Source organism: Squalius cephalus (genome assembly GCF_949319135.1).
Source record: "Squalius cephalus genome assembly, chromosome: 1".
Taxonomy (NCBI): Eukaryota; Metazoa; Chordata; class Actinopteri; order Cypriniformes; family Leuciscidae; genus Squalius; species Squalius cephalus.
Window position 1 is genome coordinate 39,359,160 of NC_137122.1, and position 60,948 is coordinate 39,420,107.

The 60,948-nt window shown below is 36.7% G+C and overlaps 5 protein-coding genes across 13 annotated transcripts in view; 3 read left to right on the top strand and 2 right to left on the bottom strand.

Moving 5' to 3' along the window:
* The window catches only part of LOC307161463 (uncharacterized protein), an 11,113-nt gene extending 514 nt beyond the window's left edge, over positions 1-10,599 (top strand). Inside the window, exons 2-16 of one of the 2 annotated variants that reach the window (XM_079876184.1) lie at positions 2,488-2,572; positions 2,808-2,879; positions 3,409-3,468; positions 3,763-3,873; positions 3,967-4,108; positions 4,344-4,364; positions 4,953-4,991; positions 5,605-5,652; positions 5,756-5,803; positions 6,293-6,325; positions 7,225-7,248; positions 7,358-7,446; positions 7,593-7,616; positions 9,482-9,522; positions 9,683-10,599. In XM_079876184.1, the coding sequence (XP_079732310.1) occupies positions 2,543-2,572; positions 2,808-2,879; positions 3,409-3,468; positions 3,763-3,873; positions 3,967-4,108; positions 4,344-4,364; positions 4,953-4,991; positions 5,605-5,652; positions 5,756-5,803; positions 6,293-6,325; positions 7,225-7,248; positions 7,358-7,446; positions 7,593-7,616; positions 9,482-9,517 (777 nt within the window). In that variant the 5' untranslated portion in view covers positions 2,488-2,542 and the 3' untranslated portion in view covers positions 9,518-9,522; positions 9,683-10,599. The remainder of the gene's footprint in view (positions 1-2,487; positions 2,573-2,807; positions 2,880-3,408; positions 3,469-3,762; positions 3,874-3,966; positions 4,109-4,343; positions 4,365-4,952; positions 4,992-5,604; positions 5,653-5,755; positions 5,804-6,292; positions 6,326-7,224; positions 7,249-7,357; positions 7,447-7,592; positions 7,617-9,481; positions 9,523-9,682) is intronic. The other variant, XM_079876185.1, reaches the window with a different exon arrangement.
* Positions 10,600-15,671: 5,072 nt separating this feature from the next.
* pih1d1 (PIH1 domain containing 1) lies at positions 15,672-24,467 on the top strand. The gene is made up of 11 exons (XM_079855969.1): positions 15,672-15,774; positions 15,991-16,073; positions 18,919-18,976; positions 19,062-19,250; positions 19,513-19,574; positions 21,757-21,838; positions 21,938-22,034; positions 23,711-23,743; positions 23,957-24,035; positions 24,121-24,264; positions 24,382-24,467. Exons 1-11 carry the CDS (start codon positions 15,759-15,761, stop codon positions 24,415-24,417), a joined length of 879 nt encoding a protein of 292 aa, XP_079712095.1. The 5' UTR covers positions 15,672-15,758; the 3' UTR covers positions 24,418-24,467.
* On the top strand, positions 24,382-40,475 carry tnnt1 (troponin T type 1 (skeletal, slow)). Of its 4 annotated transcripts, none has more exons than XM_079856131.1 (15): positions 24,382-24,708; positions 25,652-25,726; positions 26,975-27,011; positions 27,499-27,540; positions 30,852-30,878; positions 34,519-34,536; positions 35,481-35,502; positions 35,613-35,673; positions 35,949-36,065; positions 36,200-36,277; positions 36,403-36,516; positions 36,594-36,703; positions 39,137-39,227; positions 39,417-39,457; positions 40,219-40,475. In XM_079856131.1, the coding sequence occupies exons 8-15, from the start codon at positions 35,617-35,619 to the stop codon at positions 40,262-40,264; spliced, it is 654 nt and encodes a 217-aa protein (XP_079712257.1). In that variant the 5' UTR covers positions 24,382-24,708; positions 25,652-25,726; positions 26,975-27,011; positions 27,499-27,540; positions 30,852-30,878; positions 34,519-34,536; positions 35,481-35,502; positions 35,613-35,616; the 3' UTR covers positions 40,265-40,475. The 4 variants fall into 4 exon arrangements, with proteins under 4 accessions (XP_079712257.1, XP_079712256.1, XP_079712255.1 ...); XM_079856130.1 differs by lacking the exon at positions 24,382-24,708 and adding an exon at positions 24,787-25,049; XM_079856128.1 differs by lacking the exons at positions 24,382-24,708; positions 34,519-34,536 and adding exons at positions 27,102-27,115; positions 34,424-34,441 and having other exon boundaries at positions 25,593-25,726; positions 26,975-27,007.
* Positions 40,476-43,150: 2,675 nt separating this feature from the next.
* syt5a (synaptotagmin Va) lies at positions 43,151-50,166 on the bottom strand. Of its 3 annotated transcripts, XM_079858858.1 has the most exons (10): positions 49,654-49,788; positions 47,032-47,198; positions 45,918-45,932; positions 45,582-45,754; positions 45,369-45,458; positions 45,060-45,227; positions 44,712-44,879; positions 44,511-44,628; positions 44,169-44,302; positions 43,152-43,707 (listed from the first exon to the last, which is right to left on the bottom strand). In XM_079858858.1, the coding sequence occupies exons 2-10, from the start codon at positions 47,186-47,188 to the stop codon at positions 43,498-43,500; spliced, it is 1,233 nt and encodes a 410-aa protein (XP_079714984.1). In that variant the 5' UTR covers positions 47,189-47,198; positions 49,654-49,788; the 3' UTR covers positions 43,152-43,497. The 3 variants fall into 3 exon arrangements, with proteins under 3 accessions (XP_079714985.1, XP_079714986.1, XP_079714984.1); XM_079858859.1 differs by lacking the exon at positions 45,918-45,932 and having other exon boundaries at positions 43,151-43,707; positions 49,654-50,166; XM_079858860.1 differs by lacking the exon at positions 45,918-45,932 and having other exon boundaries at positions 43,151-43,707; positions 47,028-47,198; positions 49,654-49,980.
* A 411-nt stretch (positions 50,167-50,577) lies between these two features.
* On the bottom strand, positions 50,578-60,279 carry LOC307151943 (ferritin, middle subunit-like; the record flags this gene model as incomplete). 3 transcript variants are annotated; one of them, XM_079860198.1, is made up of 4 exons in its annotated part: positions 50,578-51,117; positions 51,247-51,372; positions 51,494-51,640; positions 52,864-53,173. In XM_079860198.1, the coding sequence occupies 4 exons, from the start codon at positions 52,966-52,968 to the stop codon at positions 50,968-50,970; spliced, it is 528 nt and encodes a 175-aa protein (XP_079716324.1). In that variant the 3' UTR covers positions 50,578-50,967. The 3 variants fall into 3 exon arrangements, with proteins under 3 accessions (XP_079716324.1, XP_079716326.1, XP_079716325.1); XM_079860200.1 differs by lacking the exon at positions 52,864-53,173 and adding an exon at positions 59,995-60,099 and having other exon boundaries at positions 50,718-51,117; XM_079860199.1 differs by lacking the exons at positions 50,578-51,117; positions 51,247-51,372; positions 51,494-51,640; positions 52,864-53,173 and adding exons at positions 57,674-58,095; positions 58,225-58,350; positions 58,489-58,635; positions 59,995-60,279.
* Positions 60,280-60,948: the final 669 nt, after the last annotated feature.

The following is a 60,948-nucleotide window of genomic DNA, read 5'->3' on the forward strand; positions in this document are numbered from 1 at the left end:
GGAATGACAACTGGGGCTCTCTTGCCACTGGCACTCGCTGTTGACGGCTGCTGCACACCTGGTGACGGCATGTTCTGGGGAGCATGTGTAGCACGCTGGATGTTTGTGCGCAACGAGGTTTTCATCCTTCTGTTTGGCAGTAACTTAGTAGGCATTTCCCCAACGTATGATGGTTCTGATACATTATTTAAAAAAAAATGTATGTCTGATGTTGCATGCTTTTAATAATATTGCATATAGCCTACCTTCAGGACATGTAGCCTATCCATTGCAGTAGCCAGCTATGAGGTCATCGAGCTGTTTGTCTACACGTATAATTCAGTGTTAACCGTTGTCTAAACAGCTGTCTGTTCAGTGTCCTTTGTGGGAAAATGAATGAGATCGATCGATTCATGTTGCCGCCGGGTGGTTAACGGGGTTTTAGAGAGTTTTGAGTGAGAGCACGGGACGGGTGCTGCCATTCCTATCCAATATCTGTAGAACATGTTACAGAATGAAAAGTTCTACCACTGACTATAATGAAGAATAGGCTAGTTGTGTTTGTGGTCACAACAAGCAGGGTCTCAGCCTCAGAGGTCACTCACGCATGGGCCTTCTGCCGTCAGTCTTGAAGGATGGATACGCGAGACAGTCTCCTCAAATCAAAATAATGACTAGACTTTGGCTTTATTATACTAATGCAATAATATTAGAAAAAAACATGCATGTTTGCTGGGCCAATATATGTGCCTTGTCTTGTCTTAAATCACCATGAAATTGCAGTAGCCTATTTAGGCTATTAAAAATGATTTATCAGTGCACTGTGCACATCATTATTATTTTTTTTAATTCATGAGCGCTCGTAACCTTTAATCAAAATAACTTCCACTCCTTCTTGCAAAGACATCTCTTCTCATCTCTGATGACTTGTTGACTGGCGTGAAGGAGGGAAAACCTGTTGCTCACATGACATCACAGCAATAGCAAACCACAAACATCCAAGGAAGCGTTTCATTGGATATATATATATATATATATATATATATATATATATATATATATATATATATATATATGTATGTGTATATATATATGTATATATGTATATGTCACAATAGGGAAGAAAAGACATTTGCAACTTCCGTTTCATGCCGACTTTAAAACAACTTTCGCAATCAGCTACAAGTGTCTATTTAAGTGTATGTATATACATATACACTATAGTTGCATTTCTAGGTGTGATAATGCGTTTTTCCACACATGTGACAAAGTTTTTTCTGTGACAGCTCTAATTCTCTTCTTCTTCATATTGTGCACTCAACTGCCATGCATTATATAAGGCTTAGTGAATGAATAAAAAAATGAGTAAGCAATTATGAAAACGTTTTTCTTTTCAATATCAAACGTTTCATCCCTATTGCACCATAACTTTAAGCGGCATGTGCCACTGAAAATGTGCCATTGGATGTGCCACAACACAACTTCATAAAAGCTACTTAAATGTCCTAATTGAACAAAGGCCTAGGCTAATCTTATCTAAGCCCTGTCTGTGAAACCAGGCCTGAATGTTAAAACCCTTGTGATGGATCAATATGACACTAATCTGTGCTGTAGTTAAAGGGCCCAGTGCTTCATTGCACTTTCATTGATATTTGAGTCCCTCTGGTTACTTTACAGGTATTAATGAGGCGTAATTCTGTGTTTCTCAAATCCAGTCCACAGTGAAACACCTTCCAGAATGTTTAGATGTCTCACTAATAGGGAGATGTCTGCAACATTCTTGGAGGTGTGTCCCGAGGACTGGAGATGGGAAATACAGATTTTGTGTAATCACATGCATGCATTTGTCCTTACTGATATTAATGCTTAAATTTTGTATACTTGGTTGACAACTTCAGAGGATTTATAACTGAGTATACACTCTTTCCACTTCAGTAATATTAGTGTTTGTTAACCCCTTACCTGACAGGGATCACTGGTGATCCCAGATTATTTTAGTTCAAAATATGTTTGAGCTTATATATCTCAATATTAATAACAGTGGTTAATTTTGAGTCTTGAACTATAAACTCTCAAGGGTTGGCTTTCTAAATGTATGTGTGTTATGTTTCTATTCAGAATTACTTATGAGCAGTAACCTTTTTATTTTGGGCATTTCATGTATGCAGCACTTGCCAAAATTGGGGGTGATGAGCAAGGGGTTAATACCCTTGAAGTTTGCACTCATTGCTGCATATACATGCTCTGTGTCCTTTATGTGAAAATCCATTAAAGTTTCTCTAGAGGCCACTAGATGTTTTTTTTCTCTCTCTGTGGAACCATTAGTAATGAAGATAAAAGAGTCAGTGCATTTGGCTAGACGAATCGATAAACTGAGTCCATTATAGAATGAGCTAATCGTCAATCTTAAATTTATATGATTTATTTTTTGGCCATCTTTGGTGTCATTTCTTAAATACTTTCTCTCTTGCTCTGACTCTCCTCTATGTTCCCCATGTTATGCATCAGCAAGGCAAAGCACTGTGTTATATGGAGCTGAACTGTGATGTAACAAAGCACCGTAATGACTGGGAAAGTCTGGATATACATCACTGTGAGTTACAATCACTAAGTCTTCGCTAATAGTGGAGGTCCATGGAATGAAATGTTTAAGCCTTTCAGTTTGATCATGTAGTGTTGTTTAAATTTTTTGGACATTGTATTACAAGAAGCCTAGTCACAGTGTTTTACAGACTTATAAGACACATTATTTCAAATGATAGAAATAATGTCCAGAGAATGTTCTCCTGTCCAGAGAAGGAACTTGATTGCTTCTCTTTCCCTCACAGGCATTTTCACTCATCACTCACATTCAGCATGCCCAATCTGAGTGCATGCTTCAAGATTTGAAGATACATCTGGTGAGTCTATTCTTCATTGTTTTGGATATTTTCTGCTCCACACAGTATTCAATTCAGTCTAAAAGTGGCCAGGTTAAAATATATTATTAGGCCACTGTAGGTTAAAAAAGACTGAAACAGTGGTTCAGACAAGTGAAATTAGTTCTTTAGAAAGGCTCTAGCATCATTTGTTTGCAGATGACATTTGGTTTGATATTTTGAGTGTAATGTAATGAAATTTCTTCTACAAGTCTTATCCAAATACTTGTTGAGGTCACTGTATATACTGTCCTGAAATATCCTGCTGTATGACTAAATAAGCTTAGTGAATTCATACACTAGACGATGGAGTACATGGTCAAATATTTTTGATTAATAACCCCTAAAGTGTAAACTGTTACCTGACATCCATGTGCTTGATTCATGTCTATTGTAGTAGTGTGGTGTCTTTATTTTCACAAAATCTAGCCATGCAATAATCAGGATAATCTACAATCATTGTAAAAAAATAAATCACTTAAGATACTGTATCTTCTTTGAATCCTCATAGTATGATGAGTTGTTGGAAGACCACATATTCAAAATTAAAATGTATCCATCTGAAACGAAGGTAAGAGCAAACAACATTAGATGACTTTTATTTACTTATTTACTTTTATTTGTAGTTGTGTATAATAAGCAGTATTAGCCACTTGCGATGTTGTATGTATTTGTACAGAAAAAGACAGACATATTATATATAACAATTTATTAACTTCAGCCACAAAACTGCAATTATCAGTCAGTCTATATGTATGGTATGGATTTTAGTTTAAATAATTGAGTTTGGTAAATAATAATGGTTATGTTATGGTTATGATATTTTCCTGTTTAATCAGTGTGTCCTGTGTGACTGTTTTATCAGGAGAACGAGCTTCTTTCAGTAATCAACACTCTATGCACATCCTGGACTAAAAATAAGAAAAAGGATGAGAAGAAATTCAAGATACTAGAAACTTTTGAAATAATGCTATCAGTGAGTATACTTCTTATTCTATCATATTTTGTCATTCTGTTTTGAATATCAAATAGAATAATTTCTGACGGCATGATTTTCCTGTTCTTCTAGAATTTTTTTCAAATCAGTGATCCTACAATTTTAGAAATGTCTTGTGCGGATCTCAATTGCACAGATGCTTACACAGTAAGCTGGGTTAATGCAACCGTATTTGGTGATATGTACAGAAGATCTTGCAATGGATCAGTATCAGGTATGGACATTTAACCTTTCATCATTTACCCTGTTTCTTTCCCTTTTTGCCCAACCTTTATTAATGATCAATGGCCACCATAAATCTCATTGGCAAGACTTCCATCTATTAGTAGCTGAAAACATTTAATAAGCCAGAATATTTAATATACAAACACAATTGCATGGAGTGGTAAATATGTAGTTATGAATATAAAATGCAGATTTTGCTCACATTCTCTCACTTTTCTACTTAGATCTGAAATGTCCATCAAAAAGTAAGTTATTTGACTTTGTCTCCCTTTTATCCACAATGTATCTTTTTTTTCTCTTTCTAAAAAGGAGTTGTTGTTTTGGTCACCTTTTAGTTTAGGGTCCTATTCTCACTATTAACCAACTATTAACTACGACTTTTGCCCCAATAAACTCCTAATTACTGCGTATTAATAGTCAGTAAGGTAGTTGTTATGTTTAGGTATTGGGAGGATTAAGGGATGTAGAATATGGTCATGCAGAATAAGGCATTAATATGTAATTTATAAGTATTAATAAATAGCCAATATCCTAGAAATTTGCTTGCTGATAAGCAACTATTTAATAGTGAGAATTGTATCTTAAACTTAATTGTTACAATTCTTGCTGAACCAGATATGAAGCTGAAAACGGTGCTTAAAAAAAAAATGAAATTTGGTCTGGATGTTTCTAGTAACTCTTACTGTTAAATTTGAATTATTTCCATGAAACTGATTTCTATAGCTCTCTGAGAACACACAGTATTATACATTCATCTCTGTGTGCTGTAGCACAGAAATCATTGCTATATGTTGAAACTATGTGTAATATACCACGTTTTTTTAATCACATAGGCAAAACAACGATCAGCCCAAGCATCACTGCTGTTGAAAGTAAGCTAACTCAGTTTTTATTTTATTTTCACGTATGCAAACACAGATATTTTAACTCACTCACAAGTATTACAATTTTAACAGATCATTCATTTACATGTGTAATATAAATATTTATGGATATGAATATAAATATTTCAATCAAAGTTTTATGTTAGATCAAACTATTTGAAACTACATTAACTAAAAAAGCGCTACTAAACAAACCCAATTATTAATATGGTGTTGTAAAATGTATGGTGTAATATGGTAAACTAGCCACAAAGTATCTCTTTTTCTGTCTGCTATTTTTGACAAGCATTTCTGGGTTTTTTACTTGTTGAACCACATACTGTATGAACCTGAAGATAATGCTTGGGTAAAACTTAATATTCAAAGGATAACTTTTTTTTTTTTTGCAATAACACAAACTGTTGTAATTTACATGCTTTGGGCTTTTAAAAAAATACATACTGTATTTTTATAGTACAGATTTAGTCAGATTTAGTACAGATTTAGATTCAGATTTATCAACAATTTTTGTACATATATCCACTTTCTGAGCACATGCCTGGTATTATATAGTTCTGTTGAATCTAACTGTAAAACTCTGTTTTCTATTAAATCACATAAGACACAACATTTTTTACATCGGTCGATTCAGTCACCACAGCTCATAAAAGTAAGCAAAGTCAGTATTGTATTCAAATACACAAAACAGATTACAATGCAGATGCTTTGACTGTCATCTGAATTGACATCATATCACGTCTTCTAATACATAGGCTCACCATCATTAACAACGGTCAGCCCAAACTTCACTGCTCCTGAAAGTAAGCAAATTCAGTATTGAAGACATCAATGCCTGGTTTCACAGACAAGGCTTAAGCCTAGTCCTAGACTTAAATGCCTGTTTCAGCTGTTTTAACTTAAAGCTAATTGAATTGGCATGTCTTAAAATATATCAGTGCCATTGTTTGGTTTCAAGATGTACACCTGTAATGTTTTTTTTTCTAAGGCACGTTTATAAAAGCTACTTAAATGTCCTAATTTAACTAAGGCCTAGTCCTGGCTTAATCTAAACCCTATCTGTGAAACCAGCCCCGAATCTGTAGAGTTGCATAAAGACGATTATCATTTGCATTTAATACAGTAAGCATTAAATCCTACCTTTGTTTAGAAAAATAATAGTACAAATTTGATCAGATTTGAATAAAACAGAAATGTAACTGCAAATATGCTTGCTTTGCTCATATGTGGAGATCAGTCTTTTATGGCCTTATTCAATTCTGTTTTTAATGTGAATATGCAATATTTTGTAGATTCGTCAACCGTTTCATCAGCACCTACAGAAAGTAAGTTTGTCTCTTGTGAGAGCAGCTTCATCTGTAATGAGTAGCATAATGCCTTCAGTATTCACTCAGCAGCCACTTTAACTTGATAGGACTGTGCCTTTAGTGGCATTAGTCTTAGAAGAAAACGTTCTATATAGAATTCTGTCAGGCGCAGAACTGTTTAAGGGGGTTCCAATCATAGGATCATTTTATGGATTTAGTTGTAAGTAATTCATTACTTCTATTACATTTTATGAATTAAACATCTCGTAAACATACTTTATCACTAGTAAAAATTGAAATAAAACTTTAAACATGAAAGTATTATGCAATCATTTAAGACATTTCTTCTTTTATATAACCTTTTTGGCATTAAGGTTCTTTAACATTGAGTCAAGAACCTTAGGATTCTATATAGAACCCCATAAAACCTTTTTCTAAGAGTGTAATCCAGTGTGGTCTGGGGCAGGCTATCCGTCATATTGTGCATATATGAGAGAGTGTAAATCATTGGGTTTTGAAACACTAGTACAAACAGTCATGCCATGGTCAAAGTCAACATTATGTATACAAACTCAGACTCATTGACTTGCTGATGATTGGCTGAGTAGATATAGCAGGTGCACTAATAAAATTTCCACAGTTTGTGCATTGCCACTTATTACTAATCTCACTAATATAGCCATTTACTAATCACTAATAATTTTGTACATTGCAATAATTACAAAAAACTTTGTTCAATAAAAACTAACATCGATTTTTTTCCCCTATTAACCATATTAGATCATCTTTAAAATCATAAGCCAACAAACCACACGTTTTATAATTTATCATGAATTCTCATATCACTGTATCATCTTTTAAGTTGACGATGGCTTCTATATCTCATGCTTTTGTATGGTTTCCCCTTTTTACTACAGAGGAAGCATTAAAAGATGCCCAGAGTAAGTGTGACAGCTGTGGGTTTTTCTGACCAATTATTTTTGCTTGCCATTCTTCTCTCTCTCCCTGCAAATCTCTTTGTAAACCAAAATATTTCTTTTTTTTTTCAAGGTACCATTAAAACATGTTCTGGATTCCTTGTTTTCTCTCTACTACTGAATATCGTTCTATTCCTCCTGTTGGTGTTAATCCATTTCCAGGTAAAAAGGTCTAAGCATTAATGTGGCTTGTGAGTTTGTATAAAATTAAAGTAGGTTATTTTGGGTAAGGCTTTTTAACCTCAGATATGCTACTTTTTTGTCTAATATAAGAAATAAATTAAAAAAATTTTTTTTTTTTTTTACAGAAACAAAGGACTACAACCAAGCATGTGAGTCTCTTACTTGCTCGGCATCTCTAAACCAAGATGCTGTAACCACCCAGGTTTAGGGGGTTTAGCTGTTTATATCTTAAACTTAATTAAGCACAGCACACAGTCCTCATTAACTTGAGTTCTGTGTCATTTTCTTTTCCTTTTAAATGGATAGTTCACTTTTAAATAAGATGTTTTGAAGAATGTTGGTCCAGACAGTTGTGGTAGCTTCCATTGTATTTTTTCCTACTATATAATTCAATGGGTGCCGTCAACTGTCTGGTTACTAACATTCTTCAAAACATCTTCTTTTGTTTGCATTCTTTGATTTGTCTCAACCATTCTGACATTGACCACCCACATTTAAAAATATATATTTTTTAACTTTAATAATAATAATAATAATAATAATTTGTTACATTTATATAGCGCTTTTCTGGGTCCTCAAAGCGCTTCACATATGGAAGGGGGGAATCTCCTCATCCACCACTAATGTGCAGCATCCACTTGGATGATGCGACGGCAGCCATATGCGCCAGAACGACCACCACACACACACCAGCTTAACAACAAACAAAGTGGTGCGTAATGAAGAACCACAGAGCAGCATCAGGAATGTCAGATATTGGGGGGACAATTTGGCCTTATCTGATTATTAAGAGGACTTTTCCCTCTCAGTGTCTATGGGGGTTACGGCACTGCTATATAAAAGAGGATCCATAAATAATTTCAAATTAAGTACATACAGAGTATTTATACATTGCACACTGAGCATTTATTGCTACCTGTTCAGGGAAAAATATAGTAAACATTTGATCAAATTTGAAAATTTAAATAAACTGGAAATCATTTATTTGCTTACATGGCAATCTTTTTTAGTATTATTTCTTTTAACTTTTTTTTCTTTAGAATTAATTGAATATTTTGTAGATTTGTCCACCACCTTACCAGGAACTTCCATTAATGAAGCCAGTAAATTTCACCGGCCCACCGGTGGGCCCAAAATCATTACATATTTAAAACAGTAATATCCTATAATAAACATAAACTAATCTTGACAAACTATATATCATTTGAAAGCTTACAAACTCTAGTTTTCATATTTGGTGAATGATTTTCAAAATAAATTAGAGAGGAGCTGTAATTTATCAATTTGCAACAAGAATATTTTCATATTCCTAAGGCGTGTTCAGACCTTTATTTTGAAATAGCAATGAACATGAAAAATCATGAAAGAATGGTTGAAACCTCAGTTTGTTTTCATGCCAAGAGTTCAAAAGGTATAATCCATTAAATTATTTTAGAAAAAAAGATATTAAAATGTTTTTAATAACACATATGGAAATGGAGGTGCCCTTATATGGGCAGTAATGGAGTCTGGTTGTCACCTAGTGAAAATGTTTGGTACTGCGCCCAAACAATATCTCACTGAAAGCTCATTTTTTGAGATATCAACCTAAAATTTGAAACACAACTTATTCAGATTTTTGGCTTTGATTTTCTAGCAGTTTTAGAGTCGGCCAGGTTTTAAAAATATATATTTTATATAAAATATGAATAATTAAATTTTTTACATTGTACATTTTCCTAAACTCAAACTTCTATAACTTTTTTTTCTTTCACTTTCTTAATTTATTTCACTTCAACAAAAATCTGCCAAATATCTTCTTTAAAACAAGACCAATTTTACGTCTATACTCCAAAGCATTCTTTAATTACAACTATTTAAAGTCGAAATGTGCATTTTCATGTATATTTAAAAAAAGGGGAGTGACACTTAAAGGGTTAAGATAGCAGATTTTTCAGTGATGGTTAGCATAATGCCTTTAGTAGTGACCAATTCAATTTGTAAGGTAATAAATCTTTATTTTTTCTTTTTACAGACATCTGGAGAGAATGAGGCCCTTAAGGGCATCTGAATAAGGTAACACCAACTTTGTAGCTTTTGGAAAAGGGTTACAATGTGCAGGATACATATCAAGTTTTTACAACCTGGACATTGTTCAGCCTTGTACACATCACATTATAGAGAAGAATGTTTGATTAATCACATTCTTCTTCTTTTTCTCTCCTCTACCCTGCAGTAAATGGACATTTTACTGCTTCAGGAAGATAGACTTTTTTTAAGCTGCTCTCTTCTATTTTAACAATAGAGGTTATGCACATATCTAATCTGTTTGTCTGTCAACAGTATTTGAAAACAGTTAATCCATGCTATTCACCTGCTTTGTTCCAGTTGACTGTCTGGAACTGTTTTTCACAGCCAGTTTCTATAGTCATCTGTTATTGCTACCACATGTGCATGGCACTGTGCTGTCTTTGAATTTGTGACTGACATGATCATCCAAACAAATACAGCTTTATATTCTCAAACACGTCCACACAACCTGTATGTTTCCATTTCTAAATGTGATTGTCTTGAATTTACCTCCATAACTGTTATCCTTCATCTGTCTAGCACCTCTACTCATGGTTTTTGAAGTTGCCTTTTTGTAAGTCGCTTTGGAAATAACGCTGACTGTTAAATGATTAAATGTAAATGACTCAGTGTGCACTGATGATCCTGTCAGTTATGATATGGATAAAAAAAAAAATCTATACCCTTCAGTGCTCAGGCCTTGAATGGTTGTGCCAGAGAGTTTCTTTAGGAAGGAACGAGGGCCAGGGAAAGTATTTACAGCTAATATACTGCTACAATAAATCTAATATATCCTGTCTTTTTCAGCAGTTATTTTTTTATTGTTTATTTTATGTAATATATGTTTATATTTTGGTATGTCTGTGTGTAAGAGGGTACACGCATGCAGCATTTTTGTGTTCTGGGTATCTCAGAATGTTTATTGTGTTTTATTGATCTTTTACTGATGCTTCTGTGTATGTAGAAGTGGCCATGGCAAATTTTGCTGCAAAATGCACACAATAAAACAAGAAATATGATGTATATCTTGAACCTCATGTAATGGCACTAAAAAGTTCTCATTAAAAATTTGAATTACATTTTAATTGTCTCTGTCTTCATATATAGTTATGTGTTTGTTTGCTACCATATTATAAATGTTTTAACTCCATAATGTAAATTCACTAGTGGGTTCACAAAGAAAGAAAGAACTGACCATACTGAAATGATGCTTTGTCCATTCAAAAACAAAACAAAAAACACACATTTTTCAGTAAAAAAAGTGTTGAACAGTTTTTGTTTTGTATTACTTGTTTTTATTTAATAAAATCATGCCTGATTTAATAAATTAAACACAGCCTTTTGTAATTTTCTGTCTCTTTTAAAGGGATAGTTAACTGTTAAATAAGATATTTTGTAGAATAGTCTAGATGGAAATAGGGGTCCACGCACACCCCCCGGCTTTTTTTATGCCACCTGATTTTTTTAAATCTTTAAAGTGTCTCTTTTCAGAATCTGCCAGGTACCAAGCTGAAATAATGTCCCAAAGGCTTCATTTTTAACCCTTTGCTGCACCCGACCGGAACCCGAAAAATCTAAAAAATAATATAGAAAGTGGCATAACATTTGAAGTAAACAACATACAGAGACAAATGAACACATTTTCCCATACAATTCTGACCCCAGGAATTTAATGGAATGGTTATTTTTGACATTTGACAACATATTGACCCTATTTCTGGACAAAAATAGCAAAAAAATGGCCAAATATGTGTAGAGGATCAACTATATTTTCGTTTTCTCAAGCGCATAGGGTGATTTTTTTTTTCTTCACAACCTGTTATTTCTTTATCATTCAAGTGTCTATTTTAAGATTAAATTGGGTACCAAGCTGAAATAATGTCCAAAATGCTTTATTTTTAACCCTTTGCATCAAACCCGAAAACTCTCAATATGATATATAGTGGCATAACTTTTGATGTAAACAACTCACAGAGACAAATGGACACATTTTTCTATACAATTCTGACCCAGGGAAATTGTTATTTGTTATATTTTACAACATCTTGACCATCTATGGTCAAAAACAGCAAAAAAAAAAGCTAATTTGACAACGTTTTTATTATACTATAGCAGCCTGAAATGGGGTTTATTTGAACCTTTTACTGCACCTATCCTGAACCTGAAGAAACTGAAAATAGCTTTACTTTTGAAGTAAACAAAACAAAGCAAATTAACTTTAAAAAAAAGAAAAAAACTACAGAAAAAATTCCAAAAAGGTCCAAAAAGTTGACTAACTCCCAGTTTGGGAATGTTGGGGCTTTGCAGTTGGCAGTTGGTGGCCGTCGGTTGGTACCTGCAGATCGCCATCTCCCACTGCTCTCTCTTTTGGAACAATTTCAGTAAGTATTTGAAACTATAATTAAGATATGCCTTTGTAGTCATAACTTAAATTTTTCAACAGTTTTTAATTACAGGCTTTCGGAAAGCAAGAAGCTATCATATCTACACAGTATCCGATATATGAGACTCTGTTAAGCAGCTATGCAGTTCACCATACCGCATGATAGATATTTGTGAACAAATTCCATTAACATTAGAGGACTTGCCTTTGGATACAATTTGATATCACCAATACTGCTATAAAAGCTTGCAGGGAAAATAGATTGTTTACAAGTGTCAAAGGCTTCTACATCTGGTGAATCATCATCATTGAAAAAGGACTCTCTGCGCCATGTTAAATCTCTGTCAATTCAATCTGAAGGAGCTCCAAGAAGGTGTTCCTTCTTGTTTCCCAATCAGTGCATTTTCTGTGACAAAGCAAAATCCAAGTTCAAGGGCGAGACTGAAGAGCTTACAAAGTTTCAGAGTTGGAAACACAAGGAACCAGCCAGGAAAGTTATTGAACCTAGGGCACAGGAATTAAAGAAAGAGGCTCTTTATCACAAGGTGCAGGACAAGGACTGAAGTGACAAATCCTGACAGATTGCAATATGCGGCAGGCTACGCAATACTTGTTCCCTTACTCTCAGGGAACCGAGGTTACGTTAGTAACCGAGTATGTTCCCTTTCGAGAATCGTCACTTCGTATTACATAGCTAATACGCAGTGGGGACGCAATGTAAAGCGCTGCACTATTAGCAACTGGCTGCATACAACTGGAGCCTAGGGAAGCACCCCGAGGCTCACAGAAACAAGCCATAACAAACCCCAACATAGTGACAGTAAGCAAACGTGAGTCTGGTTTCATGAATAAGGTGCTGGAGTATAAGAGCTGGGCTCGCTCCAAACATACATCCCAGGACAATTGTGCTAATGGGCAGTAATAGGTAGACTGATAAGATCGGACCCTAGCTGGAGTACTGACGATGCAGCGGCCATGAGACAGAGAAGCCTCTGAAACTTTCAGCACGCGCTGATAGTTCAGCACGCGCACTCCGTTGACTCAGGGGAGAAAGCGCTGCGTCCATGCACTTTGTGAAAGTACGGGCTGCTAGAGACAGACCGAACGGTATGACCATGTATTGATTAAGCCTGCCCCTTGAAGGCGAATCTCAAGAATGGCCTGTGATGGGGCGTTATCTGAATGTGAAAGTAAGCGTCTTTCAGTAAAAAAACAATCCACCGGGCGAACCTGTGCAAGGATTTGTTTGGTAGTTATCATTCTGAACGGCCATCTCATGAGAGCTTTGTTCAGATGTCTCAGATTTAGAATGGGGTGAGAGCCACCGTCCTTTTTTGGTACAAGGAAGTAACGGCTGTAAAAGCCTGACCGGCTCAGCGCAGGGGGGACTAATTATATCGCCCTTTTTTCTAGCAGATTTTGTACTTTGGTGCGAAGCACGTGAGACACGCCGCTTCTCACCAAGGTCTCTAAAACCGCCAGAAACCGCGGGGGTCTGCGAGCGAATTGGAGCGAGTAACCTCGCTTTATAATGTACAAAACCCATTTCGACACTCTGGCTTGCCAGACCTGGGCCCTTGTGGCTAGGGTTTGAATATACATTGTGGCTGGGCCGCCTATAGCATAGGGGGACCTAATACCCTTGTGTTGTGTTTTGTGCACATTTTCTCTTCTGGGCTGTGACAGGCCCGACACAGAGATAGAGTGACAACAGGTGGGGCCGCCTAGTGAAGGGGGACCGATTACCCGTGAAACATACTTTTTTTTGTGCTTTATTTGGGTCGCTGTGAAAACAGTGTTTGTTTGTATAGGCACGTGCCGTGCAACGGGTCCGTTGACTACAATATAAAAATCTCCAGCCGCCTGAACTGAACAGGGAGCTGCGAGATTTAAATGAGCTCTTTTTTGAGGGCAGTCCGGCTAGAGCGAGACTCAGACCTTCTCTCTTCCCTCCTGTGGCTAGGAGGGCTTCGGCGACTCGGGGTCCAACACAACACGAGGTCACAGGCCTTGGCGCCAGGGCAGCGGGTAGCGCTTAGCTGGTCTTGAGCGATGGTGGGTATCAGCCGCAGGGCGGGGCTGAGAGACCCGATTCGCTGGCTGAGGAGGCGGCGTGCTCTTGTGGCGGCTTGAGGCAGAGCTGGAGTGCTTAGGCAGGAAGTGCTTCATAGCTTGTGAAGATTTCTGTGCCTAGGTGAATCTCTCAGAAAACCCTTTCACAGCCGGGCCAGAGACCGGTGCTGGAGATAGGTGAATCGAGGAAAGCCGTTTTATCCGCCTCCTTGATGTCCGTGAGGTTCAGCCACAGATAGTGCTCGAGCACGACGAGGTTAGCCATACCTCTGCCGATCGTTTGGGCGGTAGCCTTTGTAGCGCGCAGTGCTAGGTCTGTGGCGCTGCACAGGTCATTGAACGCCTCAGGGTTCGGGCCAGACTCGTCCATTGCCTGGAGAAGCTTGGCCTGAAATACCTGTAACACCGCCATGGTGTGTAGAGCCGATGCAGCCTGACCGGAAGCAGAAAAGGCGTGTCCAGCGAGGGCTAAAGTGTTTCGGCAGGGCTTAGAAGGGTGAACCGCTCTGGATCTCCAGCCAACAGCAGTGGGTGGGCATAGATGGGCGGCAACTGCTTCTTCGAGCAGAGGCAGCTTCTCATAACCTTTTTTTGCTGCGTCGTCAACAGAGGAGAGCTATTTTCTATTTTATTAAAGCTATTTTCAATTTCTTCAGGTTCAGGATAGGTGCAGTAAAAGGTTAAAATAAACCCCATTTCAGGCTGCTATTAGTATAATAAAAACGTTGTCAAATTAGCTTTTTTTTTGCTGTTTTTGACCATATGGTCAAGATGTTGTAAAATATAACAAATAACAATTTCCCTGGGTCAGAATTGTATGGAAAAATGTGTCCATTTGTCTCTGTGAGTTGTTTACATTAAAAGTTATGCCACTTTATATCATATTTAGATTTTTCGGGTTTGATGCAAAGGGTTAAAAATAAAGCATTTTGGACATTATTTCAGCTTGGTACCCAATTTAATCTTAAAATAGACACTTGAATGATAAAGAAATAACAGGTTGTGAAAAAAAATCACCCTATGCGCTTGAGAAAACGAAAATATAGTTGATCCTCTACACGTCTTTGGCCATTTTTTGCTATTTTTGTCCAGAAACAGGGTCAATATGTTGTCAAATGTCAAAAATAACCATTCCATTAAATTCCTGGGGTCAGAATTGTATGGTAAAATATGTTCATTTGTCTCTGTATGTTGTTTACTTCAAATGTTATGCCACTTTCTATATTATTTTTTAGATTTTTCGGGTTCCGGTCGGGTGTAGCAAAGGGTTAAAAATGAAGCCTTTGGGACATTATTTCAGCTTGGTACCTGGCAGATTCTGAAAATATACACTTTAAGGATTTAAAAAAAATCAGGTGGCATAAAAAAAGCCGGGGGGTGCGAGTGGACCCCTATTTACATCTAGACTAGAAAGTTGGTAACCAGACAGTTGATGGCCATTGACTTCCATATTTTTTTTTTCCTACTATGGAAGTCCACGGGTGCCGTCAACTGTCTGGTTACCAACTTTCTTTTTTAAAATATGTTGTTATAAATATGAAATAAAATATTGTGTTCAACAGAACAAAGAAACCCATACAGATTTGGAACAACATGAGGGTGAGTAACTTAGGCTAAATGATGACAGAATCTTAATTTTTTGGGTGAACTATCCCTTTAAGGATTAAAGCCGTGGGTACTTTTATTTTGACACACCATGTATCGTCATGCTAACCTCTATGTGCTAAACTCACTGATATTAATCATAGACAGTATATGATATTAATATAACGTTCCTTCTTATTGCATGTCTGAGTCGTTCAGTGAGTATATCACGCTGTATGTTTTTATATCTGCGTGTTCTCCAACCGTAAGCGCGTGGATAACGCGAGCTTTTTAGTTTTTCTTCATAAGTTAGCAGTTTAGCAATGCTGTAATATCTCACTCTCCGTAACACCTTGGTTTGATAACTGTTCAGATTACATTCTTAACATTTGTTTTATGTACTGCTAATTTGTCCTGTACGTCCATGTGTGTAGTCATGGAAACGGACGCGTCTCTCCTGGATGTTGAATTAGAGCAGAAACAGCAAGAAGAGCTGTATCAACAACTTTTGCTTCAGGTAAGTTAACCGCTTTGACACAACTAAGCTCAACAAATACATAAGTAACGTTACTCTGCGGTGTTTCGAAGCAGGTCCCGACTCCCAACTATAAACATTATTAAACTTAGTGGAATATGGAAAGTCACAGTAAACGAGCACGATTACCAATGCGTTTCATTAGTAAGTTATACAACAAAAATGCACATAGTTCAACCGAAAATTAAAATGCTGTAATCATTTACATGTATTACTGACTTTTTTTCTGCAAAACACAAAAGGAGATTATGACTGACAGAAGTCACCATTCTGTCTGACTGGGTTAGTCCCCAAATTTATGCCTAAAAGCAGCCTTTTCTCATTTCCGGGTTTCTCAGACGCAGAAGTCGTCATAGTTGGGTAAACTTCTGTAGAGGTGATGGGGGACAGCAGCAAATTTAACTTTTGTATTTCCATTTGCTCCAAAAGCAAAAGAAAAAAAATCTGTGACTGAGTTTCCATGTCTTTCCCATTAGTGTTACTTCTTCCCCTTCAGTCTAGGAATAAATAGGGAACGACGACGAACAATAAATGTGTGGAGAGAACTTGAGGATCTTCAACTCTCCAGCCCCAGAGTCACAAACAACCAAACGTTAGTTTTTTTTGTTTTTTTTTAAATGGCGTGTCAGCCTTTTATTTTAAAATTAAGCAGAGGTTCAAAAGTAACCAGGTATATTAAATAAAACATTACGAATAAACAAAAAATACAAACAAAAGACTAAAATACCTTTAACTAAAAGGGAAATTAACATTAACTAACCTATACATAAAAGAAAGAAAGCAAAACAACATATACCTTCCCTCACTCCCTAACCATCCATTAAACAGAAGAAAAGTTATAGGTATCCTCCACCCTACATAACCCACAACTAACTTATCATTAAAGGAGAACTCCAGTCAATTTTAACATTGAGCTCATTTTTTTGTACATTTGGAGTGCTGTCAATACAGAGAACAACAACAAAAATCGGTGTTGCCTACACCGAGTTATTCTATTTTTAAAATTTGCACCCTGTTGACTTCAATGGGGCAAGTACTAAACCTGCTTTTAGCCTCTTAACATCCTTGATGTGTCATTACAAGTGCACAGAAAATGTGAGTGATTCCTTCTGAGTGAACACGAGTGAGTCTGACTGCAGTAGATGTGAAAGAAATGTATAAAAATGATGTTATTTAAGCCAGAGCAAATACCTTTGTTTACATCCTGTTTTTCGGTTGAAGTCCAAAGTAGTCGATTGCAGAGTTCACACGCATAGGTTTAATACCTATGATCACGCGCGTGAACTCGGCAATCGACTACTTTGGACTTCAACCGAAAAACAGGATGTAAACAAAGGTATTTGCGCTGGCTTAAATAACATCATTTTTATACACATCTTTCACATCTACTGCAGTCAGACTCACTCGTGTTCACTCAGAAGGAATCACTCACATTTTCTGTGCACTTGTAATGACACATCAAGGATGTTAAGAGGCTAAAAGCAGGTTTAGTACTTGCCCCATTGAAGTCAACAGGGTGCAAATTTTAAAAATAGAATAACTCGGTGTAGGCAACACCGATTTTTGTCGTTGTTCTCTGTATTGACAGCACTCCAAATGTACAAAAAAATGAGCTCAATGTTAAAATTGACCTGAGTTCTCCTTTAATGTCATCAACTCAACTGAACGTTTTGACCATGGTTTTGACACACAGTCAGACACATTATAGCCCAACAGCAAAGAGTGCGACAAGCGCCAACTCTTCTGGGACTGGAGGATGGAATGACCTCAAACGGCACATTTGTCTCTCTGTTTTCTCAGCGCTCTCTCTGCAGCTTTATATTGGAGTCCTTAGGACACGCACCAATCAGTGAATGGACAGCACTCAGATTGATGAATATACACTGGTGGTAGCCATTAACTTGTCATGCAAGCAAACACAGGAAAAGAGAAAGAGAGAGAAATACACACTCCATTAACACTCCTTATATAAATAACAGAAACAAAACTGAAATACGTCCTTGGACATAATAAGTAGAAACACCCTTGCAGCAGTATTAATGTGCTTTTTGTGATTTACTGAAAAGGTAATATAACACAGTATTTAGCGTTATAAATGTGTATAAACTTTAAAAAATGAAAATAGGAAAAACATTACCAGATTTGCGATGTTAATAACAGTGGAAACGTGCCATCACACAGTCTGTGAAAATGTTCAATAACTCCTTTCGACAAAAAGAACCATAACTCTAGTCCATATGACTTATACACTATATATTTATTTACTCTTCATCTTTATCATACAATACAGCATCTGTGTGAGTTCCAGAGTGTAAAAAAATAAATGTTTAATTTTTGGGTGAACTATCCCTTTAAGTCAAAAAGAAAGGTGTATAACTTCCATTTGTCTGACTAACCATTTTTTTATCAGAATCTATTTGAATATTTTACTTTTGCATTATCATCCAGACAATAAATGTGTGGATTTTTTGTTTGTACTATAGGCACACCTTTTTTTTCTTCTTTTTTTTTTAAATGTTTTTAAATTCCATTGCTTTACCTTCAGGTATTATTGAGTATTTATTTTATTTTTTTATCATTACACTCTTCTAAATGCATCATAAATGCTCATGCACTGGTGCTAACAAAATCAGATAATGGGGTTGGTTCCCAGGAATATACAGTGTATATATATATATATATATATATATATATATATATATATATATATATATATATATATATGATAAAATATACAGCTTGAATGCAATGTAAGTCCCTTTAGAGAAAGGTAACTAAATTGGGGAACTAATCTAAGACAAAAATATGTTATTTTCCAACATCACAGAGCATGGGAAAAATGCAAAACGACAGTCCCCCTTCCAAAGTCATCCGTCCACAGCCAGGTTAGTCTGATATTTCAAAACATCTTCTCAGGACTATTATATCATTAACTCAGCCAAATTCATCAGAATTTTCTCTCTATGCCAGGCATGTGTGTGAAGACCTCCTCAGTGTCAGAAAAACAGAAGGTCTTTCTGAATATCTGTCAGTCACAGGCGGTGCCGCCCCCTCCTCCTCTGTCCCAGGAAGCACTCGCGAAACTACTGGAGTCAGAGGACCCGACAAGTTACAGAGTGCCCATGAGTCTCGGCGAGCCACACACGGAAGTGGACAACAGTAAGAGACACATTCACATTTTCAAATTTACTCCATTCTCCTTTAATTATTGGTTTCCCTTATCCAATCGAAAAATCTATTGTTTCAATGCAAGGGCATTTGTTGTCTGATCTGATTGACATAAATCACTAAAAAGGAAGAAAATAAAGCATCATTAACTATGAATGACAAAACAACCACCCTTATTTGTGATAACCCTTCCCTTCCTTCCTTTTATGATAAAGCATTTGATTTGAATTCAGAATATTTTTATGTTTGCCAGGCTCACAAGGCTGTACTGTATATGATGTCGTGATCAATGATGAGTTCTTCCAGAAATGTCAGGTATGTGTCTTGTATGTGAATGTACACATTGAAAGTACCTCAGGAATATGCAACTGCATTTATTGTGTAGGGAAGTGGGTTTTACCAGCCCACTCACTGGACGTGCTAAGGCCCATTCACACCAAAGACGATAACTATAAAGATAATGATAAAGCTATAGTTCTAAAAATCGTTTTCAATATTAAAGAATAGCAGAGTTCACACCACAGCTAAAAACATAGACAGCCAATCAGAATCCATCCTGCTGTAAAGAGCTCAAGCATTTAAAGTGACAGACAAGCACTCGCTTAGAATAAACAGAATGATATTGTCCGCTGGTGTGGATGCTAATATAGTTATCGTTATAGTTATCTTTATAGTTATTGTTCTTGGTGTGAATGGGCCTTTATGTTCCAAGATGGAAAAATAAATATGATGGCCCAACCCACAAATGCACTATGGTGCAAAAGATCTCCTCCACACCTGGACTCACACAACATATATCAACCAACTGGTAACTATACTTATTTATAGGGGATGTTGAGGGTCTGATTTAATTTTCAAACAAGCTATGAAAATTAAATCAGACCCTCAATATCCCCTTTTCCCTGAATACGAAACCCTGCCATCAGGAAGAAGACTCTGTGTACCAAAATGTAAAACTAATGGCCTAAAATTATCATTTGTGCCAGCCTCCATTAAGCTGCTGAACGATGTGAAATAGAGCTGTGCACAATAAATATGTGAGCACTTCAGCACTTTACTTATGATCCCGGTGCAATAGGGCAACGTGCAATAAACATACTAGCACCTTAGCTTATGCACTTTACACAAACTTCAGTGCAATGGAGCAATGTGCAACAACCACACTAGCACTTTAGCACTTGCACTTTAATCCATGGAACTGTGTTGTCAACAATGCCCTTTTTTCTTCTGTTTTTTTTTTTTTTTTTGTGAAGTACAATATATCGATGCTTCTCAGGTTTTTGTCGATGTGTTTTGTGATTTGTGATGTCTGTTGTGATGTTTTGTTGAAGCAACTCTGCACTGTGCCCAAGCAGAATTTCCCCTTGGGGACAATAAAGTTAACCTACCTACTTGAATGTTTACAGTTGTAATCAAAATTATTCAACCCCCCATTGCAAATCAGGTTTATTGGCAAAATTGACAGACTTTCAGCTGTTTGCAATGAACAAATCAAACAAAAGTAATTGAAATTGCTCAATACAACAAATATTTCAAGTGGTTTCCCCAAATTCAACACAAAATGCAACTTTCAGTGACTTCTGCAGTCTCAAAATTATTCAACCTCTTCATGGCAAGCATCTTTAGTTCTCAGTAGAACGCCCTGCTGCAAACGAGATGTATAACCAGACACCAGCTTCTGGCAGCGTTTCTGAGGAATCTTAGTCCATTCCTCACAAGTAATGGCCTCCAGTTCAGTAATATTCTTGGGCTTGCGTACTGCAGCCGCCGCCTTCAAATCCTACTAGAGATTTTCTATGGGGTTCAAGTCAGATGACTGTGATGGCCACTGTAGAATCTTCCAGGACTTCTTCTGCAACCAAGCCTTGGTGGAATTTGAGGTATGCTTGGGGTCATTGTCCTGTTGTAAGGTCCAATGCCTTTGCTATATTTTTGTGTCCTGTTCCTTGTTTGGGAAGGGTGATGAAATCTTCTCCTAACCTTTTGGACCATTCTCTTGACTTCTAACAAGCAGTCAAACGAGACACTCAACAAACCTTGTCAGTTCATATATTTCATGTGTTCTAGCTCAAGCACACCTGGTGCAACTAATGAAGCCCTTGATTAGTTGCATCAGGTGTGCTTGAGACAACACCTGTTTTGCAGATTTGTGCTGATTCTATTCAGGGGGTTGAATAATTTTGAGACTTAAAGTCTGTAGATTTTGCCAATAAACCTGATTTGCAAAGGTGGTTGAATAATTTCAATTACAACTGTATGTATGCATGTGTATGCGATGTGAGTTTATTGTAGTGGGGCGATGAGTGCTTTGACATTGAATGAATAAGTGCTATGGGTCTCGTGCACACCCGGGCCATAGCGTTAACGGAGGAGAGGAAAATTAAAGTGTGTGTGTGTGTGTGTGTGTGTGTGTGTCAGACTCAGAGCCAGCACTATCCTGGCAGATCAGGTCTCCCTCTTCACAATTGTCATCTCTGTGTATGCTTGTACCCAACAGAAAGATACCCTATTCCAGCAGTTTCTTATTGCAGTTTCTTTGGAGGGACTGGAAAACAAATACAACCTTGAGTTAAGCAGAGGTCATAAAGAACATCTGATATTCAGTTCTCTGCATGTTTCTACTTCAGAATATGCCTTTTTCATGCCATGTCCATTGATCCTATCTTTGTTTTTTTTAGATATTAAGATTTTGAAGAACAGGAAGTTCATGGGCTCTGTAGCAGAACAAAACATTCGTACCAAGAGCAAGCCAATTATCCAGGAAGTTAACTCAAAGTGAGTTATTTATCTCTTTGGTGGATTTAGAGTGGTTCTGAATGAAGCCAATTGTGAGATAGACTGGAAGAGCAATTCTAATAATACAATTAATATTCACTACTAGGCATACTCTTTAAATTCTTCAAATACATTTATTGGAATCTACTGAGCTCCGCACATGACATGTGGGAAAAAAATCTGTATATTGTGACCAAGAATTAAGAATTCATTCCCACTGTTAGATCGTGACAAAATGTTAGATCGGATGGATCTCCACGTCAGAAATATCAAATATATTAGATATAAATCCCTGCCTGAAGATATGAGTCTTCTATCAGTCTAAGAGCTTGACTGTGAATGCCAGGGAAGAGCAGAAGCAGGAGATAAAGTGATAATAATAAAAAGAGCAGAGTTTATTGAATAATCTTAGTTGTGAATGTTTCTCAATGCTTAGACTTTGTCTGGATGTTTCAGTGCTCAATGCTCAGACTTCATCTGACCAGTTAAAATCCAACAAGCATTATTATACCACAGCAAAAGCAATGTAAAATTACTGCTTCACAACATTGTCCTGTGATGTTAAAAACATTGAAATAGAGACATTCTCTTATCTCCTAATCATGAAAACAAACATCCCTTCAAACCACACAAGGTAACACTTTACAATAACTGTATAACTGTCATTAATAGGTAATTAACAAACATCACATATTGCTTAACAGTTAATTAGTTAATATACATTTACATTGCTAGAAATATGAGATAATGTGCTTCTTAATGTTTACTAATGAACTTATTAAATGTTACATAATGATTAGCAGATAATTAGTTAATGTAAATTGAAATGCTTACAAATGTTATTAAACTTTCAATTCATATGATCAAGCACTTTTTAAAAATTAAATCAAATGGTTTTGACAAATGGTTTACAATGATTAAAAGCTTAATTAATAAATCATTTAAACATTATATAATGCTTAATGGATCTTTAGCTAGAGATAATATACTTGTTAATGTTTAAATGATATGTTAATCATTATGTAATGTAAATAGAATGCAAACAAATGTCATTAAACTTCAAATCATTTTATTACCTATAGCATTTTTTTACATTTACAAATGTTGTGAAAAAAATTGTTTCATTATAATTTTAAGCACTTCACACACAATTTATGTTAACATAATCATTAACTAATAACCACAGTCTGTAAAGGTCACACATTTCTAAGTTCTTCAAGTTCTAAATTCTTGCTAAAAACAACAACAACACATAATTGTACTTCAGGTGCAAAACATGTTTTTTATTGCCTCAACACTTATACTTTATATCCTTAAACAGGATATTCATTGAATCATTCATAAACAAGAGAAAACAATACATTTTTCAAGAAAATACTTGTTCATTTATCAAAAACACCTTATATAAAGTAAGACCAGTCATTCTTATATTGTTCAATTTTCTGAACACCAACAGATAAATACCATGATACTTATAATACATAATACAAGTTGATTCCACAGAATGCTGCCAATTTTGTTTCAAAATCAGTGCTAAATAAGTCTGCAGATTCTGTCTGTACCTGGTCCTAAGTTATCAGAGACACTTTGCCTGTCTGTCCCATCTGATCCCATCAGTTGTTGACAACTAGAACTAGCACTAGAATTGCTCTAATCACTTTGTTCTTTGTGGACAGGGAACCTCACTCCTTGCCTTCATCAACCAAACGGTAAGTATATTTGGAGTTGTTTGAATGCATTTGTGCATCTTATCGATTTGTAAATAGTATGGTTTGACCCTTTCAGATGTGTTTTGAAACCAGAGACCAGTGCATTTTTTAATGCCCCATTTGTTATGCTCAGTGTGATATATCTTTATTGTGAGGCAGAGCTTCACCTGAAACTTAATAATTTATGCCTTTATTGTACTTCATGTATTCCAGTCCAGAATTCAGTCTATTAGTGGAGCCCTCAATTGAAAATGCGGAGTATCTGATCGCCGAGATCTTGCTTCCTGGAGTGGTGAGTAATGGTTGCCTGGTTCTGGATTTCATTCAATCATTAACAAAAAGTAAGAGACTCTAGGCTTTACTGTCTTCATCGCTAGATATCTGCTCGCTCTCTTGTTCTGGATTTGGGAGAAGACAGACTAGTGCTGATTGCTCGACCTGCTCTTTTCCACTTGGATATTTTCTTTCCCCTGCTTATTGACCAAGAAAACAGTGTTGCCCAGTACAACACAAATACGCAGGTAAGTTCTGTCAGAATAGTGTGCTATTTTAAGCGCTACACAGTTACTGTTCATTGTATTTGTGCTGGTGCAGATTTTCAGTATGTCTCACACAGTCTTTTCCTGTCTTCCTTTCAGACGCTCACAGTGACCATGCCAGTAGTGTCTTCATAAAATCTATTGCAAGACTATTATTTCATAATAAACTGACTTTATTTTGCACACAGAGTGTTATGTGTGTTTCCAATTTACTCAAGACTTAATTGTTAACAAAGCTTTAAAAGTTATTTTCTTTAGAGGTGTAGAATACTTTTCTGAATACGTCTTCTTTGTTGCCCTAGACCACAGGTGTCAAATTCAGTTCCTGGAGGGCCACAGCCCTACACAGTTTTGTTCCAACCCTGCTTCAACACACACACACCTGCAGTTTTCAAATAAGCCTGAAGGACTTGATTAGCTGATCAGGTGTGTTTAATTAGGGTTGAAGCTAAACTCTGCAGGGCCGTGGCCCTCCAGGAACTGAGTTTGACACCCCTGCCCTAGACCTTCCACCAGTGATTTTTATAGAACTGTGTGCTTTAAACAGCAAAGAGAGACACTTTTTACTTTTGAGAAAGACCGTCATGTCAAGAGTTAAAATCATAATATGGCAAAACCTGAAACCTATGAAAGAAAAATGTGGTCTGATGAGTACAAAGGCTCTATGTTTGGTGCAAACCCACAGACCATCTCCACCCTCAGTGGTGTTTCTCTTCATGTGTAGGAACAGACAGACAGAAAAAGAGTTGGCCTGAAAAAAAAAGACGGTAGGTATCCTGGATTTGCTCAAATTTGAAGTGGGCAAACACAGCTCTGAGTGACCTAAAAGGCACTGGAAGGACTGCAAACCAAATGTTTGCTAAGGGATGAATACTTTTAAAAAAGAATAAATGTCTCTCATGCTGAAGAAATGAATATTCTAAATATTACAAGACTGCAAGCTATTTTGCAGGCAAAGATGCTTTGTTTTATCGTTAAAGTTTAAAAACTTGAACCTCACTTCTTATAACAGCAAATTTCCCATCTACCCATCCTTTCACCTTAAAGTTGTCTTATCTATTACCTTATTTTACTTTGTGTCAAATAGAAAATATGTATTCTGGGAAGAATTGGGTCTAAATCCCCTGTGCTATTTTTGTCCCCAACTGTCCCTTTGTTTTTTCTATCTCTTTTTATATCCCTGTGTTTGTTGTGTGAGGTCATTCCCCCTGTTTCCCCTAATCCTTTGTGGTGGTCATCTTTCTGTCCCTGGGTTCATTTCTAATCCATCCATGGTCCTACGCTGTAGCTGCTAACACCCTCCATCTGTCCCTGTCCTCATATAAAACCAACCCATTGTCCTGCATTACAAAACTCTCATAATTCACAGGGACTCTCCTTTCATCCTTTGTGAGCCTGTGTTTTATCCTTTTCCACGGCGAAACCATCCTACCATCACTAAAAGGTAAAAGTATTTTTGTTACTTCTTAAACAACTGCATTTTTTTCAGTCTGTTCTTTCCATCTCGAGAAAAGTAACTGAACTTATCAGTATAATTCAGACAGTAAATTAGCTACATTTTATGAAATATGAAGGTCTGTTTGTTATTTTTAGTTCTTGTGTGCAGTTATAATAATGTTAGTTGTATCTGATAATGTGTTTTTATTTCCTGTACCAGACTATTGTGCTACTTTAGGAAAATGTTTAATGAAATAACTATGGGCAAAACAGTGTGTAGCTGGCCAACAATGGTCATAACATGCATACTTATTCCTGGCGCAAGTGCCTGTAGTAGTCTGTACTGATATTTGTAGAGTTTGAGTGCGTCCCGGACCAAATGGACTTATGGAACTATTAATAAAATTCACTCCAAGAACAATAAAGATTTGTCTTAACTCATGTAATCTCCCCCTGCATCCTTGGCTAAAATGATCCTATCAGTATTTTGTGGTTAATGCTGCAATGCTTTATCTGTCACTTTCCCCATCCTGTTCTTAAAATGACTCTTGTTTCTATTCCTACTTGGGTCGATCCAGAACGAGGGGCATCTTTCGTTTGTAATTTGATCCTTTCGTGCAGAATTTAGCCAGACTCGTGCCCTTTAGATGCTGAGAATCTCATTAACAAAGTAAGGGCAATCTGTTGAAAGGCTGGTTTTTAGGTGGCCACTGCTTACAAGCCTTTGTCTGGAGACAGTAAAGTACAAGTTGAGTGGTGACAGCTACATGCCTCATAAATTCTCTCTGCCGATGACAATGCAGCTATAAAATTGTTTCAAATAGCAGATATGATATTGCACTGATATGAAAGATGAGGCACAGGGAGAGAAATCTCTCAGTGGAAGGTTAAAGACTGCAGTCAAACAGTGTGTGATAGACATTGACTGCATTTCCTTGCAATCAAATCCTGAAGTTCCTATTAGGAAAAACAAGCAAATGCTGGTACATATTGGGGATATTGTATTTCACCCTGTCTTTGTCTCCACATTCCCACCTGTTCTCACTCCATTGATCTTCATATGAAGCATTCAACGGGGTGTCAGCACTTGGGAACAATGGAACAATTTAGATCTGGTGCTACTTTTGTTTTGTCACTCTCTCCTGCGCTCTCATCCTCTTTCTAAAGTGATTGCGAAATGTTAGGTGGTTCTGCTTGTACTTTCAGACATTCCTTCCTTCCTGTCTCACTTTCTCTTTCTCCTTCTGTTATCCAGTGTCATCATGTCTGATGTAGAGGAAGAATATGAGTGAGTAATGTTTCTATTTGACCATTAAAGCATTACATTTAAAGGGTACTGTAATGTTTACTTATTCCTTTCTCTTCCCTAAATGGCCTGTTAGAGAACAAGTAGCGGGTAAGTATTTATTTATTTATTTATTGCCCATATTAAAATGTAGCTTTAGTAATTATCAGTAAAGCCTTGGTATAATGTGTACCCAGAGGCCAATTATAGATACCTCTAGAGACCCAGCTGAGCTTCACTTGGTTTTAGAGTGCTACGTACAAGTCTGATTGGGTGCTTAGGCTTGTTACCCTGCCTCTTCCTGGAAGGGTTATTTTTATTACAGTGATCTCATGTTTATGCTAGCATACATCCCTAACAAATGGTGTGCACTTACATAATCCTTTGCACACACTTATTTATATACACACTTATATTCTTTCCTCACGTGTTCTCTCTGGCACAGACTAGATATTCACATATGTTTTCCTTTCATTTATCACCCTGTCATTGAGGAGCAGAGGAGGAGGAGGAGGCTGCAGAGGATGCAGGACAAGGTAAATTTGACCTCAGTGAGGGTTTAAAGAATCAAACTCTCAATGTTGATGAGAAAATTAAAGAATGTACAAAAATGAATATTCCGAGAAATTAGATTTTACTCAAGCAATGCTGACGTCACTAGCGGAAATAGTGTGAATGTGAGATGAGTTTTTTTTTTATGAGGTTCAGGAGGTTGCACTTCAATCACCCACTGATTGGCTGGTCACACTGTCAATGGGTCCGTAAATCTACAAATGGGTTATTTAGGGGAATTCCAGTTAAGCCACATAAAGAGACCAGTATGCTCAATGAAGACCAGCAGTCAAAGGCCACTTTGACACACTTCCAGAGGCCATAGAAAATGAGTAAGAGGAGCCAGCCTCAAACTAACTTGGGATATAGAAACACTACTTATAGTCATATGGATAATCAGTTGACATCATTTCTACAGGTTCTGTTTGGTTAACAGTACAGATAATTCTAGCAGCATCTGATTAATGTGGATGTATGAGCAAATTAATTCATTGATAACAATTACATTTTTATTCTCTGGAAGCTGGGCTGAATGTGTAAACACTGTTACTGCATTCCTGACATGCATGGGTCAGACCCTCAGTCTCCTCTCAGATACCAAATACAGACATTTCCTGTTACATAAATACCAGAATAGATACACTGGTTTTAAGAAAACTTATATTTTCATTATGAATTTCATTATGATTTTTATGATTTATTTAATTCAAGAAGAGGGATTGTAAATCCAACACCTTCAGTTCGACCATCACAAATGGACAAACTAATAGACTGCAACAATTGGTTTCCGGAAGTAAAAATCCGATCCATTATTTTCATAGGAGAACTGATTTTAAACGCTAAAATACCAAGTCTATTGTAAGCTAAGAGGTTGTTAATCAATGGTTTGTATTATTGTTGAAGCCATCAGCCAGCATTATTTAAAAATATTTTTAATCGTGTTTAACTGTAGGATTCCTTAAAAAATAAAATAAAAAATAATAATAATATATATACAGTCATGGTAAAAATTGATGGCACCCCTGGTAAATATGATAAAAAATGGCTGTAAAAAATAAATCTGCATTGTTTTTCCTTTTGATCTTTCCTTCAAATAATTCGCAAAAATCTAACCTTTCATTTAAGTAAAAGAATTGAAATTGGGGGGTAAATCACATTATGAAATAAATGTTTTTCTCCAAAACACGCTGGTCATAATTGTTGGCACCCCTAGAATTTTTTATGAGAAAAATATCTCTGAAGTATTTTCCCATTAATATTTACATTTTTAAGCACACCAGGGTGACTAGGAACATGAAATTGTCCAGCTATGACTTCTTGTTCACAGGAGTTTAAATATGAGGAAACACAAAGGCCAAATCCCCTGAATCATCATTCACAATGAGGAAAACCAAAGAATACAGTTCTGATGTGCAGCAAAAGATTGTTGAGCTTCACAAAATAGAAAGTGGCTGTAAGAAAATATCTAAAGAATTGAAAATCCCCATTTTGACCATCAGGGCAATAATTAAGAAGTCATAATCAACTAAAGATGTTACGAATCTGCCAGGAAGTGGACGTGTGTCTATATTGTATTAATGGACGGTGAGGAGGATAGTTTGAGTGGCCAAAGACTCTTCAAGGATCATAGATGGAGAATTGCAGGGATTAGTTGAGTCTTGGGGCTCAGAAAGCCTAAAAAAAATTATCAAACAACCCCTACATCACCACATGTTGTTTGGGAGGATTTCAAGAAAAATCCTCCTCGCTCCTCCAGAAACAAACTCCAGCAAATTCAGTTGTCAGACACGGCTGGATCTTCAAAAGGGACCGGATTGATGGTCAGATGAAACAAAAAAAGGGCTTTTTGGCAGCAAACCCAGCAGATGTGTTTGGTGCACACAGGGATAAAAAGTACCCCATGCCTACGGTTAAATATACTGCTGGATCTTATATGTTGTGGGCCTATTTATTTGCTGGAGGTCCTGGACATCTTGTTCAAATACATGGTATTATGGATTCTAGCAAATACCAACAGATAAAAAATCAAAACCTGACGGCCTCTGCTAGAAATCTTATAATGGGCTGTGGTTGGATCTTCATTCAGGACAACGATCCAAAACAAACATCAAAATCAACACAAAAATGGGTAACTGAGCACAAAATGAAGCTTCTGCCATGACCGTCCCAGTCCCCTAAACTGAACACTATAGAAAATGAGTGGGCTGAACTGAAGAGGAGAAGCACCAACATGAACTCGTGAATCTGAAGGATCTGGAGAGGTTCTGTATGGAGGAATGGTCTCTGATCTCTTGTCAGTTATTCTCCAAACTCATCAGGCATTATAGGAGAAAACTCAGAGCTGTTATCTTGGCAAAAGGAGGTTGCAAAAAGTATTTAATAACAGGGTGCCAACAATTATGGCCAGTGTGTTTTGGAGAAAAACATTTATTTTATAATGTGATTTAACCCCACTTTCAATTCTTTTACTTCAATGAAAGGTTAGATTTTTGTGAATTTTTTTAATGAAAGATCAAAAGGATAAACAATGCAGATTTATTTTTTACAGCCATTTTTTAACATATTTATCAGGGGTGCCATCAATTTTGACCACCACTGTATATACACCTCTATACTGAAAACATTACCTGCAATGTTACCTCAGATTTATGGTCCAAAAAGGCTAAGCAACAGTTCTTAAATGAACATTTTCATATAATCCTCAAGTGAGATAAAAGTAAAAATATCTGGCTTGATGTCTGTGATGGACTCTTTACGCAATTAAATACTGTAATTTTAATACATAACAGAAATGAATAGAAATAAAGAAGTGGGATGCTGAGGTATAAGTGGCTAGTACTTAAATGCGATGTACAGAAATGATTGACAGTATTTGACAGAGATTGACAGAACATTCTACAATAAAAAACAACGATGTTAATAAAATGAATTAATCTTTGATTTGTTTTTAATATTAGTATATAAACATAGAAGAATATTATATTGGTGTCTTATTGAAAGTGGTAAATGTGTCTAACCTAGAAATAATTTAATCAGCCAATATCAAAAAAAATATTTTTTTCCCCAAGTCAAAACCCATAATTCTTTATCTTGTTAATCAAAAGGACAGAACATAATGATCATGAGCAGCCTCATGATTTTTGCATCTCTGAAAGAACATTAACATTTCTGCATAAAGAGAAAACACGATTATTGAGTAGAACTAAATACCTCATTTTTTTTCTATATCTGTTAAAGAGATTGATTTGTTTGATTTATTTTGATTTCATGTTTCTTTGCTGGATCTGTATTACAGAAGACCAGGAGTATACAGATTATCAAGGTACTTTGTTCATATTCATCAAAAAAGACATGCACAATCAGAATAGCATGTAAAAAAAAAAAACTTATATGGAAGGTTGATGGCATGCGTTTGTTTGTTTTGGGTGATGTAATATTTAACCGGTCAGTTTACACTTTTTTTTTTTTTACCATGTTGCACGTGCATGTTTGTGAATATAGTGTTTTTGTAAATTTTGGTTCTACTGTATAGCTTTAAGAGCTCACTGGTTTAAAGGGGTGGTATAATGCCCTTTTCACAAGATGTCAAATAAGTCTTTGATGTCCCCAGAGTGTGTATGTGAGCAAAAACGCACCGTTTTTGTGTCTGTCCCTTTAAATGCAGCCCGGCACAGAGGGCAGAGCCTCAACAGCTTGTGTCCTGAAAATTTCAATAACTTTTAGCCTTTTATGTCCAAACCAGAGTCAGACAAAGATGGAGAGACTCAAGAATAAGTGACAACATGTAGACAACATTTATGAGTGGTTAGTGGATGAATTTATGTAGCTTATGTGTAGTTATCTTCTAGTCATTGATTAGCATATTTTGTCATGACAATTTATAAATCGTGTTCCTGGTGGCGGGGTTTATGTAGATGTATGGTTAGTGATTTCACTAACCCGGGAGGAAGCTCATGTAGTTCCTACCAGCCGTTTGTTGTAGTGCTTAAAAAGCTATTTCTTTAAAGGAGACATATCATGCTTTTAAATCGTTCCTTTTTACATATAAATCATACATTTGTAGTCTATATAAAGCGGAACTGCAATGCTTGGGTCTGAATTCCTCATTATTATAGCTCCACGGGCCCCTTTTCTGATGTGCGTCTGAGAGCAACTCGTTTTGGTGCGGTCTCTTTAAATACAATTGAGACACTTCATACCCCGCCCCCTCTCCAGGGGCCGGTTTCACAAAGCTATTTTAGACCGGTCTATAGTGTTAGACAAGTCTAAAATGTGCTCATAGACTAGTCTAATGCAAGTTAGACTGTTTCACAAAAATAAAGACTGACTTAATTTAGACCAAAAAAATTAGACACCTTACCCCCAGGCTAACTTAGGTCTAAGACTCTATGTTACCTTGGCAACCAGCAGTAACAATCAGTTACATTACAAACTGCCAAAAGAAAAGGGAAAATGGCTCATAATTTAAACATTTCTTCTTGTTACTACATTCCCAAGTAAAATGTCCTTGTAACTGTTAGGGCCGTTACATAGTCAACGCGAGCAACGATCGACGCGAGCGTCACGAGCGATGCGTGAAATGCAATACACCGTGACTGCTTAAACAGGGGGTAGTAGAGTCATAGCTCTGAATGCCCGTTTATTTCGCTTCAAACGCTCGCTTTATACGCGCGTCCTATTCAACTTGGACGCGCGAATGGATTTTAAATGTTCAAGCGTCGAATTAGACGCGATAGACGCGTTTGGTGTGAACGCTGCATAATAACAGGCTGCGATGTCAAGATTGCAATGCTGGAATGTGTGTGTGTGTCAGAGAGAGAGAGAGAGAGGCACGGGCGCGATCGAACAGTGGAAACATAAAAACATACTGTGTCATTTATACTCCTCCAACAAACACATTTTCCGCTGTGGTAAACTGCACTGAGCGGTTGAATGTGCTTACTCGATCCGCCATGTTTTTTGTTTTGAAAAGTGTCTTATTTTACCCAGAATGCATTGCAGTGTAGTCATACTTAAGATAGTCAGAGTCTTAAGTGCTTTGTGCAACGGTCTGATTTAGATGTCTATCTGAAGTCTGACTACCTACTATATCTAAGCCATAGTCAAAGTCTATCTTTGTGAAACCGGCCCCAGGATGCAGAGGTGACACTCGGTTCAACTCCACCCCGTTCGGCCATTTTTGTAGTTTGATAGCAGAGATACGATTATCTAGCGGCACAGAAACTTTTTATTCACACGTTATTAACAAAATGTCAACAACGGAAGACTTGTCCAGCCAGCCTTACATGTTCGAGCCAGAGTCGGAGCCGGAGCGAGATGAAAATGAAGACGACGAACCTGCAGAACAACGTCTTCATATGGATGTATCGCAATGGTGTGTTACTGTATTTACACATGAAACTTTGGTCTTCCGACCTTTTACCACAGTGTCGATTTATTTTGATTAATATGTGCGAGGGAGAGAGAGCAAGACAGCGTCTAGTTTGGAGACGGTTTCTTGTTTACACTTTCGCCTGGCTCCGAAGAGAGAGAGTGCGTGCGCGCGACCGGGTCTCTCTCTCTGCTCGTTCTTTCAGTTAAACATGCGCCCTGTCCACAGTCTATGGCCCTGTCACAAGCGCGGCTGTTCATCTACATTAGACGGTGTAATGAAGCGTGTGGGTTACTACATCCAACAACTGAACATTTGAACTTACCCTCTCGTAACTTCTGCATCTTTTAGCTTGGACTACAAAATTGCAGCGAGAAATAAAAATGGCGGATTGCTCGAAGTGTTGGGCCGGAAGTCAATGTCCTTATTTGGCAGTTCCGCTGCAAATACTGTGACGTAATAGTTCACAAAACGTCATAGATAACAGAAAAATCGGAACAGGTTGAAAAATAAGGCCAAAACAGAATATAAAGATATCAACGAAGCACCTGAAGAGAATAATTTCAACTTTTCTGTACTTCTAAACACTCCAAATATACAACAAAATGCATTTAAGGGCTAAAAAAAGTGGATTTAGCATGATATGTCCCCTTTAAAAGCAAATATCTCCCTTTGCTTTGAACTTTGAGTGTCTGACTTTGCAGATGTTGTTTATGCTCAAACAGCAACATTACACACTAACTAAAGTTAAAAAAGTTTGAAATCATAATCAACCATCCCTTTAAATACTGTTCAGACGTAGCACAAATCGTGTCACTTTGGCAATAATATATGACCCCCTCCAGTGAGCTCTTAAAGCTATATAGTAGAACCAAACATTTACAAAAACACTATATTCACAAACATGCACGTGCAACATGGTAAAAAAAGTGTTATATTTGATATATATATATACAGTCAACAATATATATATACAATATATATATATATGTATATATATATATATTATATATATATACAGACCCTTTCCAAAAAATTAGAATATCATGGAAAAGTTTATTTATTTCCATAATTCCATTCAAAACGTTAAACTTCCATAGATTATAGATTCAGGGCCCACAACTTAAACGATTTCAAGTACATAATTTGGGCTTCCAGCTCATAAAACCCACGAAAACAGGATTTCAAAAAATTAGAATATTACATGAAATCTCACAGTAATTACACAGTGATACCATGGTCATTGAACCAGGTTTTGGTTCTTTTGGCAGTGTGGGCCGGTGCAAATCCTGCTGGAAAATGAAGGAAGCATGAAGTGCTCTGAAAATGTCCTGGTAGACGGCTGCGTTTTGAAGTTTAACATTTTGAATGGAATTATGGAAATAAATAAACTTTTCCATGATATTCAAATTTTTTGGAAAGGGTCTGTATATATATCAAATATTCACATTGTTCTCTTATGTGTTTCTGTATTCTTTCAATGTTGTATTCATCAGAGGAGACTCAGGAAGAAGGTAAGGGCTTTTAGACGAAAGTACTTCACATTGTTCTCTTATGTGTTTCTGTATTCTTTCAATGCTGTATTCATCAGAGGAGACTCAGGAAGAAGGTAAGGGCTTTTAGACGAAAGTACTTCCTTTAACTCCTTATCTTGATCCCTGAGTTCAGTGTTGTTAATCGTGTTGTTACATCCTCTCGTGTTGAAACATTTGTGGCTTTTCTTTTTCACTGACCTGCATGACATAGAACTGTTGTTGACTAGTATTAATTATTACAATTTGTGTCACAAACGTGAAACTGAAATTATAATAAATTCTTCATATGTTAATAGTCATGTACTTTAAACATTAATAGCAACATGCTACTATATTTCATATCTGATGTGGCAAGAAGCAGTTTTGAATATATCATGGACTGATATGTCTAGAATATTAGTTGACGTTTTATACTATTTTTTTCAGGTTTGTTTATATTTTTTTTCTTATAACATTTGTCTTTCCAGTTAGTTCACTCTCTTTTTGTATAAAAACAATAAAAAAGTCTACACACACACACACACTCTCTCTCTCTTTTTGTATAAAACAATAAAACAGTCTGAACACACACACACACACACAAAATTGTGAATTTCTCTGAATTTACAAATTCTTGGAAACATTTAGGATAATGTAAGTACACAATTGAAAGAAATATATAACACTATGCACGTGGTTTTTGGATATTTTGATATAAAATTCTTACATATTGTACCTTTAATACCATAATCACCGAGTTTAATAAAAATTGACATGTGAACTGCAGAGTTCATGAAAGAACAGTTACAGTTGTGTCCTTTATTTTCATATTTCTTCTGAGGAACCAGCTTTATAAAAAATAAAAAATAAAAATTCCAGATCATTTTAGAATGTGAAATGGTCAAAAGACAGAAAAACACACAACCAGTATAGGGCAGCATATTGTATGGTTATGTGGGCGAACAGGAAATGCTGTATAATTATATTTTACAAGAACTGCCTTGTTTCTTTTTTCCCTATTTGCTGTCTCTTTTATCAGAGGAGGAAAGACCACGGCCCAAGTAAGTCTCTGAACACTCGTTTGTCAAACCACAGGCACGCTCTGTATTCTCCAGATGTCTTGGCACTTAATCCCAAAAATCTCTTGCTTTCCCAAAAATCTCCCACACAGGCCCATGGTTCCACAACTTGCCCCTCCAAAGATTCCAGAGGGTGAGCGGGTAGATTTCGATGTAAGTACCAGTTCAGTTCAGTTCATCAGTTTAGGATGAATTGTAAAGTGAGAATTACTTGTATAATATGAAGGGTTCACTTTTTACATACTGAACTGTGTGAATGTTTATATGGTGCGTCCAATGAAGACTAAGCAAACTGTGCTTGCTTTTATTGAGGTCGGATTAAATTCATATCCAATTAATTACCAAATGTGATTTAAAAATAACATTCAGTTTGGACTACATGGAAGTTATGGCTTTCTATTTCTAATCTATATCATTTCCTATCTTAGGATATTCACCGAAAAAGGATGGAGAAAGACTTTCTGGAGTTACAGACTTTAATTGATGTCCACTTTGAGCAGAGGAAGAAAGAGGAGGAAGAACTGATCGGTCTCAAGGAGAGAATTGTAATTCAGTCAATCTTTTCATATTTTTTTCTCTTTTATGACTTTTATTTACCACAAAAACCTTCTATACTCACCTTTCTCTTTGCTTTGTACTAATTTTCTCCATGTTGGCCATTCACTCCACCTGTCCTCAGGAGCGGCGACGGGCAGAACGAGCAGAGCAGCAGCGTGTTAGAGCAGAGAAAGAAAGAGACAGACAGACGAGGATTGCGGTAAATTAGAAGTCAAACTTAAAACATAGTAAATAAAATGCTCAATTGCTCTCAAAGTTGTAGGTGGAATTTTATACAGAATATCAAAATCGATGTGAAATATAATGTCTGCGCTCTCTCATCAGGAAGAGCGCCAGAGGAAAGAGGATGAGGAGGCTAAGAAGAGAGCAGAAGACGAGGCCAAGAAGAAGAAGGTTTTGTCCAATATGGGGGCAAACTTTGGTGGCTTCTTAGCCAAGGTAGGTTACTGAGCCTTACCTTAAATACAGTAATGTACCATTAATACATGTTTGTACATATGTGTGTTTGTGTTTAGGCAGAGCAGAAAAGGGGGAAGCGTTTGACTGGACGAGAGATCAAGAGAAAGACGCTTTCAGAGAGGCGCTCTCCACTTGGCATCGAAAATCTGCGAGAGGATGGGTTGAGGTGACCACACACATACGCATCCATGTTATAATATAATATAATATAAACTTTTATTAAGAAATCATTAAGAAACATTATATATGTCATGGACTGGTTGTATTGCATACACATTGAAGATGATGAAAGTCAAAGGTCTTTAATTAATAATCCACATAGAGTAACGAAAAAGACAAAGACCGGACAACTAAGAACAGAAACACGGGAACTTAAATACAAGAGGCAAACAAAGGTAATAAATGAACAGAATGAAGAATCAACTCAGTAACCATAGTAACTAATAATGAAACTGACAGGCAGGGAAAAAGCAAAGACAGAAAACTCAATTTTAAGCACTTCACACACTATTCATGTTAACATTATCCATTAACTCACAGTCTGTAAGTCTTCGCAGTCTTCGCAGAACCCAATCTAAGGTTGAAACTATTCAATGTTTGTAAAGGTTTATAAACGTTTGCTAATCATTTAGTACCTTCATGGACAGTCATCTCAGTGGGAAAAAAGTGTCTAAAATGACCTGAATTCACCCTATTTACACATCTTTACTTATCAGGATATTCATTGAATCATAAATAAACAACAGAAAACAATATATTTTTTCAAGAAAATACTAATCAAGCTGACCCCCGTACACTGTTGACCTAAACCCACCCTTAAACCTCCAAACCTGTCCCTAACCTTACCCGTCTCACACCTCAATAGCAGCAAAAAGTATTTTGCAGTAGACAACAATAGACAATAAGTACATTGTACCTAACTATTATTATTATTATTATTATTATTATTATTATTTAGATGTAAGTACATAGTTAAAGACACCTATATGAAGTAAGACCAGTCATTCTTATATTGTTAAATATTCTGTTGAACATCCGGATCACTCATAGCTACCAAACGCCTTTTTGCATTTGTGCATTTGTAAATAGTAGTTATATTATATATGAACTGAAGTTTAATGACATTTGTATATTTTCAAGAAGTGCATGATCATTTCAATTTAAAATTTAATGACATTTGTAAGCATTTAAATTTATATTAAATAATGTTCTGCTAATCAATCAACATCTAAAGTTTTAATAGGTTCATTAAACATTAACAAGCACATTATCTCATATTTTTAGCTATGTGAATATAGCTATATTAACTAATGATCTGTGAAGCACTGAATAATGTTTGTTAATGATTTATTGATGAAAGTTATTATAAAGTGTTGCCATATGTTTTCTGTAGTGCAAGATGTGCAAAGGATCTATAGTGTTTCATTTAAGTTCTTGTTCCCTTTTTTCAAGGGAACTCGAGCTGCATCGTGATGCGGTGGGAACGCCTCTGTGTGATTGCGTCATGAAGCACGTATGAAATCAGTCCAATGGTGTGACGGAACGTCATGTGACGTCATCGACCAGGAAACTATAACGCATACCTGGAACAAACAGTCACTAGCTTCTGTGTCTTCAGCAAGTGCTCTGTGTGAAACTGTCTCTGCATAACACAAGCATAATATATTATCTAGACAGGAGTATAATGGCGAGCAAACAGCTTTTAGGATCGTGTGTTCCTCCCTGCCCTCGCTTCATTACGAGTGGGACACATGCGATTTATGTGTCATTTGTTTGGGAGTGGAGTGGGCTGACAGTGTTCATTCATAAATTCCCGACGTGTAACATATGCACTATCGAGAGTTTTAGCTATGCTCCTGTTGGCTTTCTTCTTTAAAGATTCTTTTGCTTGGATCTTGTGTGCCGAGGCTAGTCTCGAGAGGCTGGTCCCCTTAGCAGATTTTCTGGCAACGTGGAAACTATTGCTCACAATAGAAAAGGGTTACAGAATTCAGTTCGGTTCTCGTCTGCCCAGATTTCTAGGGGTCCTCCCTATGGTGGTGGACCCCGAGCAGGCTCTGGTTATGGAGCAAGAAGCAGACTCTTCTGCGAAAGGAGGCTATAGAAAGGGTTCCTCCTCCCAGCTGGGACTCAGGGTTTTACAGCCGTTACTTCATTGTTCCAAAGAAGGATGGAGCTAACACTCAAGTGTTAACACTCAACATTTCAGGTTACGTATGTAACCCTGGTTCCCTGAAGAGGGAACGAGACGCTGCGTCGCCCTGCCATACTTCCTGCATGCCTGTGAGTGACTTGCTTCAGCCTATCAGACGCTAGTGACTGTTTGTTCCAGGTATGCTTTATAGTTTACTAGTAGATGACGTCACATGACGTTCCGTCACGCCATTGGACTGATTTCATATGTGCTTCATGAAGCAATCGGAAGCAGAGGCATTCCAGCCGTGTCTTGACGCAGCGTCTCGACGCAGTGTCTCGTTCCCTCTTCAGGGAACCATGGTTACATACGTAACCTGAGACGTTTTTTGACTGGAATGTTTTTTTCCATTCTCCATGAATAGTTGTTCTGCATCATCATCTGTTCCTTACTCCCAAAAAACAGGAAGCGAGCTCAGGAGATGTGGAACTGGATTCACCAGCTGGAGTCAGAGAAGTTTGACCTCTTGGATCAAATGAAGAGACAAAAGTATGAGGTGTGATGAACTGAGGTTTGAGAAACTGGTGAAAGATTTCACTGTATGAAACCTGACGGTGTTTGTATTGCAAATAATAATCTGTGCTTAGTTTAGAGAAAGTCAGATAGAGAAATAGATAGAGAGTGTAGAAAGTGAAAGCGCAGATAAAACACTGTATTTATCTGAAATGTGCTTCCTTCTCAACAGATTGTTGTTCTACTGAACAGGATTTCTCATGCTCAAAAGTTGTAAGTCACATTAAGTTAATAAATTGATTGTTTCCAGTCGTTCTAAACATAATAAAGTCATGCAGAAAAATGAGTCACTTTGCTAAGAGACACATGACAAATGAAAACAATATGTGTTCTAAAATCAGCTCAAAATATCAAACATGTTTGATATCATCCACCTCAATGGATTCATTGTCTGAAGCTAAAAATATCTTTGCCCATCAAAATGCAATTTTTTGTGAAATCTGTCAAACTCAGACTGCCCAAAATCTGCAGACTGCATCAACTTTTCCAGGCTGCAAATCTGGGTAAAAATCTGAACAAAAGTCATATAGTGTATTCCTGCCTTAAAGGGAAAGTGCATCCAAAGATGAAAATTCTGTCATTATTTACTCACTCTCATGTCATTCCAAACATGTATGCATTTCTTTCTTCTACTGCACAAAAGAAGATATACTGAAAAATATTGATAGCCAAGCAGTTTCGGTTCCCACTGAATGCCATTGTATTTTTTTTTGTCAATACAATGGAAGTCAATGGGAACCGAGGCTTGCTTATTAAATATCTTATTTTATGTTCCACAGAAGAAAAAAGTCTTAAAGGTGAGTAAAGATGAGTAAATGATGACACTTTTTTTTTGAAGACTATCCCTTTAAGTGAAAATTAGGCTTTACTTATTTCTTAAGCATTTTTCTTTTGTGAAAAAGACTATAATAGTCTGTCATTAAGAAAAATTGTCTCTGAATTGTGCTGACGTTTCACCTCTTTCTTTATCACAGCAAAAAAGTTCATGGTAAAGGAAAGGTCGGAGGTCGCTGGAAATAAGACATTGGAAAAATTCTGAAAAGCCAACAAGGAAGCTTTCCCTCTGACAATTTCACAGCATCTCCAAAAGAATAACATTTCAGAATATGTTCAAAACCTCTCTCAGATCTGATGTACTTGGATTAGATTAATCACTTCTGCTTGTTTTATTCTAATTTGTAAGGCACTTTGGATAAATGTGTCTTCTAAATGAATAAATGTCAATGTAAAATGCATCTGATTCCTCACTCATTCACAGAGAGTCTTTTAGCAAACTAGACTGGTTATGCAACTGAAACCGTTTCACTCTGAAAGGGAAGAGGAATGAAAATATACTGGAAATGAAAATAAACTGTCAGAGAGGAGTGTCTTTGGTGTGATTAAAGAACGTTTGCCTTCGTCCATACCGTTTAAAACAGCCTGAGGATCCTGTTTTCATGAGGATCCACACAAATTGTGGTTTCCAGCTCACATGTTTGGCTATTAATAGCAAAAGTCTTTCCATGTACTTTCTTAAATCTCTTTTGGCCAGTTTTCATTGGGATTGCAGAAATAAAATGGAATGTTAACATTTGCCCAGGAACATAAATTGTAACTGTTATGATTAGGTGAAGTCTCTTGCTGGGTTGACAGTGGTAGGAAAAAATTGTGTGAGGGAGTGTTCACCTCTTTCATAAACCATCATTATGCCATATAGCTCCCTGCAAATATTTGTTTCAATTAGAAGTGTAATTGTAAAAGAAAAAATATGTGTGTCCTGTAATAGCTAAGGCCTAATGAAGGCAACCAGCAGGCCCACATAATGGAAGCCTAAGCAACGATTTAACATACATTTTGTAGATCCAGTGGGCAGCATTTATAGAGATATAATTAAACATATATATATAAAATAAACCAAATTAAAATTCCTGACATTTTTACCTAATCTGAACGTGTTGGTGTGCTGTCGCCATCTGGTGGCCGGCGTATGATCGTTCACAATAAATTAGTACATTTGATGTCCTAAGCCTCATGTGTCAAATAATCTAGAAACACTGAATCAAAACCCTGAAAAAGAAGTTTATTCAAGTGTCCTCTTAGTATACTTCTTTTAAACTCGAATAATAAAGTATAATTGCCCTGACTTGACTAATACTGACAGTGACAGAAAGGTCTAAGTAGGCCTTGGCCTATACTTGTACTCATATCTTTTGACTGAGATATACTTAAAAGTATTATTAAGTATTCTAAGTATACTTGGCTTGTAGTTGTGTTTACTCTTTTGATTGAGTAGCCTATTAAATATTTTTTATCTAGTACATTTTTGGAAAATATTAATTTATAAAGAAAACCGAGATGTTTCTAATTCTGAGTTTCTGAATTTTTGTGTAGGCGATAGTCCTCTGATAGCATACACATGAATTTACTTAAAATCTCCTTCACTCTTTCTCCGCCATTGACTGAATTTCCATCTATATTTTGATCATCGTTCTGAATCCAATCCAGACGAAGTCTTTGACAAATGCGTTTTTCTCAGATTTTTTATGAAACTTTTGAACACATTAAACTCTTGATAAAAAGGATGCATGAAGCTAGAATAAAATGGTTTGAAAATGTTAAGTTAAAGTACAGTTAAATGTATATTTCAAATATAAAAAACAATACCTAAATAGGAAAATAGTAGTATACTTAAAGTGCAAAAATAATATATAAATAGTAAACTATAAGTATGTTGTTCACTTAAAGAAAACTTGCAAGTATACTAGTAGTTTACTGAAAGAGTGCTTTCAAAAACCTGTAAGTTTACTTGTAGTAGTTGCAGTAAAAACGAAAAACTTAGTTGTAAACTAGTTGCGTACTCAAAGTTTATACTGCTACATTTAAAGTATAATTAATAGAATATTTTATGGGCAATTTAGTTCGAAGTAGTATCAAAACAGTACACTTACAAGTACACTCCTAGTACATTGATATTAGTATAATTTATACATAAAGTGTACTTAAAAATTTACTTGAACTTTACTTAAGTATATTTAATAAAATGAACTTGAAGTATGATTATTTATTGCTAAGGGACCACAACAACTGCCAAAACTTTTGGCCATTATGGCTGTAAACATTGTTGCTGTGTGAACATAACGTATACACAAGAGCCTTTGGGAAGCCGATTTAAAAATCATTCAGTCTAAGCTAGTCTAAAAACAGCAGTGTTGTAGCGTGACAATTGCAGATTCACTTCCTCACACAGATATCATGCTAATGTAGATTAGGAGATTTTTCAGTTATCTGGCAAATTACTAATCTAAAACCAAAACGTATGACAATATTGTAAAGATATAGACTATTTTGTGAATATATTCTGATTTGGTTGGATAAACTATCTCAGTCATGTCCACTTGCTATCATTTTGGCTAAGTTTGCATTTTCCTTACAGCACATCTCGTCTGCTCATGTTACTCTGTCTGTTTTGTAGTCTTTTACCAATTCATATTTAACCAGTTAACTAACTTTGTATTTAAAATGCAGCCTCTTTATCTGTTCAACCTTCTCCAGTCTCTCTCTTTCTCTCTCTCTCTATGACTTTGCCTGTGTGTCCTTTCTGGTCTCCTTCATCCTCTCCACTCACCCGCCCTTCTCTGGCTCTAATTCCCTGCTCACATGTATGGCTTAGTCCAGTACTGCACTTGGAACACAGCCGAAAACAGCACAAGATTAATCCAGGCTTCCACCTACAATCGGACAACTCTATAAATACTGCTGAACCCAACCAGACAGTTGATATTGGTAGACATGTTAACAGACAATAATGGCTTCCATATTATTAAAGCCTTTTCTAGTAGATTATGGTGAAATATTTATCATCGATTGATTACTATAGGTTTTACAACTTTTGTGTCTGTTTATATAAAATGAAAACACATCTTAAAATCTGTTATAATATATCCAGTTGCTGTTTTTATTGTCAACTTGGTTCACAGAAAAGACGAGGCAAATCAGGACAGTTCTCATACAGTTATAGACACATACAACACTTTCAAACAAAACACACAGTTATCATCCACATACACACACATTTACATAAGAAACGATCCAGATGAACAGAAAATACATAACATTTATAAAAGTTAATCCTCCTTTGTTTCACAGTAAAGAAGGGGTACAGGAAATAATGACGTTAATGACGCAACAGACAGAAGCTTCTCAGTGACAGGACGTATGAGATTTAAATAATGTTTAGCCAAAACTTTTATTTGAGGGGTGGATAAGTAAGATATTTAGCGCATAGGTGCTTTAAGGGCAGCGTCTACTTCTTCTTCAGGCTGAAGGGTGTGCCACTGGGCCACAGGTCGTCTGGGATTGGCCAACATGTCTGACCAGTGTCGCAGACCCACCCCACTAGCACCAAACCCAATCCAGCACTTCCCAATCGCATCATTGCTTCCCAGTTTATCATAGTCATAGACAGTGATCAGCACCTGGATCTTCTGCAGGGACACAGAGAAATATAGGTCAATGAATGATTTGATACAATGCTCTTATTGTGTTAAATAAATACATGTATGTAATTACAGCTGTAATTAATTGATGTAATTACATTTGTAATTACACTGTTAACCCTTCCCTTACACCTTAACCCACCCTTAAATCTACCCATACCACCAAACCTGTCTCTAACCTTACCCGTATCCCACCTCAATAGCAGCAAAAGTGTTTTACAATACAACATGAACACAATAAGTACATTGTAACTAACAAATATTATGTTTTGATGTTAGTACATCATAGTTAAAGACACCTAATATAAAGTGTGACCCATTATATTGTAGACACAGATGAATTTACTAGTAGCATTAGCGTTATAATCGTAGTGTATTCATAGTAAAAAGGTTGCATTGTATTGTAAATCTGTAAATGTATTAGAGATGTTTCAAACAGATATATTTACCTGAACCTGAGCGAAGGGGATTTCAAAGCTGAAACTTTCATTGAAGTAAGGGTTCAGTGTGTTCTGCTTAACTGTCGTCTTCTTCTTCTTGATGCGCTTTCCGTTGTGTTGCAAAACCACTTTCACAAAAGGATCTAAGAGAGAAAGTGAGAAAGAGAGGATGCCATTGTACATGGATAAAGACAGAAATGCACAGAATTTCCACAGAAATATTTAAAAGTATAGAAATCTAATTATACTGAAATAAAGTCACATTTGATGCGTAGAGAATCATTTCATTTGAATATCAAGTACAACACAGAACGTAATCTAATTTGAACATAATAATGCTTCCACAGTCACCTGATAAACCACCCACATCCATCTTCTTCAGGTTCTTGGCTTCCATGATACAGACGGTCAGTTTACCGGAGGTGGGCACATAGCGCAGGGAGATACAGATGTCTCCAAGCTTTTCTTCCTGTTGAGAAGGAAGAGGAGTGTGTTTAGCTAAAAATCATCAAAGAACAGAATGTGTGTAAAAAGTCTGAAGGAAAGCCTTACTTCCTCTTTCTCTCCTCCAACTAGGTCTTTCCATTCGTGTATGGGCTGGCCCAGGTCAATACTGTTCATGGCGATTTTGATCTCTCCAATTACGTCATGTTTACCAAAGCGGTCAAAGTCAAACACCTGCAAGACCAGAGTCTGTCCCGCTAGATCATTGAAGGGGATCTGGAAACAGAAATAAAACATACTATTTGAACACAATTTGCATTTGCTTTGTTTAGAGAAAAAAAAAAGTCAGTTACTTATTCTACAATAAAATCAAGCATAACAGATAAAGTGTATGACAAATTGCCTTTTGGCAAATCCCCCCAAAAATGCATGGTTGTAAGGATATAACTGCAATACCTTAAATATGAATGTCTCATTGAAAACAGGACACAGGTTCTTGCGCTGGACCTTTGTTTCAAACTTTTTCTTCTTGTCTGGTAGCATATAAACTTTGACATAGGGGTCAGACGTTCCACCAATATCCATGGCAGGAAGGTCTTGTGCTTGCAAGATACCGACAATGAGCTGAAGATTGTTGAAGAAAAGGTTGTGGGTCAGGTGTTCAAAATCAAGAAGCTGGTCACACATTCTTTAAAACGACATTTTTGCTGAATTGTATAAAAAATTAACTAGCATGCATATTATGAACATCCACTCTCAACCAACCTGATTGTCAGTGAAGTTGTAATCCAGAGAGTATTCCAACTTGCCATAATTTTCTTTCTCTCCCTCGCCCTCTCCTTCTTTAGGTTGTTCCTAAGGGGGTTGAGTATTAAGTATGGGTAGTATAAATGAGGGGTTAAATTAAAATGAATAATTTAACAGAAACAAGATCCGACAGAGTTCCATTTTCTGCTTTGAGCTTCCAAGCTCTCTCACCTCGCCTGCTTCTTCATCTCCCTCCTTTTTCACCCTTCTTCGTCCTCCCTTCCTCTCTCTGACTTTCTTTGTTTTCTTCTTCCCTCCCAAGCACTTCTTATAGATACAGAAAGCAAAGCAGCCAACCAAGGCTAGCACGACCACAACTATGGCACCAATAGCCCACATGGGCACTGTGCAGTAGAGAAAGAAAGAAAGAAAGTTAAAGAAAAAAAACAACAACAAAAAAACCCCCATAATTTCTGCAAAATGAATAGATGGATAGATGAATGGATGGATGGAGGGATGGAGGGAGGGAGGGCTGACAGAAAAAGGCTTTGAAAAATTGGAACTTACTTCTGATCTTGTGGTCTGTTTATGGAATAGATGAAAACATGTAGAATTTACATGGAAATGAAAATAATAAAAAAAAATGTAGGAATTAACGTCACAGTTTAATGGGGATGGATGTTTGTAATGATAATATGATGAAACTGGACTGGAGGTCAATTTAACATCAGAAAGACATAGGAGAGATGTTCAATTTTGGTTGAATATGATAATCAGTTTGATGTCAAAAGCCAACATTGGACAGATGTTATATTTTGCTTACTTAAAGGGGTCATCGGATGCCCATTTTCCACAAGTTGGTATGACTCTTTAGCGTCTTCATGTAAAGTTCATAATATACTTTGGTTTAAATTCCTCAGTGGTTGTGTAAAACAACAGCCTTTTTACCTCCTCAAAAACAGCTCTGTTCACAGCGACCCGTTTCGGTGCATGTCTCTTTAAATGATAATGAGCAACTGCTCACCCCACCCCTCAAAACACACAAAGTGCTGCCTTGGTTGACAGTTCACAAATGGCTGAGGGCGGAAATATGCTAATACGGGACAGTCCGTCAGTGGTCGTGGGTGGAGCATGAGCAATATGACATCATATTGCTCAGAAAATCCAAACGGCTTGATTATTGAGGGTGTTTAGACTTTTTGAGGATTAAAAAAAAGGAGTGAATGGATTTTTTTAATTGTATGGTGGTTGTGTCCACACACTGCAAAGACACATTTATATGCAAACAACATATAAAAGTGAATTTTGCATCCGATGACCCCTTTAATACAATGAAATATCACCATATGATAATGTTATAATTCAACATTGTGTTAAAGTTAACATTTTGGTGTTTAGCAGACGTTGGGTTTGGGTTACGTCATGATTAAATGTTGCCGTTTGACATCAATACCATGTTGGCATGAGGCGATTCCACTACTTAAAAGCAACAAAATATCAATGTCAGCAATCGTCAGTATTCTACGTCACATTGAAGTTGGCATTAGACGTTGTTCTGACATTGAATTTTGGTCCCACAATGTAGATATTCAACTAAATATCTACGTCTTATGATGTTGGTGGCCAGCAGCTGAGATAAGATTAAGTGTGGCATATATCTTGATATAAAATTATTACTTACTAGGTAGATGGCCAAGCTCATTGAAGAACTTGTTCTTCATATTTATGAAGTTGTGGGAGTGGTGCGAGGGAGGGGGCGGAGGGGGTGGAGCAGGATTAGGCTCCTCCTCTGATTCTGCTGCCCTCCGCCCACGATGCTGCATACTGACCAATCGCATGGCTGATCAGCTAGAGGCATAAAACAGACTGTTACTGTCCTGAAATAACCTACATGAACTAAATGCTCCAAGTCACACATATCCCCTAGATCAGTCTTGTGTCCTCAAGTCTAAAGTATTTATTTCATGTCCCTCTTTTTATTATGTGTTCCTTTCCATCCCATCCACCACCCCTCCTTCTGTCAAGCTCACACTATCTCTCTCTTTCCCTCCCCTCCTCTGTCCTCTTTGTGCCTGGCGTGACTTTTGATGGAGTAAACTCTAATGCTATAGAGCTCTGCATGTCCGTTATTAATCCTTCTGGAACCATGCACGCATAATGCTGCCCATATGTGTTCAAACACTATAATGTGCTCAAAAAACATTGTTCACACACATTAACACACAATGGATATGTCTCCACCTGCCCTGCTCAGCTGATCTGACCTAGTCACTCTCAGCAGATGTATAACGAGATTAATTGCCAAAGCTAATCCAAAAATCCTCGGGTTTAAGTAAATTAGGAACGGGGCCCTCCCCTTGCCTCCTCACTTTCACACTTGAGCCTACACAACCAACAACATCTTGTCACCAGAACGACATATAAAAGACTACATAAGAATGTGTCGAGCAGTAAGGTCACTGTTGGATTAATGAGGGCAGGACTTTGTGATGATTCTCTTCCTGTAGCTTGTTTACCAGTCAGCCACAGGGACTGACCACAGCGATGAAAGACGATGGACATAAAGCCTTTTCTTGTCATAGTTAAAAGGATGACATTTTTGTATTTCTCTAGAGATAGCCCCAAAGCCTGCTTCAGTTTACAGATACATGCCTTACATACTTGACCTCGCTGGTTCATGATGATTAACAGCGACCCATTTAAAAAAAAAATCTTTTGTATACACACAATGTATAACAAACCAATAAAATGGTTAAAAAAAAGAACAAAGTACTTTGAAAAAAATAAGATATTTCAAGAGTTTTTATACGTGCTGGTTAGATTTTATTTAAATAGATTTTTTGTCCATTAAAAAAATAATTTATATTGAGTGAACTTATGTGTTACTTACATATTATATACTGTAGCAATGATGCTTCTAGCAACAAACTTATTGAAATATATAGTAGCCTACATACTTCAATAAGTTTGTTGCTAAGAAGCATACAGTTGAATTTTATATATATAAATATTAAACTTTTTTTTATATATACCAGTGCCTAAGCCGCTCAAGAGGATATATATATATAGAATATTAATATTAGAGAATATATATATATACACATATATATATGTGTGTGTGTGTATCAGTGCCTCAGCCATATTTTTTATTTTACTTTTATTAAAATTGGTATTAACATTATTTTTGTATTTAGGCTACTTAGTAGTGAAATGTTAGCTAGGACACAAGTCTACTGGATTCATAAAGCAGTCGCACTGTTTTCATATTTAGTAGTGACATCTGCAAAAAGTCACTCACTTTCGCTACAAGAAAAATAAAAATAAAGTATTTTTAAAAGAAACTTCTAAAACATTGTTTTCCAACATTTGTTATTGAATGAATGTATCGCATAACATAAAGCGTTAAAACAACGCAGTGATTTCTTCTCTTTTGCAAAGAGAGAAGATACATTGAAAGTGGTTAATCTGAGAGTTCAGAAACCATAGTTTGTGTCATTTACAGACAGGACTGCCCTAATCTGGCTAAAGAGGGCCAGTCGCTCTGTGCGTCACAGACCATCAGACGGCGTCATATGGCCTTGCCCCCATCCCCCCTCCCCCCTGCCTCTTTTGTCTTCTTCTTCTTCATCTGTAGGCCTACTTTTTCCAGCAGCGGGCAGAACTGCTGTATTTTCGGATTACCTAAATCTCATCCAGACACCCTGTTTCTCTGGAAAAAATCATGCGGAGCACACAGAGTTGTCTAAGACTGAAAATAATCTACGCACACAGATACGCTAAGCATTAATTTAGTCGAGACACAAAATCATCTTATCACCAGATCTTAGAGGGAACAAATATGCCTACTGTCAAACAAAATATGAAGAAAAAAGACAAAACTAAAAACAAGTTACGTGTTGTTTGTTAACGTCACTGTGCGGTATTACATTTGAAATGGTCCTTTTAATTTAGCTTTGTGTGTGGACTGGGTTGCAGCCCATAATAGTGTAGAATTTAACTGGTGACAATATTTTCACAGCACTTGTGCTGTTAAATTCAACTGGTGGCATAATTTTTAAATAGCCACAACTACGTAGCCTATTTTAATTAATGTTATAAAACTGCACAAACTAGGCTATATTAGGCTAAATCTATAATAGGCCTAACCATAAAATAACTAGGCTACAAAATAGCCTACTTTAAAAAACAAACAAACAAACAAAACGTTTTAAATGACGCTACTTGACATGTCAATTGGATAGTAGCCTAATATTTACACGAATAGAAAGCGCGTGAAGAGCTGATAAATAATAATCAAACTTACCTGATGATCTCCTACTGATCCAACTCTAGCCTATATAGAAGCTGCGCGTTGGTTAGAGAGACGCACTAGCCCACTCACACACTGCTCTAACTTACACTTATCATCCTCTCTGTCATCTGTCCCTCTTTCTCTCTCTCTCCTCAAAGCGCATTTGAAGCGCCAAACCCTCTTTCACTTGGATTAATCGTGCTCTCCCTTCTGTTCGCAGTTATGTGCCCTGCTCAGTTTTCTCATGTGACAATCTTATTTCATCCATCTCGTATGTCATTTATAAGTTTGCTATTAGGCTATCCCATATAATCTCCTGTATGCTGTTTATCCGATTCTAATTTCCAATACAGTTTTCGTTCAGTGACCCCTCTGAATCGGATTATAGCCTAGTGGCTCACCGCTGCTAATAGACTACTAGATAGATTGATTTGGGATAGGAAGTTGTGAAATGAATTGGTTTTGAAATTAGAACAAGGCGTCTCCCACAGATGATGATTATTGAGATATATTGAATAAAAATCTGTTGGACCACAAAGGGCCTCGGTCGTTCAGGGTTCATGGTCAATGTGGGATTATAGCCTACATGGAGGAAACACCACCCTCATGTGGTAAAATGTAATGCTACACATTTTTACGGTGGAAATTTAATTCATGTGAATATTTACGTTTATTAATTTAGCAGACCACGAAAATGTTCCATGTTAAAGTTAGTATTTTGTGTATATTGTGTAGGCTATAATTTTATATTTTAGTATAGCCTACATTTCATTTGATTAAATACACATACAGTTCTGTCATAATGGCATCTTCATCCTTTCAGGATGAAAACTCAAGCTTTTGTGATGTCTGTTTTTTTCTTACTTTATCTTCTGTTTTGTGAGGTTTGGTGTCTCTGTTATAACAATTTTTGTACATTAATAAAATACACTATCAAATAGTTACCACTTTTAATAGATCTTCATTCTCTTTTTTGCAGGCTGAATAATAGGCCTACAGACTGTCCAATATACTGTAATATAAATACACCCCACTAAATGCATCCCACAATTTTAAATAAAAAAGACAAGGTTATTCAGCTCAAAATGTTTATTTAAATTCACTACGTCAGTCAGTGCACATTCAACATAAGCCTTGCTTGATGTCAATCACAAGATAACTATTTAATCATTTTACACTGCATCATTTTATAATAGCAACTGGAACCTTTACTTGATGTTAACCTTTCAACCTCTCACACTTTAAAAATTTGCACAAGAGCTGTTTGATAAGAACATATTTAAGAGAATAGTAATTATTCATTTATGTATGATCTGAGGGCTGCATTTAGCTGCTCAGGGTTTGCTTGTCAAACAGGTACTCCGCCATCCTGTTGTTGCCAGCATCCATCTTGGAAAGGTTGGTGATGTGGTCACCAATCTTCTTGATGGCCTCCACCTGCTCATTCAGGTAATGAGTCTCCAGGAAGTCACACAGCTGTTGGACAAGACATCAGAAAATAATTTAGGATGCAAACTTCCCAGAGAATAAGTGAAATTGTTTTAAAAAGACATGTATATGGAGGCAAATTTAGAGTCTCAACTTCATAAAATGAGGATCACTCACATGAGGGTCTCTCTTCTCAGAGGCGGCCTTATGTAGATCCAGCAGAGCCTGATTGACGTTCTTCTCCAGCTGAAGAGCGCACTGCATAGCGATCAGTCCATTGCCCCACATATCACGCTCTGGTTTCTGGAAAGGTAGATACACAGATCAGTGAGCAAGTTACATGGCATAAAGTCATTCCATTAGCAAGAGCTCTAGAGTCAGTTGTGATACAATGTTCAAAGTCAAAAGGCTTCATTCAAAGCACCTTTACGTCCTGAAGGACAATTTTTCCTCCCCTCTTGTTCTGGAACTCCATGAATTTCTCGGCATGCTCGCGCTCCTCCTCACTGTTTTCCTTGAAGAACTTGGCAAAACCAGCAAGAGCCACATCATCCCGTTTGAAGTAGAAAGCCTGAACAAAATCGAATAGGAATAGATATAACTATATGTTAAGGACAAATTGCAGTAATTCACATTTTTCAGAAAATTTACTGTATTTTTCATACAGTATTTTTTCTGTTTTCTTAAATTACATAAAAATACAAATATAATCTGTAATTAAACAGTAACAAAACAGTTAAATGATAAAACGGTCAAATGACTGGCAGCCATAGACCCCCCCCCCCCCCCCCCCCCCAGAAAAACAGAAAAACACTGTTATTTCACAGGTATTTACTGAAATAACACGATCAAATACCTTCATTGTAAAATAATCTTTAAAAAATGGTCAAATAACTGGCAGCTACGGCCGCCAAACAAAAACCATAAAATTAAAGTAAAATATGCTAATTTAAATAAAGTGCAAAAAACTTTAACAGAAATTTAATGATGGAGAAAAAATAATGTTAAAAACTGAAGGGTCAAGAGCACTAAAGCAAACATTGATCTCCATCATGGTGGCATCAAACTTTATTATTTTCAATAAAACATCAACTTCTAAACCTCTGATAATTCTCAATAAGAACGTTAGTATGAAAGAAATAAAGTGAAGATGCTGAGATATTGAGAGATCTGTTAGTGTTTAATGTTCTGATGGGATTTAAAGTGTTTCTGTATGGTCTGTTTGTGTTGTGGGTCAAAAAAAAAAGGTAAAAATTCAGGAAATATATGTGAAATAACTTGTTTCTGTTAAAAAGTTTCTGTAAAAGTCTTTTGCACTTTATTTAAATTAGGATATTTTACATTCGTTTTATGGTTATTGTATGGCAGCCATTGCTGACAGTCATTTGACCATTTTTTAAAGATTTTATTTGTTACAGTGTAGGCCTATAAAAATTTAAAATCTCTCCAGCCGACGACATCCAATCAAAGTCAAACTAACTGATCATCACAGAATAAGAGTAATAGGCTGATGATGATCAGCAGCCACTCCTACCAAAACAGCCGTGGATGTTCCTATTAGACTGATGCCCGATGTCTGCTTATGGCATTTGAACGATTTATTCCGTTATTTTATTAATAAATAGGCTATAGGCCTACACATTTTAACAGTTTTCTTGTAGTTTTAAGATTTATATAACGCTGTTTTTAACGTTAGATAGACACAGTCAAGAATGGACAAGAAAAATCAATAGAGACAGACAACGTTCCTTATAACGATTTAGTAAAGTGACAAAATCAAAAAGAGATACTTGCCATTGAAGTGTAAGTGTAGGAAGCGTAAAGCTCAAAATTGATCATCTTGTTGATCAAAGCCTCGCAGTCGCGGTCGTAGTTCTGGCGAATCTGAGAAGTCTCCATTTCTGCCGTTTATTATTATCACAACGTTGGTGCAAAAATAAATAAGAAATTTAAATAAATTCCGGCGAGATCGAAGTTCCGTTCAATCACTGTTGAAGCAAGAACCTCTTCGTATCTTCCTGAAGCTGTGAGTGAAATGAAGGTGAGCATTTGTCTTATATAGCCTACGATCACAACATGATGCGTCACTGGAAATGACACCAGTAACTGGAACTGAGTAACACAGTGAGTTGACAATCCGCTGTCTTACTTGTAGGTTAGATAACAAAGACAAGATCAAATTGAATGGATAGGCTTTCTTTTAGTCTTTCCCTTTTCATAATTAATAGCATATAAATCCAACAGATTATTTTTTACAATTACAAGTATGATTTACATTCTGAAATGTAATTATAGAAACGTATATAAATGATGTATCTACATTTAAAATACATATTTTAGTTCCCCAACTTTTTTATTTCATATTAAATGCCTCCCACTTACTTTTGTACCTTTATCATCCATTTCTGTAGTCACATAGGCTATTCCCTTTGCATATATAGACTATAAACTTATTATTAAATGATTGTTTATGCAGTAATGTTCTGATTAAACTGATTAACACTCTCCTATCATTAGCTTTAGCTACTAAAAGAAATTGTTGAAAATGTGAAGTAGCTACACAACATTCACATCATTAGTAAGCTATCATAGTGGTGATTAATGATGATCACTATTCTCATTCACCATGCATGCTAGTTGTTTTATTACAATATTTTAGTGATAAACATTGTTTTATTATAGGCTAATATATAATTGTTTTATTTCAATGTTTCAACTAGACCAATTTTTTTTAAAAAAAATCTAATTTTCCATCAATAGAAAACTGCATTACAAAGTTCCAGGTTATATCTATGCTGTGTGTGAAGCCTGATAGCAATATATTAGGAGCCTGTTATGGCAAATGTCATGGGACAATCCTAATAGCCTATTACTCCACTTGGGAGTTAATGCCATTTTTCACCTGGTAACGGCCTTTAGATACCTGACACCTGACTGATTAAAAGAGTGAAGACAGGTGACAATTACAAAGCAATTTTGTACCAGAAATTGTCCATGAAAGCTCATTCTGTGTCAGCAACAAGTGCAAACACCCAAGAGATGACATGGAGCTGCGTCTCTGTGACTCAGCACTTTCTCTCTCATGAAAGATGCGTGTATGTTTGTAACCTGACCAACTCCCTAGGATACAAGTGTGAAATCATCAAGTTCCTTTGTGGATTATTTTTATTCTTTAGTTTTAATCAGTCTATTCTTGAATCTGTCACATTTTGAGTTTGTTTATGTTCAGAGTTTCATGGTTAGTTTTCTAGTTGTTAATTCTATCCATCTTCCGCTCCATCATGAACTGGTCTCATTTATTCAGTTCAGGTGCTCCTCATTAAGTTATCCTTGTTTGCTCACCATAGTTATACTCACTGTCTTGGTTCTCCCTTTGTTCTGGTGTATTGGTCTAGTTTAAGCTGTTGAGTTGTGTTATTTCTTGTAATTTTCTAGTCTTCTGTTTGTAAATGTAAAAACTTCCTTGGATTTTGATTCCAGTGAGGGTCTGAACCCAACTCTGTGACAGAATCATTTTATACTCTATATAATTTTAATATATACTGTTTGTGTCTATTGTCACAAATATTTCCACTTTAAATTAATGAGATTATCAGTAGCCTATTTTTAACCGGTCTAAAATATTTTTTTTGAGGAGGGTTATTTGAAAAGTTGTCTATGAATTTATAGCTTTAGGTTGAAATAAGACTGCCTTGAAGTTGTGGTCGTAGTTCTGACAAATCTGAGAAGTCTCTATTTCGGTAGGTTTTTATTATCAAAATGTTGGTACACAAAAATTAAGAAAATTTGATTTAAAATAAGTTCCACCCAATTTAAAAATCACTCTGCCCAAGTAGCAGTGCTTCGCCTTCTGAGAATATAGTTCCCAGTATGTATAGGGTTAGAAGATGGCTGTGTCTCATGTGACCTTGTTATTTGTACACGCTGTGACTATACAAATCACAACATGTAAATAGGAAAATGTTGGCGTTATTTTGTCACTTATTGGGAGCAGTATGCTAGCTGGAGCCATTTACCTCCAGTCTTTGTGCTAAGCTAGGGTAGCGGTGGGTGCGTCAGACTGAGTTACGGCACGCACGGAGATGAAAAGGGTATGTATGGACTTATCTAACTCTGGGGGATACGGTGAATAAGCTAACGTCCCAAAAAGTCGGCGTGTTCCTTTAATATGGAGCCAATGCAGTCCTGACAGAACCAAACTAATATGGTCATACTTCCTGGTTCTAATTAATGGATGAAAAATGTGGTTTTATTAGAAATGCTGGAAATGTGGCTTTCAAATGAAAGATTGGTATCAAAGAGCACACCCAGGTTCCTAACTGACGATGAAGACTTGACAGAGCAGCCATCAAGTATATTAAGTGTTTGCTGCCAAAAAGCTTTTTTTTTCCATCTGTCCATAGAACGTTTGAAAAGTAACTGACACTAACTTCAAACGGGACGGGTTCTATGGTCAGATGAAACAAAAGCTTTTTGGCAGCAAACACTTAAAATGGGTTTGGTGCACACAAGGATAAAAGGTACCCCATGTGTAAAATGAAATACTCTGCTGTATCTTTAATGCTGTGGGCCTAATTTTCTGCCAGAGGTCCTGGACATCTTGTTCAGATACATGGCATCATGGATTTGATCAAGTTCCAACAGATAAAAAATCTAATTCTGACAACCTCTGCTAGAAATCTTATAACGGGCCATGTTTGGATCTTTCAACAGGACAGTGATCCAAAAACAAACATCAAAATCAAAACAAAAATGGGTCACTGATACTGAATATTGAACCCTATAGAAAATGAGTGGGCTGAACTGAAGAGAAGAAGCGTCAACATGGATCTGGGAATCTGAAGGATCTGGAGAGATTCTGTATGGAGGAATGGTCTCTGATCTCTTGTTAGGTGTTCTCCAAACTCTTCAGGCATCATAGGAGAAGACTCAGAGCTGTTATCTTGGACAAAGGATGATGCAAAAAGTATTTCATAAAAGGGCAAATAATTGTTCCCAACGTGTTTTGGAGAAAAACTTTTATTTCATAATGTGATTTACCCCCCACTTTAAATTCTTTTACTACAATGAAAGGTTAGATAATTTTGCTAATAAATATTAAAAGGATTAACAATGCAGATTTATTTTTTACAGCCATCTTTGATCATATTTACCAAGGGGGCAAATAATTCTGACCAGCACTGTACTTAAACTGACACCTACCGGGTGCGTCCGTGTAGCATCATGCAAAAATAAAGGTTTACTGTAACGGATGTGACTGTTAATGCGTTATTCGTAGATTTATTTAGTGTCTTTCCTAGAATGGGCAGTTTGCGACTTTGCGTGATAAACAACATACAGTAGCACTGGTATTACAAAGCATTCAGTGGCGCATGCCATTCAAATACATTTTCCACAAACTGGCAACATGTTTGTAAAAAATATTACAGACTTGAATGCGTTTAATTGACATTTAAAATATCACTTAATTAGGCTATTTAGGATTTTGTGTCACAATTATGTCAGTATAGCTGCTCATCTCATCTGTCAGTCACTACTGGAGGTGTCACAACATACGGCAACATATTCCGTGACGCGGTGTACTGTAAGTGTCAGTGTTTCGCGACAATGTCAGTGGCTCAATGAAGACCAGATGTGCCACCGGATGTGTCACTAAGCATAGTGGCATGTGCCATTAGCTTCTGTGCGTCAGATGCCATGTCACTTAATGTTAATACCGCCTCTCCACTATATCAAATAAATATCTAGGGTTTTCTTCTAAGGGAGTCGAAAAGTAAGGAGATCTAGCTGTTTTTAAGGCCTTTCAATATGCAATAACACTGTCCTTCCACAAAATGCGAAATACCTCTCTTGAGGGCCAGAGTGTGCTCGTTATACCACGGCTTCTGGCTATTTTCCTTAATCTTCTTTAAGCGCAAAGGAGCAACCATATGTCTAAAGTGCTGGAAAAGAGAGAGTCAAAAGTTTCTGTTTTAACATCGAGATCATCTAAGCTATCTGTTATACTGAGGAGTAGAAACTGATCAGGAAGTTTATTTGTAAAGCAATCTTTAGTGGTAGAAGTGATAGTTCTACCATATTTGTAACAGGGAGTTTGTTTTACAGCCATGGCTAAATGGAGTATACACAAGACTAGATAATTATCTGAGATGTCATCGCTCTGCAGCAGAATTGCAACACCATCAACATCGTACCATGTGACAATATTAGATCTAAAGTATGATTACAACAATAAGTGCGTCCTGACATGTGTTGTCTAACATTTACATTTAATCATTTAGCAGACGCTTTTATCTGATGCGACTTACAAAGGAGAGCAATAGAAGCAATCAAACTAGAATAGTATAGAATAGTAAATATTAGTATTAATGGGTAAAGTGTTGATGAAAAAGATGCTTTTTAGCAGTTTCTTGAAAATGAAACCAATAGAGTTTAGAATGTCTGTAAACGCCAAACCCAATGCATCTTCATTATCTACATGTATATTAAATCACCAACAATTAAGACTTTGACTCCAGCCAGTACTAATTCTGATAGAAAATCAGCAAATTATCATTTGATAATTAAGCAACCCTACCATTTTAAAAAATAAAGACAAGTGAATCCAGCCAAAAAAATGTTTATTTATCAAATTGACCATGTTAAAACCAGATAGTTCACGTTCAACAGGAAAGCATCGCCTTGGCTAGATAATGACTGATAAAAATAACAAAACTGCATAATTTGACAGTGGTATCATAAAACTTTAACTTAATCGAACATTTTCAACTTCAAACTTTAACATTTTAAACAAGAGCTGTGTGATGAGAACATATTGGTTGATGATTTAAGCCTAGAGTACAGCTGGAGGTTTTGCAGATGATCTGAGGGCTGCATTTAGCTGCTCAGGGTTTGCTTGTCAAACAGGTACTCCGCCATCCTGTTGTTGCCAGCATCCATCTTGGAAAGGTTGGTGATGTAGTCACCAATCTTCTTGATGGCCTCCACCTGCTCATTCAGGTAGTGAGTCTCCAGGAAGTCACACAGCTGGTGGACAAGACATCATTAAATAATTTAGGATGCAAACTTCCCAGAGAATAAGTGAAATTGTTTTAAAAAGACATGTATATGGAGGTAAATTTAGAGTCTCAACTTCATAAAATGAGGATCACTCACATGAGGGTCTTTCTTCTCAGAGGCGGCCTTATGTAGATCCAGCAGAGCCTGATTGACGTTCTTCTCCAGCTGAAGAGCGCACTGCATAGCGATCAGTCCATTGCCCCACATATCACGCTCTGGTTTCTGGAAAGGTAGATACACAGATCAGTGAGCAAGTTACATGGCATAAAGTCATTCCATTAGCAAGAGCTCTAGAGTCACTTTTGCTTATGTTACAAAGTTCAAAGTCAAAAGGCTTCATTCAAAATACTGTCAAAGCACCTTGATGTCCTGAAGGACAATGTTTCCTCCCCTCTTGTTCTGGAACTCCATTAATCTCTCGGCATGCTCGCGCTCCTCCTCACTGTTTTCCTTGAAGAATTTGGCAAAACCACCAAGAGCCACATCATCCCGTTTGAAGTAGAAAGCCTGAACAAAATCGAATAGGAATAGGAAATTGGCCATATGTTAAGGAACAAGGGATTAAAGAACACATTTTTATCAAGGACTTAAGTCATAAACAATTTATTTTTTAAATCTCTCCAATGAACGGCATCCAATCAAAGTCAAAGTAACTGATCACAGAATAAGAGTAATACTGTAATGTGTGTTGCGTTTTGGGATATTGTCTTGGCAACTAATGAGACTGATTAAGAAATGAGAAACACGGGGCAGGAGCTGTGTATTGAGAGACTGGGGTGGGGGTGGAAAAAGGTTTAAATGGAGTGCAAAAGACGATGGACGAGGGCTCGGTTCCGGTTACATTGTGAACAACAAGACGGTGCTCACCTTTTGTTGGGAGGGGGGTGTCGTTCGCAGTTGGTTAGGGCTGCCGGCGATGAAGATAGATAGATAGATAGATAGATAGATAGATCGATGGACTTTGTCATTTTGAAACGGACTTACGGTGGGATTTCCCCTTTTGTGACTGAGACTGTCAGATGTCAACAGTCCCTTTCACACAGAGATTCCGGAAAATACACGGATAAAGTGACCCGTTGTTGTTTCGAATTTCGACCCCCTGCCAAATTATTACCCCCCTCGTTGAAGTCAGTACCTGATTGCCTAATCCTAACCCCACCCCTAATCCCAGCCCCTCCCCCACAACTAATCCTAACCTACCAGTACAAGGGGGGTAATAATTTGGCGGGGGTCGAAATTCGCCACAACACCTGGACTGAACACGGCAATGTCACTAGGTCCCCAACCCGGCATCGATCCCGGCATCGATCCCGGGTCGTGTTTGCGTTCAGACAGAAGGCACTCTGGCAATTTGCCGGCAATTTCTCGGGTTCAAAGCGCTGTGTGAAAGGGGCTAACGTCAGTGCTGTGATGACACACCGTGACGACTCCGCTCACATTTCCCTTCACGGAACGGTGTGGAAGTTGATTTAAATTGTGGTGGTGTGTTGTCTTCTAGTGCCAGACCATACTAGCTTGAATAATTAAAGGTGGTGGCAGCAGCCTAAGAAAAACCTATATTATAATTACCTATATTATATTAGGCCTACCTACTGTATATTGATGATCAGTAGTCACTCGTTACAAATGTAAACAGCCGTTGATGTTCTCATTAGACTGATGCCCAATGTCTGCTTATGCCATATACGGTTATTATATTTATAATAAGTTGCCTATACAGTGTTCTTGTAATTTTAGATTTCTAGAACGCTGTTTTTTTTGTTAACGTTAGATAGACACATTTTGTCAAGAATGGAAAACAAAAATTAAGAGACAACATTCCTTATAACCATAAGTGACAAAACCAATAAGAGATAGGCTACTTGCCATTGAAGTGTAAGTGTAGGAAGCGTAAAGCTCCAAATTGATCATCTTGTTGATCAAAGCCTCGCAGTCGCGGTCGTAGTTCTGGCGAATCTGAGAAGTCTCCATTTCTGCCGTTTATTATCACAACGTTGGGTGCAATAATAAATAAGAAATTGTAATAAATTTTGGCGAGATTGAATTTACGTTCAACCACTGTTGAAGCAAGAACCTCTTCGTATCTTCCTGAAGCTGTGAGTGAAATGAAGGTGAGCATTTGTCTTATATACGATCACAACATGATGCGTCTCTGGAACTGAAACCGGTAACTGGAACTGATGAACATAGTGACTTGACAATCCGCTGTTTTGTAGGTTAGGATAACAAAGACAAGATCAAATTTAAAGGATGGGTTTATTTTTTTTGTCTCTCCTTTTTCATAATTAATAGCATAGTAAATCCAAAAGGTTATTTTTACAAGCATGATTTGCATTCTGAAATGTAAATAAAAACGTATTTAAATTATTTATCTACATTTAAAATACAACTTTTAGTCCCCCCCCCCCAACATTTTTTTGCCTCCCACTTACTTGTACCTTCATCATCCATTTCTGTAGTCACATATTGCATTTTGCATAGACTATGAACTTATTACCTATCATAATGATGGTCTTGTTAGTTCTAATTAAAATAACATTAATGATAACACTCTCCTGTCATTAGCTTTAGCTACTAAAAGAAATTGTTGAAAATGTGAGGTAGCTACACAACATTCACATCATTAGTAAGCTATCATAGTGGTGATTTATCACTATTCTCATTCACCATAATTGTTTTATTCAATATTTTTTGTGATAAACATTGTTTTATTATAATATATTATTGTTTTATTTCAATGTTACATTAAACCATTTTTCTAGAACAACTAGACCAATTTGTTAATTTTTCTAATTTTCCATCAATAGAAATTAGCATTAC

What these genes read in the sequence shown, in the direction of transcription:
- pih1d1 (XM_079855969.1), top strand. An exon ending in ATCCAGGAAGTTAACTCAAA is followed by an intron (nt 22,035 to 23,710) that starts GTGAGTTATTTA and finishes CTTTGTGGACAG; the next exon opens with GGAACCTCACTCCTTGCCTT. An exon ending in AGTACAACACAAATACGCAG is followed by an intron (nt 24,265 to 24,381) that starts GTAAGTTCTGTC and finishes TCTTCCTTTCAG; the next exon opens with ACGCTCACAGTGACCATGCC.
- tnnt1 (XM_079856128.1), top strand. Translation starts at nt 26,982, where the DNA reads ATGTCTGATGTAGAGGAAGAATATGA. An exon ending in TCGGTCTCAAGGAGAGAATT is followed by an intron (nt 36,066 to 36,199) that starts GTAATTCAGTCA and finishes ACCTGTCCTCAG; the next exon opens with GAGCGGCGACGGGCAGAACG. An exon ending in TTGGTGGCTTCTTAGCCAAG is followed by an intron (nt 36,517 to 36,593) that starts GTAGGTTACTGA and finishes GTTTGTGTTTAG; the next exon opens with GCAGAGCAGAAAAGGGGGAA.
- syt5a (XM_079858858.1), bottom strand. Translation starts at nt 47,188, where the DNA reads ATGCGATTGGTCAGTATGCAGCATCGTGGGCGGAGGGCAGCAGAATCA. An exon ending in GAGATGAAGAAGCAGGCGAG is followed by an intron (nt 45,459 to 45,581) that starts GTGAGAGAGCTT and finishes CAACCCCCTTAG; the next exon opens with GAACAACCTAAAGAAGGAGA. An exon ending in GGATGTGGGTGGTTTATCAG is followed by an intron (nt 44,303 to 44,510) that starts GTGACTGTGGAA and finishes TTTCTCTCTTAG; the next exon opens with ATCCTTTTGTGAAAGTGGTT.